Source organism: Schistocerca serialis, chromosome 1 (assembly GCF_023864345.2).
Source record: "Schistocerca serialis cubense isolate TAMUIC-IGC-003099 chromosome 1, iqSchSeri2.2, whole genome shotgun sequence".
In the NCBI taxonomy this organism is placed as follows: Eukaryota; Metazoa; Arthropoda; class Insecta; order Orthoptera; family Acrididae; genus Schistocerca; species Schistocerca serialis.
Window position 1 is genome coordinate 480342603 of NC_064638.1, and position 72089 is coordinate 480414691.

Genomic DNA, 72089 nt, shown 5'->3' on the forward strand with positions numbered 1-72089 from the left:
ATTGAAGCACAATGAGTGTCTGTTGGAGAACCTACAAAGGAAATTAAGCGTAACTGAGATAACTTGGCACATAAAGACAGTTCACTTTTTCTCTTCGCACCGTCAATAATCTAACAACAAAATTACAAGAAACTGACGCAGTTGTTCAGAGCATAGAAAATGCGGCGGCTAAATTTTATGAGATTAGCGGGAATACTTCGATCAGTGGTGTCAGTTCAATGCAGACTCCGTGATAACTATTTGAAAAGTATGAAATTTCGTATAATTATCGTATACGTTTTATGTTTACCTGGAAGTAACGTACCTATCGAAAGAGTTTCTTCTCTAATGAGTAAGATATGGACAAGTGACAAAACGCAGCTCAGTGTCGCTGTTTTGAAAGCCATTTTGATTACCAAGACTAACATCAACAAATCGTATGAAAAGTTCCATTTCCACTTGAACACTAGACTCGACATGTTGGAACTGATGTCCTCCGCCGACAAATATAAAATAAATGCGCCTGCAACTGCAGTATAATGTTGATCAATTCAAATGATATTTAAGTAATACACTGTTACCATGTCCTTGTTTTCGAATAAATTATAAATAGTAAAATAAGTTTTTTCCCTAAATTCTCCAAGGGTCCCTCTCTGAGGAAAGAAAGTTCATGTTATGTATTACGCTACGCATTTCGGTTTCCGACGGTCCACCATAGATGTATCTGCATTTTGCATATTTCCCTTCTCAAGCGAGTTGTGAAAGAACCAGGAACTCGTAATGTAATACACAAAATTATGAATGCTTGTAAGTAGAGAAGCTGTTTGTTAGTATCCGTATGTATGTATCACATTGTCTTTAAGTTTTTGAACTCCGCCTTATGCAAAACACGATTTACTTCTCTTCATATTTACCCAAACATGTTTCGACAAGTGTGTCATCCTCCTTGAGTCTCGAATCTTTTTGTAAAATATTACACAAAGTTCTTAGTATGGTACTGTACTGTTGTATTTATTTTAAATTTTTTTGTAGAGCTTCGTAGTAAGTGCTTGACATGGCTTCGAGGTAATAATCTTGCTGAGGTTGGAAGTTCCTGTTGACGCTTTTTTCCGTATCTAAGAATTAAATGTGTATTCTAATACCCTCGAATATTCCAAAACATCTGCTTCTCTCTCCCTCTTTCTTTCTCATCACACACACACACACACACACACACACACACACACACACACACACTCAGTTCTCCCCAGCAGACATGCCATAAAATGTTTTCCGAAGATTCAATTTTAGCGCCACACACAACAGAAACAAGCTGTGAATAACTGTAAATAATTGAGCAGTGACTATAACATAGCGCATCTCTGTAAGTAAGGTGATATAAGTATTTTCTCGAATTCAATTTTTGTGTAAAAATCGTGAGAAGGTAGGCGAGGCGGAAGTATAAAAAGTGTAAGTAGGCTGTTTAGGTTTTTTTATTGGTAACGCCACCTTTGTATAAAAATCACTGGCTGTGCTGTGTGCAGTCTGTGGCTAGTTTGCATTGTTGTCTGCCATTGTAGTGTTGGGCAGCGGCAGCTGGATGTGAACAGCGCGTAGCGTTGCGCAGTTGGAGGTGAGCCGCCAGCAGTGGTGGATGTTGGGAGAGAGATGGCGGAGTTTTGTAATTTGTCCTGAACTGCTATATATATATATTATGACTATTAAGGTAAATACATTGTTTGTTCTCTATTAATATCTTTCATTTGCTAACTATCCCTATCAGTAGTTAGTGCCTTCCGTAGTTTGAATCTTTTATTTAGCTGGCAGTAGTGGCGCTCGCTGTATTGCAATAGTTCGAGTAATGAAGATTTTTGTGAGGTAAGTGATTTCTGAAAGGTATAGTTTAATGTTAGTCAGGGCCATTCTTTTGTAGGGATTACTGAAAGTCAGATTGCGTTACGCTAAAAAAATATTGTGTATCAGTTTAAGCACAGTCTTGTACAATTTTTCAAAGGGGACGTTTCAAAAGGTTTGGAAAACAGTGCATACCTGTATTATTGCAGTAGAAAAGGAACCCCACCAAAGATGCACAACTGTACAGAAAATTTTAGTACGGTGATTTACGCAACCACTACCCATGAAAAAGTGTTTTCAAAAACAAGTAAACGTCTTCACGACTACTTTGCAGATACAAAGCTATCAAAACGACAAGCCGACATGTGGAAATACATTTTCACAACTAATATAATTTCATGGAAGCAATCGAAACAATCAAAACTAATGCATCTGTTATTGTTTTGGGCGTAAAATAGAGAAACCTCAATGAACTTCGTATGATATTTTACGGAAATAGATCGAGAACCACAGATGTACTGCCGGTCCATAGTGTCCAACAGGCACAATATTTCAACATGTCGCCATCGTCAGGTGCGCTGAAGAGGTGAGCTCCTGAGGACGGGCGGCCGTGTTAAATCCCCTCTCCCTGCGAGGCGTTCTCTCCATGATCCGCGCAAGCAGCCACGCGTCGGTGGTCACTGAGACGTTGGCGTCGGCGTCTGTGGTGGCGTCGATGTAACTGCCTCCTCCGCCCTGGTCGCCCGTTCGTTTTCTTTGCTGAGCGTCTTATTAATTAGACTCAGTGCTGGTTCCCATGCCTTGTGAGGTTACAGCCGAAATCTCGGTTGATGAGTCCGTCCCTGGTACGAATTACGATAGCCTCTCTAACGTCGCTGTCCCAGTATTTAGATGTCTGTGCCAAGAACCTAGTATGTTGGTAGCCCATTTCGTGATTTCTCGGACAAACAGTGCTCTGCGACCACCGACTTGTTGGGGTGCCTAACTCGAGTGCGCCTCTGATCTTCTCGGCAACGATCTTTGATGGTGCGAGCTGTCTGTCCAACATAAGTTTTCCCACACTGACACGGAATCTGGTATATGCTGGCCTTCCGCAAACCGAGATCGTCTTTGACATATCTCAATAATGCTCGTGTTTTATTGTGTGGGTAAAAGTCCCTACTCGGTGTTTCCTCAATATTCGTCCTATTTTCCCCGATAGTGCGCCAGTATACGGTATATAGCCAGTGGCTCTCTCTTCCTCCGTGACTTCTTCCGTCTCCACACGCTGTACTGTAGAGGTGGGGCGTAGAGCGCGTCTGATCTGCCAGTGCGAGAAACCGTTTTTCCAGAATACAGTTTTGAGGTGCTCCAGCTCATGGGGCAGACTCTCTGCGTCAGAGATGGTGCGCGCCCTGTGCACCAGTGTTTTTAGCACCCCATTCCTCCGCGAAGGATGGTGGTAGCTACCCGCATACAAATACAGGTTGACACCTTAAGGACCTGTAGCGCGAAGTTACTTTTACGTTATAGTTGGTTATAAAAGAAACCCACTTTCTCCTTTATATGGTTCTCATGAAGAGTTTAGGAACAGGCCTAGATGGAACGAAACGTATACGCATTTACTACTTTTTCTTCGGAAACGAAAAGAGGATATATGATGTCTGCACGCATTATCTTGCACCATACACATAATATGAAATTATATTAGTATGTACATTCCGGAATATGTTATCCTGGGTAGGAAATGCTCTCTGAGGTTCGTAACTAATCAAACTGAAGATACGTTGCATGTGAGAGGAGCTGATAAAATTAGCCCATGAACATGCCAAGGAAGGAAAGTACTATGGACATGGAAAGAAAATGTATATAAATAACACATTTATTACATTGTAATGGTGTATTTTGATTTCCTCTACTAAATCACTAGTTAATGTTACGTTAGCTGTGGGTTATCAATATTCATCACAATAAAACACCGTTTATAACTCTTCTACGAATAAAAACCACTGTTAACAGTGCTACATTGCTCATTAATCGTTTATCTCAGCTTAATTTTCTTACATGATGTGAGGCAATACTGAGCGTACGACTTACTTCAGAATATATGTTAAGGAAAGGCAAACCTACGTTTATGGTATTTGTAGACTTAAGAGAAAGCTTTTTACAATTTGGGCTTGAATATTCTAATTGAAAATCTGAAGGTAGCAGCGGTAAAATATAGGGAGCGAAAGGATATCTACAATTTCTACAGAAACCAGACGTCAATTATAAGAATGGAGCGATGCGAAAGGAAGCACCGGTTGCGAAGACAGTGAGGCAGGGTTGTTGCTTATCCCCAATGATACTCAATCTGTACATTGCGCAAAGAAGTAAAGGAAACCAAAAAAAAATTTGGGGAAGGAATTAAATTTTAGGGAAAGAAATAAAAACTTTGTCGATGACATTGTGATTCTGTCAGAGACAACAAAGGATTTGGAGGAGCAGCTGAACGGAATGGACAGTGTCTTGAGAGGAGGTTACAAGATAAAAACCAACAAAAGCAAAACGATGATGCGAATAAAAATGTAGAAAGGCTGTACAAAAAAAAAAAAAAAAAAAAAAAAAAAAAAAAAAAAAAAAAAAAAGGAAACGTGGTCACATGGTTCATGTTAAGTAACAGTTTCGAAACTTAGGATATTGTGCGAATCCTTCTGTGTCCCCATCCCGTTGTCAGAAAAGAAAGTTTACTCGTCAAATGATGTCTGGACGGCAAAGGGTTTCGCCTAATGGAATAGCAGCTTGAGATAGTACATTATAGCGCCTCTTAGGAGTTGTTTCAAAGTAAACCACAGAACCACGTGACCAACCACGCGATGAAATTGTACAAAATAATACACAGTCGAAGTTACAATCGGCCATTATAAAATATGAAAGTACCCTTATAATGAATCACGAAGTGCGGGCAACAATGCGCTAGGATTCGACATCCAGTTACTTACTTTTGAATACATTATGGGAGTGGCAGTGATCAATGTGTTACAAATATTTACTATTAAAAACAGTCTTGATCACGATTTATTTATCAAGGTTTCGACCACTGCTGTGGTCATCTTCAGACCTACAAGTTGTATACAAAGCAATAACGATCTGCTTTAGAACGTTCACTCTTCTGTCCTTTGTTTCTTAAAATTGTTAAGACTTTTAGGAAATATTTTATCTTTACATTGTAATTTTATTTCACCAAACATTATTTTATAACTGACTATCTGTTTTAGAATTTTTGCTTATTTGCTTTTAGACTGCATATTGCTAATTCACATCCTTTTATTTTTGACACTATGGCTCATAGTCTTATAATTTTAAATTCCTTCCATTTTCATTATTTTTATTTATTTATAAGACTGGGGTACAACTCAAGGAATAGCAATGCCTTCTAAAAATTGTCACATGTAGTTTGCATACGAACTTCATAGAGCACATTTCATAAATATGGACAACTACTTCGTATCATATTTGTGCAGCATTTAGTATACATGTCAGCTAAATATTATTGCAGCCTTCTCATTGAAAATCGTTTCAATAAAGACATGTTGCTGCTCAATACATCGTCTGACGTGACAGTCTTCGCCATTCCACTTTCGCAACAACTTCGTTAGAAAGAAGCCTGCTGCCCCATCTTTGCACTGGCGTTTGTCCTCACCATGGCAACCACTAGTTCGCCTATCGACTTTACAACATCTTCAGTGGAAAGAAGCCTGCTGCCTCATCTTTGGAACGGCGTCCAACTTCACCATGGCAACCAGTTGTTCCAAACGGTTCACTAACAGGCCTTGAGAGAGCAACCCATGTACTGCCAAACCGAAGTTCATTTATCCTACATTTTTAAATATTTTTAACGCTTCTTAATTGACAATAGCTATTTAATAAGCTAAGTTTAGTGTGTATTTATTTTTAATTCTTGACAATGTTCTTTTAACTAAGAAATTTTACATTGTTATTCGACTTATAACTCATTGGTTAGTAAAAACATCATGATGTTAGAAGTGGGCGGAGCCTCCATCATATATAGTAAGACGTGCACTGGTTTCTCCAATACTGGTTCACCAACAGAAAGAGGTTCCTACTCAGTGGTAATTCATCGTTTTATTGCTTTATAACTTTATATATTTTCTTTACTGTATATAGCCCTCTAATTATAGTTTTGGATACTACTTGTAGGTCTGAAGATGACCACAGCAGTGGTCGAAACCGGTCACCTTGATAAAAAAATCGTGATGAAGACTGTTTTTAATAGTAAATATTTAAATCCAGTTATTTAACGAACAGCACATACAAGCATCCTAAGACACAAAAACAATGGACAGTTTAATTAATTTGCGTAATGAACAATTCATTTGACCATTTAATTAGCCGAGAATTTAATCCGTTGAGCGGTTAATTGATGGACCAAAATATCTCCAACTTACGAGGAATCCTATTGCTCTGCTATTAAATCTAAGTTACCTATCAGCTGAGTGAACGAATCGTTTCGAAACACTTGGAAATTTCCCGAATGATTTTGTAAATGAAATGTTGCATCTGAAAAAACACAAGGAAAAAAAAGTGTCTCTGTAGTTAATCATTCACTACATGAAAGCTGAACGATTTGGACGACAAATAAGAAATTACTTGTGGTTATTAATTTAATGTATGCAAAAATAGGGCACGAAATGTTGTCAAAACCAATTAAGTATGAATAAGATTGGCTGGAATAAGTAGAAGAACTGTGGAACAATGTATGGACTACAAAACACTATCCTATCTTCTACCCCGTACGAAAATTGACGAATTTAAGCTTGTTTTGTCAGAAAATAATTTTTCTATAAACTAGCATAGCGGCTTTTGAGAAAACGCAGTTAAGCATTTCCTATTGATTGGAAATAAAGCGATCTTTTTTCTGATAATTTTTTCAGTAATTTTCGGGTCAGTTTAATTTTCTGCGTGATCATCAATAAAGCTTCAAATGCTCGATCGTACATTGTATCATTTTGCACATGGCTGGACATAATTATGGTTGGTACATGCATGTGTAAGCACATAGAAAGATTTCTCGCTAATCTGAAGCCAGCAGTGAATAAAATTTATAACATATAAACAACGAAGCGATAATCAACTGGAATAACCAGCTTTTTTAATTATATCCAAATGCAGCGTGAAAAATGCAACGGATTTCTACGAGCACAGTTTCACGTGGAAACGCGTCATTGTTCGCAAGTAAAACCAGAATGACTACAGATTTTTCCAAACTCTTCTTATAATTACTGTAAAAAGTCCTTTTTTTAAATTATCGTCTATATCACTTTAATCCGCCTCAGCCGGCGCGATTCGCGGAAAACCGGATTTCAAGTGCGTCTTGTGTGCGGCTTTAGACCGCTATATTGTGGTAACGAATAAAGGTTTCAAAAAACAACAACACCCACATTAACTGCATGTATTTATTTACTTTCTTACAATATTCGAACCTATTTGCTCAAGTTTGAAACATGAAAGTGGCACGCTTAAAGAAACTCACAGAAAAGTAGTTTTCGCACGAAAAATTCAGATGGAACTAGATCTTTGTAAGCGAGTTTTCAGTTTTATCGTAAGAATGCCTTTTTTGATTTATTTAATTCCCTTTAAACAGTTTGCGCGCATTAGATTCACATTAGTCTTTTTTTTTTTTTTTTTTTTTTTTAATAAGTTCCTTCCGAACTGAAATTTAAGTAGTTAAAGCTAGAATATTGTGTTTCATTGCCATTCTGTGTCAAGATTATGAGCCCAATTTCCGTGGACCAATTGTAGTTACTTTTAGCAGCATTTCTTATCTGCTGCGGAGTCTTGCAGTGTTGCTGTATCTGCCAGTACTTCATTCAGAATACGTGATCGTTCCCTTTCCTTTGCGCAAAATAGGTTCTCAGTTTCTTAATTTTGCAAGGGTCATGATTTTCGTGTGTTTGAGGCTACATTCTTATACTGGCCGACATTACAGTTTTTTATGCAGTTACGTTTTTTCTCAAACAATTCTTACGAAAACGAGCTCACATACACAAATCAAAATTGTTGTAGTGTGACATCTTCAAGGAAGTCGAACGATTTGTGTTGAATACCTCTTAAAAATTCAGTAGCCTCGAGAGAAACGGGGTGAATGTTCGCCATTGTCTCGTATTACTATCCTGACGAAGACTGCAGAGCACGCAAGATACGCATATACTAATGTGTGTTCTGCTGCAGTGCGCCGTACCTGATTTCTGTCTGCCCTATTTCTAGCGCCTTTGCTCTCAGCGCCTTCCGTACGTTATGCTGCCCGCATTTAGGGAAACGACGCAATCATCATAACGAAAAACCACGGACAGTGGACGGTATTCACACCACGTCGTCTCTATACCGCGAGATACGCGCTTCTAATAGGTTACGTCTGGGCTGGTAAACGAGTGTTAGGGGATCACCTGGGACGACGCACTGAATGCAACTCGTAGCCGTTGCTTATTTAGAAAGCTGCGTTCAGAATACACCACTACTGAGACAACGACATTAATCAGCTATTTAATCAAACATGGAACACCAGTTTGAATTATTTTACAATGTTTCTGAGCATTTTAAATAACAGATTGCTAATCACGTAATTAAAATAACATGTGAGAGCGATATATTTTAGAATTAGATCTTTGTTAATCTTCGCATTTGTATAAAACAGTTTGCATTGATTGCTGATTTAATTTGTATAAAATTATGTCCCATGAGTGCTAATTTAACGCTAGGAAATAGATGATTACTGACTACTGCTGAAAAAGACCTCTTGCGATTTTATCAGACTTCCGTCAGAACTTTCCTCTTCTTCTACAAGATTTGTCTTGTCATGTGACAACGCCTCCTATGTGGATCATTTCTCTGCATTTTGCACCGCTCTGTTCGACGTAGAGATGAGGTTTTACATCCTTTTAGATTACTGTGTACTGTGGGTGGCGGTCGTTGGGTTGCTCTATCCTTGCGTAACTTTCCATCGATATCCATTTTAAGCCCATATTTAGTTATAATGGAGACAAAAGTAAAATCAGAACTCCTACGAACCGAACCTCAAGCAATACCTCCCAGCTAGCCCCTTTAAATACCCCAACATTCCACCTCTCATTCAGAGCTGACCACTGGGATCGATGGCATCCACAGTAACAGCAGTGGATTCCGTGATTGGAATAGTGAAATGAATATGTGTACTAGTGGTTCCAGCAGCTCTATGAACTAGCCGAGGGTGTTCTCGAGGTGTTGACCTACCCTTGGTAAACTTTACACTGTTTGGTACCTGCCATGAACAGATGGGGAGACTGTTCAAATGTTCAAATGGCTCTGAGAACTATGGGACTCAACTGCTGTGGTCATAAGTCCCCTAGAACTTAGAACTACTTAAACCTAACTAACCTAAGGACATCACACACATCCATGCCCGAGGCAGGATTCGAACCTGCGACCGTAGCGGTCGTGCGGTTCCAGACTGTCGCGCCTTTAACCGCTCGGCCACTCCGGCCGGCTAGATGGGGAGACTGACTGGCTTCCTCCAACAGCACGTCGCGAAGTACTCGGCTCACTAACTTCGTCACAGAAACAACACTTGAGAGCCTCTCGAGGTCCCCTTTCCTGTTCGCCACTCAGGCGCTACTGGGTGCTGACAGGAAGCCGGTAGGAAGGAGATCAAGCGACCACACGATTACCGACACCGGGTACATTGCTCATGGGTCACCATAGAATTCGGAGTACATTCCAACAACGAGAGCGAATATTCGCGCTGTGGCAACGACCACATCTCACCAGACAGCAGCCGATATGACACCCAGACTGCCAACGCGGCTGCGTGGGCACGCAGAAGCTAGATTGACCGAATGTAGCAGGAATCCTACAAGTATCTGAGTGAGGCATCAGCCGAAAGCACCGAGTTGTAAACGCAACGAATAAAACTATTTAACTCTAAAAACATCCTGACAACACAGGGGTATTTTCGCTCGGTCCATTGCAGCCGTCTCTGAGTCGGTGCCGCTGGTCTTCAACAGCATTTACGGTTGTGGGCCTTGAACGGGGTCCGTTGGAGGGAGACGCTCGATTGCCGCAGCCACCCGATACACCAACCAGTCGCTGAGGGTTGCAGGTTCAAATCAGAGTGCCAATCGCGGGCATGCAGGTGGTGTACGTCATGTACGTTAGCCGCCAGTCCTTCTACCTTTCAGCTGGCATGCTACTTACAACCGACACTTTTGACCTCGAACGCTCAGAACCGCACGAAACCATGCATAGAATAACAACTGAGTGTAGAAACCGTTGCCTGTGTCATTTCCACGTAAAACGTTGCTTTCTACCATAGGTGAAGTTTTAATAGAGAGACACAAAGTAACAAGGTATCAATACCCCTGGAGGATTCTTTTAGTTCTGATAGTGCAGATGCGGTATTTCGATGGAGTGGAAGAGAACAATGTGCACACCTCACTAAAGCCACGTTTGTACATTCAAAATCACTTTCGCATTCAAGCAGTACAACATCAAAAGTGACACTACCACACTAATTGCACTTTCAAGTGATGGTATGATGTAAATGTCATAACAAGCATTTCGCCACGGATATTGCAACACATCTACATCTACATCTTTGCAAATCACATTTTAAGTGCCTGGCAGAGGGTTCATCGAACCACCTTCGCAATAATTCTCTATTATTCGAATCACATACAGCGGGCGGAAAAAACGAGCACCTGTATATTTCTGTGAGCGATCTGATTTCCCTTATTTTATTATGATCAGCTTTTCCCCCTACGTAGGTCGGCGTCAACAAACTATTTTCGCATTCGGAGGAGAAAGTTGATGATTCACTTCGTGAGAAGATTCCCCCGCAAAGAAAAACGCCTATGTTTTAACGATGTCCACCCCAAATCCTGTATCATTTCATTGACACTCTTTCTCCTATTTCGCGATAATACAAAAATTGCTGCCTTATTTCTCGATACTTCGTTAATCATATCTGGTAAGGATCCCACACCGCGCAACAGTATTCTAAAAGAGGACGGACAAGCGTAGTGTAGGCAGTCTCTTTACTGGATCTGTTACATTTTCTAAGTGTCCTGCCAATAAAACGCAGTATTTGGTTAGCCTTCCCCATAACATTTTCAATGCGTTCCTTCCAATTTGAGTTGTTCGTAATTGTAATTCTCAGATATATAGTTGATTTTCGGCCTTTAAATGTGACTGATTTATCGTATAACCGAAGGTTAACTGATTCCTTTCAGCACTGATGTAGATAACCTCACACTTTTCGTCATTTAGAGTAAACTGCCAACTTTCAAACCATTCAGATATATTTTTTAAATCGTTTTTAATTTGTTTTGATCTTCTGGTGACTTCATTAGTCGATAAACGACATCGTCATCTGCAAACAGCCTAAGACGGCTGCTCAGATTGTCTCCTAAATCGTTTATATAGGTAACGATCAGCAAAGGGTTTCCAACACTACCTTGGGGAACGCCAGAAATCACTTCCGTTTTACTGGATGCCTCTCCGTCAGTTACTACGAACTGTGACGTCCCTGACAAGAACCAAGAATCCAGTCACATAACTGAGACGATATTCCATGAACACGTAATTTCACTACAAGCCGATTGTGTGGAACATGTCAAAAGCCTTCTGGGAATCCAGAAAAACGGAATCAATTTAAAATCCCTTGTCAATAACACTCGACACTTTGTGTGAGTAAAGAGCTAGTTGTTTTTCACAATAACGATGTTTTCTAAGTACGTGTTGACTTCGTGTCAATAGATCATTTTCTTCGAGGTGATTCATAATGTTCGAACACAAAATACGTTCAAAAACCTGCTGCATATCGACGTGAATGATATGGGCTGTAATTTAATTGACTACTTCTACTACCTGTCTTGAATATTGCTGTTATGTGTGCAACTTTTCAGTCTTTGGGTACCGATATTTCGTCTAGCGAACGGTTGTGTATATTATTAAGTATGGAGCTATTGTATCAGCACACTCTGAAAAGAACCTAACTGGTGTACCCTCTCGACCAGAAGACTTGCTTTTGTTAAGTGATTTAAGTTGCTTCACTACTGCGTGGATGTCTACTTCTAAGTTACTCATATTGGCGTACACTTTGGTGTAGAAATCTGATTCTGAGTCACAGAGTGAACATTGATGATGAAATAATGAGCATATGTCTTCACTTGTCGTTTGGCACATTCTACCTTACAAAACTAGGAATCCTTCTGATACAGGTGTTATATTGCTGAAAGAAGTAAACATCAGTGGTTTGGCTATATTTTGCAGCCATCCGTGGCAATATCTTCAGCGTAACGTCTTTGTTTGAAAAGCTTGCATCTAACAGGGTACTATCTGTATGACCCGACCAGGAGTAACTTACAATTGGCTTTTTTCACATGTTACATTTTCGCCAAGGACTGACATCAGAAAACGTTTCATGTGTTCTTCAGTCATTTTCCACTTTTGATGGCCTCCACGGGAATGTTTGGTGGGCAGATTGTTTCAAGTTTCTTTGAAATACAAATATTTGGGCCGAAAGTGCCTTCTGCCTCTTGAAAAGAGATGTACACCTTGTTTGCCAGGTATTCCTGTGATTGATAAAGCCACATCCATTGTGTAGCTGTCGGAACAGCTATGGGCAGACTGCGACACACTAGTCGTAGTTTCCTCTCCTCTGTGAGAAGATGCTGATGATGAAGACACTCCACAATGGAACTGACTCTGGTCACTGTTCCAAACATTTCCTTTCTTCTGCAAATCCTGCTCTATCACAAACATTACTCTCTCCACAAACTATTGTGCCTTCTGGCGTATAATATTATCGTCTACTATCCCTTACGTGTGATAAATGTAGTAATATGCCTCGATAAAAGAAATCGAAGCTTTGAAATTGTCCAAGCCAACCATTTTAGACGCTTCTAGTGCGAACATTTGCAGTTGCCAATAGTGAACTGTAGACTCATACGACATTCCTCTAACAAATTGCAATATTGTATGCTCTTTTATAGTTTGGAGTTGTGACAGTCTGTTTTATTTGAAACGAGCTCCTGCCCGATATTTTCTAGACAAATAATTTAGAATTAACGTGCAATTCGATTTACTTTTAATGCCCTTATAGCGCCATATTATTTTGCTTTAAGAATTGAAACCAATATTGCAATAGCCTTCGTAAATGTTCTCTAGTACGCTGTCATCAATATCTTCTAATATACTATGCCTCGCCTGTTTGGCTGGAGATAACTCTTACTCGCTTTGACTGGACTGTTTTTGTTGCTCTGGAGTTGAGCGCTGTGTAATGTTGAACAGCCGCCTTCAGGTTCAGGTTCCTCCTAACCTAAATCAGTATATGTATCCAGCGTATCGTCATGTATTTCTGCGTCCTCCTCATTATATTTCTGAATTATTGTGTTGTATGGTACATCCGGGAACTCTCTATCCTCGACGCAGATTTCATTTCCATATTGTCCCCAATATTTTGACCACTTACGTCTGATTAATTTTCTTCATGATATCACTGTACGTGATTTAGACAGTAACCTGCCAGCGAACACTCCAAGAGACATATTCACATCATAGGTGCCGTCCGGAGTGGCCGAGCGGTTCTAGGCGCTACAGTCTGGAACCGCGCGACCGCTACGGTCGCAGGTTCGAATTCTGCCTCGGGCATGGATGTGTGTAATGTCCTTAGGTTAGTTAGGGTTAAGAAGTTCTAAGTTCTAGGGGCTGATGACCTCAGCAGTTAAGTCTCATTGTGCTCAGAGCCATTTGAACCATTTGAACCACGTCGTAGGTACATAATTCTCGTAATTCGAGCCCTTGTTGGTGCAGATACAGCATGCCATCGTTTGATGGCTCTACCATACAAGCACGAAGTCCTGTATGAAATGACACAGAACACCGTTACTTTTATGATCGAGTGTTAGTCTAAGCATGGTTTCGTGCGGTTCCGAACATTCGAGGTCAAAGGTGTCCTTTGTTAGTAAACAAGTACGCCATGACTGTCAGAGTCTGTCGCACAGCTCGCACCAAGTTGATCTTCTACTGCGAGAACACACGGGCTGCACAACAGCTGTTACTGCTGTATGGCTTTACATAGGCCACCGGTCAATAAATAAAGTACAAACTGCTCATGTATTGCTGACTCTGTGCCTGCCACAATACTGGAGGACCCTCCCACATACGCAACGCCAGGTTCCCAGATGTGTTCAGGTGGTGAATCGTGGCATTTGATAAATGTGTAAGGCAAGAATTTCGCTGTGCTACAGTAAGACATTGCATTGTGGAGGAAGCTTTCACGTGCTTCCTTCATAATAATAAAGTTAAGGATTATTAACATCGTTGTGGTTAGTAAATTAACAAAAAATCGCAATTACAGTATGTATCTATTCAGCAGACGTTAGTAACGTGGGTGAGGAACGCACATGCAACAGTGTTGTTTTCCCACCAAGCGCTCGCAGCAGTCTGACAGCTTTATTCGTAAACTTCGCGTCTTCCGCCAGGAGCACGCGAGTACACGCCCTGTTCTCGACGTTACGGCGCCCTTCATTAAGCTGGCTGTCATGGCGCTGGCTCGTACGCGTCTTTGCTCTCCGCTAGCACTCGTTACCCTTGCTGACACTCGATGATGTTGCCAGTGGCTACGATGCTACTGAGTAGACAGTCGGATGTGTCGGAAGATAAGGAAGCAAGTTTGCGGTTAAACGTACCACCGACTCCATGATTCTCAAATACAAAGTCAGTGCTAATTTGAGCAAATATGCACTTGTTTCTGGAAGGATTGAAGTGCGCACTATTATACCCTAAAATTAGGTGTACTGTGATTGCTTCAAATTAACTAACCTGAAACCGTCGCGTCCTTCATAAATAAAAGAAGATACTTTTCTTTACCGGAAACGTTGCCCTAAGTACGCTGCATATTGACACGAGTTTACTAATCGATAGGCGCGTATCGATCGAGTAGCTTTGAGAGTCGACTGCAAGAGGGGCTGAGGCAGCAGTGGTGCGGACAATTCGATGAGGGACCGCTCAGTGACAGCAGCAAAGGACGTGTGTGCCTAGGTGCGCCGCTAAGTAACACAGGGAGCAGATATACGATATGTCTATGTTGCAAATAAAGGTTATAATAGAAGATTTCCGCAGTGGATACACATTTCTCCAGAGCGGCTTTATTGCCGGCTGGTTTATACATGTTACTGTAAAAGTAGGATAATTGGTAAATACTAGAATTAACTGGTGAAACTGAAGATTTACCATAGCGATGTGGTGAAAGTCCGAAATTTCTCATTATATGCATAGATTTCGAACTTTTACCAAGAGACATTGGTAAAACTTCAGAAAGCTGGTAAAAGCTGGACTGAAGACTCCCGCCTTCGTCGTGCAGGTTCCGACAAGTTTCATTGTTGCCAATTTTGTGTTCAGGTAAGTTTCTTTGTTGGCAGTTGTGAGTTCTGCGTCGTTTCAGTCAGTGTCGAGCGTTGTGCGTACGGTCATCTATGCCACTCGTTTTAGTGGTGTTTCTTCTGCAGCTTTGCATCAGAATGAGTGATGTTATGCGTAACAGATTTTGCGAGCTTTTAAGTGAATCAGTTAATAAGAAAAAGGACAACCATTTTTATGTAACTGCTGAGCAATATAAAATTATGTTAAGTGAAATGAAGAATGCAAAAATTGTTTCCAATAAAAAATTTGTTCGTTACAGATGGTGGAAGCGATATGATGTTCTCAGCATTGGAGGTGAAGAGAAACTCGTAGCACCGGTGTCTGCTGGAAAAGAAGAAATTCGTTATTACGTGCGTTTTGATGAACTGTTTAACGTACTACAGGAGACCCATATTGCTGTAGGCTATGCCGGGCGAACACGGATGATTGTGGAACTGGATCGTAAGTACAAGAATGTGACTGTTGAATCAGTCGTTACTTATTTGAGATTGTGTGAATCTTGTCAGAAAAAAACACAGTGAAACGAATTCACGATGGCAAATTGACTTATTCGACACGCAGGCAAAACCAGACACTAAGTCAAATTTCATACTTGTATTCCAAGATCATTTGACGAAATTTGTTATCCTCTGCGCACTAACTTCGTAAAGGGCTGATGAAGTAACATATCATCTTTTGCATATTTTCACCACATCTGGTGCACCAACTTATTCCGATAATGGTAGAGAGTTTTGTAACCAAGTCATTCAAAGTTTATGTGGGTTCTGGAATGATATAAAGATAGTCCACAGGAAGCCAACTCACAGACAGTCTCAGGGATCAGTAGAAAGAGCAAATTAAGATATCGAAAATATGTTATCAACTTGGATGGAAAGAATGAAACTCCAAAATGGTCTGAAGGGCTGAGGTTTGTGCAAGCAATGAAAAATAGGGTTTATCATGAAGGGATCAGATGTCCACCATATGAATCAATGTTTGGGGTTCCAATGAAAACGGGATTTGCGACCTCAGTTTTTCCATGTGATTTGATAAAAACAATATAAACACTGAAGAAGACTTCGAAACTATGTTAAACAACACTTCCACTGTCTCAAAGGAAATTGAAAATGACGGTCAAGGAATTGATACCAGTGAATCAAATACTGAAACAGAAGGAACGAAGGTAGAAAGTGCGGCAGCAGCAAGTGAGGAAGCACCAAAGACACAGGATTTGACGACGTTAACAACGAGACACCGGCACCAGCTGATGGTTGTGGCGACATGCTGACAACTTTCAACAGTGTTAATAGAGTGAAACGGATCCGAGGAACTGCCAAAGAAAGTCTTTAATTGCAGGCAAAGAAAATGAAAGCAGCCTCACGTAACAAAATTCCAAAACCTTCAGTTGGACAAAATGTGAGAATCAAAGTACTGGATGTAGATAGGGCAAAAATTGATGGAAGATCTATATAATAGCAATAGTACTAAATATTCAGAATGACGAATTCTGTCAACTTGGTACTGAAGCTGGTAAACTGAAGTCATTGCACACTAGGAATCAATGTACATTGTACAAGAAATTTTATCAATGTCGAAGAAGTAGCAAGAGAAGAAAGTAGTCTATAGGAAGTGACTGCCAAACAATCTTTTGTTGGAGGACAAGGGATCAAGAAGTGCAATTGCTTAAGAAAGTGTTCAACTAAAAACGGCTTGTGTAAATCGTCTTCCATATTATGTAATTCGAAATGCCACAATAGTCAGCCTTGTTGTAACAAAAATTAACTTACACTAGGTAACATATTTTACAACATTTCACACTAATATGGAATATTGCTCATTATAATCACATTGAAATGGATAAATGTTTAAAATATATTAATTTACAGTACAAACAAACTATTTCAATAAATTACTGACCTGATTTTTTTAATGAATATGGTTTAACCAGTTGGTATGGGTATGTCCTAAGATTTAACAACGTCTCTTCGTAAAAGTTCGAAATCTAGGCGTATAATAAGAAATTTCGAATTTTGACCACACCATGATGGTATGTCTTAGGTTTCACCAGTTAATTCTATGATTTACCAGTGATCTTACTTTTACAGTAACATATAGTGTGATCAGCCAGAACATCCTATGACCGACATGACAGAAAATCCTAGGAAATTCTGGTCTTACGTTAAATCAGTAAGTGGAGTGAAACAGCATATCCAAACACACTGGGATGATAATGGAATTGAAACAGAGGATGACACGCGTAAAGTTGAAATACTAAACACCTTTTTCCAAAGCTGTTTCACAGAGGAAGACCGCACGCCAGTTCCTTCTCTAAATCCACGTACGAACGAAAAAATGGCTGACATCGAAAAAAGTGTCCACAGAATAGAAAAGCAACTGAAATCACTCAACAAAGGAAAGTCCACTGGACCTGACGGGATACCAATTCGATTCTACACAGAGTACGCCCCCCCTTCTAACAGCCGTGTACCGCTAGTCTCTAGAGGAACGGAAGGTTCCAAATGATTGGAAAAGAGCACAGGTAGTTCCAGTTTTCAAGAAGGGTCGTCGAGCAGTTGCGCAAAACTATAGGCCTATATCTCTGACATCGATATGCTGTAGAATTTTATAACATGTTTTTTGCTCACGTATCATGTCATTTCTGGAAACCCAGAATCTACTCTGCAGGAATCAACATGGATTCCGGAAACAGCGATCGTGTGGGACCCAACTCGCTTTATTTGTTCATGAGACCCAGAAAATATTAGATACAGGCTCCCAGGTAGATGCCATTTTGCTTGAGTTCCGGAAGGCGTTCGATACAGTTCCGCAGTGACGCCTGATAAACAAAGTAAGAGCCTATGGAATATCAGACCAGCTGTGTGACTGGACTGAAGAGTTTTTAGCAAACAGAACACAGCATGTTGTTCTCAATGGAGACACGTCTACAGACGTTAAAGTAACCTCTGGCGTGCCACAAGGGAGTGTTATGGGACCATTGCTTATCACAATATATATAAATGACCTAGTAGATAGTGTCGGAAGATCCATGCGGCTTTTCGCGTATGATGCTGTAGTATACAGAGAACTTGCAGCATTAGAAAATTGCAGCGAAATGCAGGAAGATCTGCAGCGGATAGGCACTTGGTGCAGGGAGTGGCAACTGACCCTTAACATAGACAAATGTAATGTATTGCGAATACATAGAAAGAAGGATCCTTTATTGTATGATTATATGGTAGCGGAACAAACACTGGTAGCAGTAACTTCTGTAAAATATCTGGGAGTATGCGTGCGGAACGATTTGAAGTGGAATGATCACATAAAATTAATTGTTGGTAAGGCGGGTGCCAGGTTGAGATTCATTGGGAGAGTGCTTAGAAAACGTAGACCATCAACAAAGGAGGTGGCTTACAAAACACTCGTTCGACCTATACTTGAGTATTGCTCATCAGTGTGCGATCCGTACCAGGTCGGGTTGACAGAGGAGATAGAGAAGATCCAAAGAAGAGCGGCGCGTTTCGTCACAGGGTTATTTGGTAAGCGTGATAGCGATACGGAGATGTTTAATAAACTCAAGTGGCAGACTCTGCAAGAGAGGCGCTCTGCATCGCGGTGTAGCTTGCTGTCCAGGTTTCGAGAGGGTGCGTTTCTGGATGAGATGTCGAATATATTGCTCCCCCCTACTTATACCTCCCGAGGAGATCACGAATGTAAAATTAGAGAGGCTTTCCGGCAGTCGTTCTTTCCGCGAACCATACGCGACTGGAACAGGAAAGGGAGGTAATGACAAAAAAATGTTCAAATGTGTGTGAAATGTTATGGGACTTAACTGCTAAGGTCATCAGTCCATAAGCTTACACACTACTTAAACTAACTTATACTACGGACAAACACACACACCCATGCCGGAGGGAGGACTCGAACCTCCGCCGGGACCATCCGCACAGTCTATGACTGCAGCGCCCTAGACCGCTCGGCTAATCCCGCGCGGAAGGTAATGACAGTGGCACGTAAAGTGCCCTCCGCCACACACCGTTGGGTGGCTTGGGGAGTATAAATTTGGTGTAGATGTGGATTATCACCACCGATCTACTATCGATATAAACCCGCCCAGACGACAGCAGCGTCATATGACGAAGAATGAGTGCTAGTCACACTCACGCATGGTGCATGTTGTATCAGCGAGCTTGCTGTCCGTGTGTAGAATGGAGAAGGCATGCAATATCTGAGCTTGAACGAGGGCAGATTATGATGGTCCAGAGGCTTGACACGAGCATGTCGGAAACTGCCCGACTTGTCGAGGTTTCGAGGAGTGCTGTAGTGAGTGTCTTCAACATGTAGTGTCCAGACGTCGTGGAGCTGGACGCCAATCCCTTATTACAGATGTCGGACGTCGTAGGCTGGGCAAACTGGTAAAACAGGACAGGCGGAAACAGTCTGTCTGAACACTCAGAGCAGCTAATACTACTAACAATGAGCCTCTGTAGCCGGCGACCCATAAATTGTGCCAATATTAACACCACGACATCGGCAGGTACGACTGAAATGGCCACGTGACCATCGGAACTGGACGCTGACGCAGTGGCAGAGCGTTGCACGGTCTGATGAGTCCTGATATCGTCTTCGCCATGCCTAGGGGAGGGCGCGAATCCGTCGTCTCCCAGGGGATCAGCCACGTGACACCGGTACCGCTGGACGGAGACAAGCTGGAGGCGGCTCCATTATGCCCTGGAGAACATTCACGTGGGCATCCACGGATCCCGTAGAGCTCGTGCAAGGCACCTTGATGGTATATTCGTTGAGAACAGGTACCACTTTCCATGACGATCATACTTCCCGACGGCAGTGGCATTTTTCAACAAGATAATGCGCCATGTCATATGGCCAGCAGTGTAATGGAGTGGTTCGAGGAACACAGTGGCGAGTTCCAATTGGGGTGCTGTGCTCTCGCCAGATCGAAACATCTGAGATGTGACTGAATGTAACGTCAGAGGTCGCGGCTCCGATCACGGAATTTTGGGAATAAGGTGACTTGTTTATGCAGAAACGATGCCAACTCCCTCCAGCGACTTACCAGGGCCTCATTGTTTCCAGGCTGCGATGCGTTGCCGCTCTTATCCGTGCGAAATGGTGGAAAAACCCGCTTTTAGGTAGGTGGTCATAATGAGCAGCGCAGGGAGGGAGATAAGGAAAAGAGATAAAAGGAAAGAACACACTTTATTGTCTATAATAAATGATACAATCACCGTTGATCTTTATTTTACAATTGCCATTGCCGACTTTCGCCCATAAAAAGAGGTACTCATCAGCATTTAACTTCTTCTTCCTTCTTGTAGTCAAAACAAACTCGAACTTTGGATCTTTGAGTTTCGCGGGAAAGTGCTCTACCGAGTGAGCTACACAAGTTCGACAGATCACCCGTCCTCAATTTTAGGTCGGCTACCAGCTCGCCTCCGACCTTCCAAACTACACAGAAGTTCTCCGGCGAAACTTGAGCGGCGAAGGCAAAAGTCACGAGTTCTAGTCTGGGTCCGGAACAGATTTTTAATCTGATAGGAAGTTTCATACCTGCACACACTATACTGCAGAGTGAAAATTACATTCTGGATACATATATGGGATCCGCAAACGGATATTTTCCTACAAATCGAGGAAAGAAAGTTCCTGCAGTGCCTCTTATCTACTCCTAAGGTAAACGGTTGTCAACGAAAGCACCACTGTTGTAGCGACCAAAATATCTGGTTGCGCCACCAGAGAACACGTGTTCCATTCCCAGAAGCACTGCATTTCTGTTTATTTGTATTTTTTTCGATTTGAAATAGGAGGAATAATAAAGTAAGTAAATCAATGAGAATAAGGAGGCCAATAATGATTTCTAACAACTTTACTTAGTAAACAATTTAAAATTTAATCCTTGTCGATTTCGTATGTACCTTTGAATCATTCTGTTAAATGATCTCAGTTTTCTTCGAACAACTAAATGGATGATACTTGTAAAAATTCGAAGTAGATGTACTAGGGGGACCAAGAACATCTAACGAACGCAGTCTTCGCGCGACTACGACGTTCCTTCCGAAGATTCGCAGGAAAACAAACTTGCTTTACATTTAAAAATATTTCTTTCCCGGTAGTTAATTTAGACACATATCACGCATACGATAACAATGTCCGAAAAGTCAGTGCTGAAAGTTGATCACGAATTATGCTACGAATCGTGATTGCATCTGCTCGGTTGTGAAATTTCCGTTGGGTTTCTAGAGGTAGACTGTTATTTTGAAGCCTCTACGAAAGTTTTTAACTCGGCCATAAAAATAAACACTACATGACAGGAACACAGTTGTCCAGTTTGGCAGTCTTACTCCTACTGTGTAACTTGGTTGGCTCTTTCATCTATAAACATGCTATCATACTTGACGAAGTAAGTTTCTTATACCTCAGGAATGCAGTATCAGACAAAACTTGTTGTCAGCAACGTATGGCTTTAAAATGTTCTCGAGATATGTTTTGCAAATTGAATTCTTCTATCTCCCTGATTTGAAGGAATTGAGGTAAATATATTTTAAAGAGTGATTTAACCGAGTGACCTCTTCTATATTCCGAAGACAGTATTAGTTATAAGTTTCTTACAAGCACGTAAAAAATTTAGGCAACAATTTTCCAGACGCCTTGCTCCATGTACGAATGTGTTATTTTATGTACACTACCAACTAAGAAATGGGTTAATTTTCCTCCCTCATGTGAAAACGTGCGCCAAATACTCGTCTTCGCGGATATGTTACTCGTAATAGTGTTTATATTACGAGGATTAAAATCTTAATAACTTACTAATCCAAGTCGTTTGAGAAATTTATTTATTCACTTTGTTATTATTTCTTATTTATTTACTATGTGATCAAAAGTAACAGGACACCCCCAAAAACATACGTTTTTCATATCACGTGCATTTTGCTGCCACCTACTACCAGGTACTCCATATCAGCGACCTCAGTAGTCATTAGACATCGTGAGAGAGCAGAATGTGGCGATCTGCGGAACTCACGGACTTCGAACGTGGTCAGGTGATTGGGTGTCACTTGTGTCTTACGTCTGTACACGAGCTTTCCACACTACTGAACATCCCTAGGTCCATTGTTTACGATGTTACAGTGAAGTGGAAACTTGGAGGGACACGTACAATACAAAAGGGTACAGGCCGACCTCATATGTTGATTTACAGAGACCGCCGACAGTTGAAGAGGGTCGTAATGTGTAATAGGCAGACATCTATCCAGACCATCACTCAGGAATTCCAAACTGCATCAGGATCCATTTGCAAGTACTATGACAGTTAGGTGGGAGGTGAGAAAATTTGGGTTTCATGGTCGAGCGGGTGCTCATAAGCCACACATCACGCCGGCAAATGCCAAACGACGATTGGCTTGGTGTAAGGAGCGTTAACATTGGACGATTGAACATGGAAGAATCTTGTGTGGAGTGACGAATCATGGTACACAATGTCACGATCCGATGACAGGGTGTGGGTATGGTGAATGCCCGGTGAACGTCATCTCCCAGCATGTGTAGTGCCAACAGTAAAATTCGGTGGTGTTATGGTGTGGTCGTGTTTTTCATGAAGGTGTCTTGCACCCCTTGTTGTTTTGCGTGACATTATCACAGCACAGGCCTACATTTATGTTTTAAGCACCTTCTTGCTTCCCACCGTTGAAGAGAAATATTGGTGTGGCATCTGCATGTTTCACCACGAGCGAGCACCTGTTTACAATGCACGGCATGTGGCGGAGTGGTTATACGACAATAACGTCCCTGTAATGGACTGTCCTGCACAGAGTCCTGACCTGAATCCTATAGAACACCTTCTGGGTGTTTTAAACGCCGACTTCGTGCCAGGCCTCACGGACCGACATCTGTACTTCTCAGTGCAGTACTCCTTGAAGAATGGGCTGCCATTCTCCAAGGAACCTTCCAGCACCTGACTGAACGCATGCGTGTGAGAGTGGAAGCTGTCGTCAAGGCTAAATCTGGGTCAACATCATATTGAATTCCGGCATTACCGACGGAGGGCGCCATGAACATGTATGTCATTTTCATCCAGGTATCCGGGTACTTTCGATCACTTAGTGTACCTGATTAACACTCTTGTTCGCACCAGCTTCTACGTGAAATAAAAACTACAAATAAAAAAATCATCCTCTGCAGAATGAAACTGGTTCTGTTTGTCAGCCAGATGCCTTGGTGGCTACGCCACCACTGATTTCGTTCGACAGCACATACCTTAGGGGTATATACTCGGAGGTTGAAAAAATTTCTTTCCTTCATTTCTAGGAAAATATGCTTTTTCGAACCCCATATATGATGATGAAAAATTCTCAATTTTTAATTATGTAACGAACTCGTCAGTTCTAGGTCGATCGTGCGCTTGTTCGTCATGAAGCGGTGTGTGTGTGCTTGGGGCGAGCGGAGGGGGGGGGGGGGGGAGGAGGGGGGCACTGAGCCAAAATATCTTAGTCTTTCATTTGAGGCTGTACACAAGTGACTTTCCAAATACGCCTATCAAATACATTAATTGCTGCACGTTAACTGGAATGGGTTTGTCCTTGAGCACACAGCCCTGTCGACATACCTCGGAGTGACGCTTGACAGGGTACTCGTACACAGACATTACTGCGAAAATGCCCGAAATGAGGTAGCTGCAAGGAACAATATCCTTAAAATGTTAACCGACAGTAAGCAGGGCGCCGAATCTACAGCTACAGCTACAGCACTTTGCTTTTCCACAGCTGAGTACATGTGCCCTGTCTGGTCTAGATCGCTGCATGCAAATAAGATTGACATAAGTCTTAACGAAATACGTACTGTCCCAAATTTCGTAGTGTAGCTCATGAACACAACGAGCAGTTATAGAATATATTTGATGAGCGTCATCCACTGTACGGTAGCCTTTGTGGATTACAATTGATTAAAAAGGCTAAAATCAAAGGACTGGTTCCTGAGTTATACCTTGTATACATCCCCTGTCGGCTACCGTATTTCAAAATATCCATCAAGTGATGCTGACTTAAACTATTAATGACCTGAGCAAAATTCATACAGCAGAGGATGTTCTTGGCAAAGGCCATGTGGTAAATTTTCTACACTCCTGAGAATTTGAGAACAGGAAAAGTGTCATCCAAACATTTCCAAAAATGTCCGTTTGTTTGGTGGAGAAAGAATATACTTGAAAACACATCAAACAATATCTGGAACTCAGTTGGTAGAACATATATCTTTTGTAAGTCGTTTTCTTGCTTCGTGTCAGGAAAACATAAAATTAAAAACTACCGGAAAAAACAATTAGTACACCCTTTTAGAGCTTTCCAATTCATTCAAAATTTATTGTTGCAACAGTGCACTTGAAATACATGAAATGATTAAATTTACAAATCAACATCACCGGAGGTTGTGAGGTACCAGGTGTCAAATGGTTCAAATGGCTCTGAGCACTATGGGACTTAACTTCTGAGGTCATCAGTCCCCTAGAACTTAGAACTACTTAAACCTAAGTAACCTAAGGACATCACACACAACCATGCCCAAGGCAGGATTCGAACCTGCGACCGTAGCGGTCGCGCGGTTCCAGACTGTAGCACCTAGAAACACTCGGCCACCCCGACTGGCTACCAGGTATCGAGCCATGCTGAAACACCAGCATTAGTACGTGGTGTAGCTTCCATGGGCTTCAATGCAGGAGCTGAATCTGGCATCCAGTCGATTGTACAGATGGCGAATACTGTCCTGGGATATGTTATTCCATGTCTGCTCAGCCTGTTCAGTTAGTTCTGTAAGAATTTTGGTTGACTAGTCGTCGCACGAGTCCCTGCTCGTCCCACTATGTCTCGCACACGCTCGATTGAAGACAAGTCCGGAGATCATGCTGTCCATGGCTATATTTGCATTTCTTGCAGAGCGCGATGACCTTCATGAGCAGTGTGTGCGGGCGACCATTGTCATGCTGGAACGGCAAATCACCTAGTTGTTGAAAGACTAACAAAAGAAACGGTCTAACAACATTATCCCCGTACCGAACACTGCTTATTGTATCCTCCAGGAACACCAAAGGTGTGCGCGAGTTGCAGTCTTATCTCACCCTAAACCATAAGGCCTGGTTCAGTGACAGTGAGTCTTGTAGAAATGCTCTCTACAAGACAGCGCTCACCTGGTCTACGTCGTATGCACAAACGACCATCACTTGCATGTAGGCAGAGCTACTGAAGACCACGGCGCGCCATTCCGTCTTCCAAGTGACACTGCGACGGCATCAATCGAGCCATGCATGTCAGTGCTGTGGTGCGAGTGCAAGAAAGGCAAGAGGTGTGCTTTCCCATAGTCCCACTGCTAATAACCGATTCACAACAGTTCGTGCTGACACGTCCGGACTCACAAGCCCTTTTATCTGTGCAGTGGTACCTGTACGAGCCGGCCGTTGTAGCCGAGTGGTTCTAGGCGCTTCAGTCTGGAACCGCGCAACCGCTACGGTAGCAGGTTCGAATCCTGCCTCGGGGCCGGCCGGTGTGGCCGAGCGGTTCTAGGCGCTTCAGTCTGGAACCGCGTGACTGCTACGGTCGCAGGTTCGAATCCTGCCTCGGGCATGGATGTGTGTGATGTCCTTAGGTTAGTTAGGTTTAAGTAGTTCTAAGTTCTAGGGGACTGAAGACCTCAGATGTTAAGTCCCATAGTGCTCAGAGCCATTTGAACCTGCCTCGGGCATGGATGTGTGTGATGTCTGTAGGTTAGTTAGGTTTAAGTAGTTCTAAGTTCTAGGGGACTGATGACCTCAGATGTTAAGTCCCATAGTGCTCAGAGCCATTTGAACCAAGCTGTACGGTCTGCCACTGCCGCCCTTACAATGCGACAATACGGGCGGGCGTCTGTGCTGTGTGGACGTACAGAACCTCGTCTATGAATGTGAGAATGTTCACGTGACCACCGACACCAGCATCGTTGAAACTTCCTGGCAAATTAAAACTGTGTGCCGGGCCGAGACTCGAACTCGGGACCTTGCCTTTCGCGGGCAAGTGCTCTACCAACTGAGCTACCCAAGCAAGACTCACGCCCCGTCCTCACAGCCTTACTTCTGCCAATACCTCGTCTCCTACCTTCCAAACTGGGTAGCTAAGTTGGTAGAGCACTTGCCCGCGAAAGGCAAAGGTCCCGAGTTCGAGTCTCGGCCCGGCACACAGTTTTAATCTGCCAGGAAGTTTCATATCAGCGCACACTCCGCTGCAGAGCGAAAATCTCATTCTGGACCAGCATCGTTGTCCAACGGAAGCAGCACGTCCAACTTGTGAGGCAGTTCGCCGAAATGACCACGCCCCTTCAAACTCGCTTATCAGTAAACACGAATGCGTCTCCGTGGCATGGTTACCTGCTTGCTTCGCACGTTTGCACCGCACTGTTGTAACCTCCCCGATATATTTTGTTTCTATGTGGAATCCGGCCCAGCTTTATCTCCCAGTCTATAATATGGACATACTACTAAAAACTATGTCCCCACAAACTGTTATCCAACTTAAACTCGTATGCTAAACTTTGACTAAACAGAATCTAATATGAACTGAACTGTGATTGATCTGAATGCAACTTGTCTTTATGTTAAGTAAAGCAGTTATTTGGCCCTAATCAAATTTTCCACGTACCTCGTGTCCAGACAACGTTGTTGCAGATTTCTCGAAAGCACGACAGCAAACAAGCAGCGGCTAAGCTAGATTTACATTTCTAAATATATATTCGCACTGTTGCATGTGGTAATAAGTAATGACAAAAAAATGGTTCTGAGCACTATGGGACTTAACATCTGAGGTCATCAGTCCCCTAGAACTTAGAACTACTTAAATCTAACTATCCTTGGACAGCACACATATCGATGCCCGAGGCAGGATTCGAACCTGCGACCGTAGCGGTCGCGCCGTTCCAGACTGAAGCGCCTAGAACCGCTCGGCCACACTGGCCGGCACGTAATGACAAACAGTTGGGTGGGGAGAGCAATTATTCCTATGAAATTATATGCCAAGACTATTTTAGAATGAAAGACAGAGTACTAATACACTTGAGCTTCACACATAACATAGGTCTGAACAATACTATGCTTAACAACGTGAACAATGATTTAAAGAGGGTAGAATGTTAACAGAGAATTTCTGTAAAAATCAAACAGCTTAATCAATTAACATGTTAGTGCATGACTCAGGGAAGTGGAGTAGTCTTTCTCTTAACTCTGAGCATATTAATTAGCTGACAATAATCATTTCTAGCTGCACAGTGCTGCAGTCTTACCTAAAACTCCTTCTTTCCAAAACATATCATTATTCAAAATTTATATTCACTTCACTTTCCAGTACATACTTCTTAGTCATCCCTGCTGTCCTTTTCAATATTCTTCATCTAACAGAGAGAATCACAACATAGCACTACTGAATACGTCCATCACCTACCACACATCAACTCAGAATGTATCAGATGCGCAGAAGCAGAGACTGTGCCACGACAAAACCAAAGATTGTTTAACAGTAACGTAAGTTGCTCTCTCTGTAATGTGCATATCGATGTCATACAAAAGCTAAAGTGACCGAGCGGTTCTAGGCCCTTCAGTCTGGAACCGCGCGACCGCTACGGTCGCAGGTTCGAATCCTGCCTCGGGCATGGATGTGTGTGACGTCCTTAGGTTGGTTAGGTTTAAGTAGTTCTAAGTTCTGGAGGACTGATGACTTCAGATGTTAAGTCACATAGTGCTGAGAGTCCTAGAGCCAAAAACTAAATGACATGACCACCTTACACCGTGCCTTCAGGCTGTGAACATTCCCTTTTACAGTGTAGACACAGATGCCGCTCTGTTAGCTGCGCCACTAAGCTATTTGCCGGCGGACGACGTTGAAACCGTAACCAGTACGTCTTCTATACCCTAGGTGGTATATGCCTTCATTGGATCAAATTCGACGTCGTCTTCCCATTTTTTCCGGCAGTGTATTTCTCGTCAAATAGTTAAGACTTTTTCTCTGATGAAATAATATTAATAAAGACCACGTTTATCTGTTTACATTTATTTGCGTGTTGTGTAACCTTCATACCCGTGAAAATAAATAACGTCGTTGCTTTCAGATACGTTGTCTTCCTTGCAGCAGAACTCTGGTACGAAAAATTCCAGCACACTGTAAAATCTTCTCAGACCGTTACGAAAACAAATCAAGCGACGCAGTAGAGATTACGAAGATGCGAAAACACAAAGTCCATATCTATAATAGGAGTGAGGTCGGACAGACTAGATTAACTTCCGATGTTAGCAGACGCCGCCAGAGTCACTGTTTCTACGCTTGCGCACTGTGCAGCATACTCGGAAATTTAAAACTTCGAACTAGGCAGTAGTTGTTTTTGACTGCAAAGTCACTCGTAGGAAACGGGCTTTAGAGGGGCAAGATTAGTTGATATTTTTAAAGAATCGTAACGGAAGTCATCGAAAGGGGAACGACGGGAAGTGATGCGGGTTGGACGTGGATTAGCCTGTTCCTCTGGATTGATAATTACGTTAATGAGATGCCTCACTTAGCTGTAACGAATGTAATTCAATGCACATAGTGATGGAGGCATAAATACTTCGAAGAGTAGCATGGAATGATAAAATTTCTTGAGGATTTCGTACTGCTTGTTGACATATCAAACGTTGGTTTTTATATCAGGATCCTTGGAGGACGTTTGTTTCACGATTTTCTGACATTTCATCAGGACGAAGGGCGAAGGTCCATCCTCCATTGCCATTAGTGGGGAAATGTCGGCCGAAGTTCGGTAGACAAAAGTCAACAGACGTGTGATACAACTGGAAGTTTCTTGTAATGGCTACCCTCTGTATTTCAAAGTAACTGTGAGAGTAAGACAAAGATCTGCATGCACTTGCAATAACACGGTGGCTATAATCAAACTTTCGCTACTGCAGATGGTCACCGTGACAAACGAATGATCGCAAGACAATGAAACTTTGGGATAACATTTGTAGGGATATGCACAAGAAAAATAACGAATAAACGACTGGAAGAAACACATTTTAATTTGCGCATGAGAGAATAACATTTGTTAATTGCGTACGGTGTTTATGTTCCACGTTACAAGTGTTACTCAATTGTGACGACCATCTGCATCCACGACATCCTGGAACCGCACTGCGCAATGCTCTACTGCTGCCCGAAACAGCGGTGGACCATGGAGTATTCAACTGTTGCGACACAGCTAGTGCACTGCTTGAAGATCGTGAACAGTGGCCAGAATTCTGAACCACGGTAACGGCGACATCTTGAACAATCTGTGGCGCATATGGCCGTCGACCTTTCCCAGGAACGATTCCCAAATCGCCAGTTAATTCTAACTGCAGTATCACGTTATTCAAACCCGCTGTAGAAAGAGGACCTCTCTGTATTCCTTCAATGCGTCGGTACTTTCGAAGAGCAGCTGCAGAATTGCTGTTGCTTTGATAAAACAGCTTTACGAGTAAAGCCTTGCTCACCTTGTCCAGAACTATATTGACTGTCTGCAACTGTAAGCGCACAGATGCTTGTATTGCAACCCTACGTCGCCGCTCCAGCACCAGCGCATAACGGCAAGTCATGAAGCTAACACTACTAACAACGCACGTCCTGAAGTACATAGTATGGACGTCATTCCTACAATTCCTCTTAGTTTTGTTCTAGTTGCTGAGGTGTGCTAAATTCTGCTTACATAAGCTGCTGCGAAGACTGGTTATTTTTCGTATATGACGTAAATACATTTTGTCATTGAAAAACCCAGCCACTATTTAGAACACTGGACCTTACAGGTTATGGCTATTGTGATATTTAATACATACATGTCGTCTGCTGTCCCGCTATCCAACATAGAGAGAATCGTTGCCCCCCGACTAAAAGAAAGAAATCGTTCTTATATAGGGTCTAAATTTTAAGCTGATAAACCAGAATAACTCGAAAAATAAGCTTCACACGAAAAAATGTGTAAAAACCAAAGTTGATTATTTTCCAGGGGTACATCTGCTGCAAAAATTAGCCCACAACCCCAGCCCCCTAGGACTGGAGCGGGAAGCGACTTCAAAATTTCAAATGAGAACCCCATTTCTTATAGCAGAATCAGATTCTACATAAAAAAACTAGGTACATTTTGTCTTAAGCATTTATTTTGATTCTTGGTAGTTGGCGCTGTAATTCAAGAAAATCCATGTTCTTATTTTTGCGTGGAAAATGGTTACGGGTAAATAAAAAATACTTATTTACTTCGTAAATTTTGATTCGCTAAAACGAAAACTCTCCCTCTCTCCCCATAGGGTGGGATTCCAGAGAGAGGAATTAGACTTTTACAAATGTTGACCCAAATGTTAATTTTTTCCGCAGATTCGAATAAGTTTTGTTTGTTTCGCGGTCATGAGGCCACACAACTTTTAATTATGAAACAAATCATCTGACTAGCTAACTAACTAACCAAACATCGTCCTTACTAACTTAAGTATTTTTTATTTATCCGTAACCATTTTCCACGCAAAACCGAGAACGTGGATATTCTTGAATTACAACACCATCTACCAGTAGTCAAAATAAATGTTTAAGAGAAAATATACGTAGTTTTTTATGTAGAATCTGATTCTGAAATTAAAAAAACGGGGAGTTTTCATCTGAAATTTTAAAGTTGCCTCCCACTCCACTCCCAGGGGTTGGGGTGGTGGGCTAATTTTAGCACCAGCAGATATCCCCCTCGAAAATAATCAACTTTGGTTTCTACAAATTTTTTCGTGTGAAGCTTATTTTGTGAGTTATTCTGGTTTGTCAACTTAAAATTTACACCCTGAATAGTTGGGTACCCATACAGTAAATACTCTTCCGCCTGCACTGGTTCAAGTAATGTAAATTTAATTATAAACCACCCTGTACATGCGAGGTGCTTTATATACTTCTGGTGAATCCAGCTATTCTCTACATTAAACCTTGAAAAAGTCGACTAGGGGCAACATCCGCTGGAATATAGTCTATCGCTTCTCTCAATTGTAAGACGTATAAAATAAGGCCAATCTCGAGCTCCAAAGACCAGTTTTTCTTCAGTTTGCTTTATTAGGAATAGAACAACATCGTAACAAATTATTTAGTGTCAGATCGCCCCGGTAATAGAGCAAGAGTAGCTGGAAAGTCTGACAGCAAAAATAAATTTTGATTATCACCAATGGCTATGTTGGAGCCTGATTTATAGCTACATAAAAGTGACGCAAATGAAAACTTTCAGCTCATTCATATATTACATATTCAATGCGAGCATTGGACATATAAATACATTATTCATAACTAGCTAATTTGTCAGAATTACTGCTGTATTCAGGCGCTGAAGTCTGGCAGGTAATGTATTTATCTGCTCATGCAGCGTGAAAATCACACACAAATCAACGAAGTGAAGGGGACACAGTGCAACGGAACAGCCAGACAGTTAAGAATAATATAAGGTTTTTGTTCAACACCGCTGTTACTTAACCGTAATTCCAAGGAAGGCAAATACATTAAACGTCACTATTAAATTTTGCATTAAAATTCCCTTACTGCTGAAAGTGAGGATGATTTAGGACGTATTTACAATAAAAGTGACGTGCTAATAAGCACTAAAAAAAGTTAATGACATAATGAAGAGAGGAGAATAATAACGGACTAAATATCAAAACGGCGGAGGATGTAGTAAAAGGCGTGAGTTAGTTCTACTGTTCCGAAAATAAGGCCTGAGAAGATTGATAAAGCAAAGAAGACACAAAGAGAAAATTATCAAAGGAGGAGAAAGTGGTTTTGCTTGTTTTAAACGCTGATATAGAGCGTACAGTTTTCTGAAACTGTAAGTTTCTAGTACTCCGCTATATCGAAGTGAATCGTGCTCTGTGGTGACTTCTGAGGACAAGTAATTACATTTGTCTGAAATGTGATTCATCAGTATTCTGGTGTAAATTAAGTTGCTGCACTGGAGACCGACGCACAATTAAGTATAAGTTCCGCAGATGCCGCTGGTTTCTGTTCCTTTAATTAGAGATATGCTGATGATACCCGTTGAAAGCATGATCTCCAGAGGGGTGAGAAGATGGTGAACTGTATCAAATGGCTCTGAGCACTATCGGACTTAACTTCTGAGGTCATCAGTCCCCTAGAACTTAGAACTACTTAAACCTAACTAACCTAAGGACATCACACACAGCCATGCCCGAGGCAGAATTCGAACCTGCGACCGCAGTGGTCGCGCAGTTCCAGACTGTAGCGCCTAGAACCGCTAGGTGGTGGAGTGTATCACCGAATTCTGTTTCTAAATAAAACTAATACACATAGCTGATGGTATTATTGCGGCTACACATGAAGCTATGAAAGATTAGCTATTAATTAATTTCACAGCCAACGATGAACACATTCTAAAAATCTTAATTGAATACCATTATAGGTCTGGGGATATCAAGCGCAGCTACAGATGATTACAAATGCTTAAATTTTGTTGAAAGTGTATGTGGCTGGCTGTGTTCTCCACTAACAACCCTTTGTAAAAATATCAGATAAATTCCAGAATGAGATTTTCACTCTGCAGCGGAGTGTGCGCTGATATGAAACTTCCTGGCAGATTAAAACTGTGTGCCCGACCGAGACTCGAACTCGCAGGAGAGCTTCTGTAAAGTTTGGAAGGTAGGAGACGAGATACTGGCAGAAGTAAAGCTGTGAGTACCAGCCGTGAGTCGTGCTTCGGTAGCTCAGGTGGTAGAGCACTTACCCGCGAAATGCAAAGGTCCCGAGTTCGAGTCTCGGTCGGGCACACAGTTTTAATCTGCCAGGAAGTTTCATATCAGCGCACACTCCGCTGCAGAGTGAAAATCTCATTCTGGAAACATCCCCCAGGCTGTGGCTAAGCCATGTCTCCGCTATATCCTTTCTTTTAGGAGTGCTAGTTCTGCAAGGTTCGCAGGAGAGCTTCTGTAAAGTTTGGAAGGTAGGAGACGAGATACTGGCAGAAGTAAAGCTGTGAGTACCAGCCGTGAGTCGTGCTTCGGTAGCTCAGGTGGTAGAGCACTTACCCGCGAAATGCAGATGTCCCGAGTTCGAGTCTCGGTCGGGCACACAGTTTTAATCTGCCAGGAAGTTTCATATCAGCGCACACTCCGCTGCAGAGTGAAAATCTCATTCTGGAAACATCCCCCAGGCTGTGGCTAAGCCATGTCTCCGCTATATCCTTTCTTTTAGGAGTGCTAGTTCTGCAAGGTTCGCAGGAGAGCTTCTGTAAAGTTTGGAAGGTAGGAGACGAGATACTGGCAGAAGTAAAGCTGTGAGTACCGGGCGTGAGTCGTGCTTCGGTAGCTCAGGTGGTAGAGCACTTGCCCGCGAAAGGCAAAGGTCCCGAGTTCGAGTCTCGGTCGGCCACACAGTTTTAATCTGCCAGGAAGTTTCATCAGATAAATTTATAACACTAACGTATATCATTCTAAAGAGCCGTGAAACGCTTTGTGTTACCCTCTGAGACGATTTTAACAGTGACTGCGTGTGTGTCTAATGGACAAAGGTATCGAACTATAATTTCGAATTTGGTGAAATTAACAGAAAAACCAAACGGGCTTTAGCTTTGGGAGTCAATGAAAGTGGTGTAATCATAAAGAGTGAAAAAATGAAGGTCGACAGCCCAATTGGGCATATTAATTTGAAAATATATATTTGAGAAAATTGAACATTGGTTATTCAAGTCACTTTCGTTGAGATTTGTCTTTGAATAGCAAACAGGATACTAACTGACACAGTGCACTCAGTACTGTGTGTAGCAGCAGTTACTGATAACGCACACACCAGTAAATTATGGGGAGTAAATTTACAAAAAAAAAGAAGGTTCAAATGGCTCTGAGCACTATCGGACTTAACTTCTAAGGTCATCAGTCCCCTAGAACTTAGAACTACTTAAACCTAACTAACCATGCCTGAGGCAGGATTCGAACCTGCGACCGTAGCGGTCGCGCGGTTCCCGACTGAAGCGCCTAGAACCGCTCGGCCACACCGGCCGGAGTAAATTTACGCTATCTCATACTAATGACAACTGCACTCAAGAGCATTACTTAATCAAATGTCACTGCATGAAGTGCAGAACTAAATTTGGACATGAGGCTTCAATCTTGACTGACATGAAAAACCCGAATACAAATAAATGATATCATAAATACACCGTTTAAGCTCCTCTACAAATATCAGTTTTCCTTAGCAACAGTAACAGTTCAATTTTTTCCTAGTAGGTGGAGAATATGATGGGGACCCATAAAATAGTAGAGTTTCACTAGACAATGCTCTTTGATTATTATATTAGTGAACACCAATTCAAAAGGCTAATTATTCACTTCAGTTGGAGTAATTCATAAATTACTTCTAAAGATAATAAAATACAATATTGGGTTTAATTAACTTCAAAACAGGAACTATTCATGATAGAGACTAAAGCCACACTCTTTTTGAAAATAAGCATAACTTCACTTCTGACATTACTATCGTAAATTTGTTCATTAAGGATTTGTATATATTTGCTTTTTAATCATCTGTGAAGCAGGTATTGTTGACAATAATATTTACAATATCTTGCACTGTAATACTAAAAAACTATATTTTATAATAAACTAAGGATACTTCAACAAAAGCCTATCCAACTTCACTTTTGTGCTTTTAGCTTCAACTTTTACTACTCCTTTTACTTTAGACAAAAAACCAATTTTAAACATATGAATGTAAGAATTGTTCATTTAAATCAGGATACGCGGTTTTAGCAGCACAGAGGTGAGGACCCTGCGTAGCTTCGTGATTGGATTGAAAATATAGTTCCGGACACGAATTTAGGTTTTATATGGGTATGATTGAAACAACGTACATATACAGTACTTAACTGAATGTATGCAGTTTGTCAAGCATTGGAGAAGATTGGTGGCAGGCGACATGGCGGCTCTTGATGGAATAATGCTCTATAAAATCTCTTCTTGGAGCCGGATTTTCAACATATTAGAGCCATTCTATCATGCTGTGAATAACAAATAATAGCCAGATCCACATCCGAAGCAAATCCTTTATAATGCAGCTTCCAACTGCCTCTCTTAGCGTCGTCGAAGTGTACCGTGGTAAGGCTAGCCACGTACTACCTGCCGTTCCCACGAAGGAGCCGCTGAGTTTGACGGCCAAACCCACTTTTTACATCGCGCCATGCCACTTCCGTTGCGGAGGGACTAGCTTACAGCGTTTACATGTTACAAATACAAATGACCTAAGTATGAACCAGCTTTTAACGAACATTTTATTTATACACTTATTCATGTTATAATAATTTACCATTTCAACATATTCTTTTGCTTTCTTCATATATACATTACAAAACTCTACTTTTCTTTCCATAGATCAAGGAGTTTAAACAACACAGTATACACACTTCACAAATTGCACATACACAGTCACATAACATAAACCTACTCCTAATCGATATAAGAGTTACAAGTTGACTGTTACGTAAGACGTGTCTTTTGCACTTCCTCTGTCCAGTAAAGTGTTGCCAACTGATTTCTGTTTGACGATACAGGGCTATAATATCCTAAGAATTACGCACGACTGAGTATATACATTTACATGTTTCCAATAGTTTGTTGTTACCCTTTATATGGAAATATATTTAAGATTTTTTTTCACTTAAATTACATCCATAACGAAGAAGCTGTTTAGGCTCTGTGGAAGGAACATTAGCTAAACTCTTTATTTTGGGTGGATATGTATGCTATATTTGCTTTCTGATCTGTTTCACAGTCTTAAGAATATAATCGCAGTGAATCTGTGGAGCAAAAGAAGTATATAGTCTAATCCAGCTACTACTACAGTGTCGGCAGATTGCGGCAGAACAACCAGAACATGCGTACGTTGAATGCTGTGGTACTGAGAATATCTGCATTACCTCACATAAAATGCTAGTTAGTTTCTTCATTATGGGCACTCTGCAAGTCAGTGCAAACAAATTTCTTGGGATACTGACCGTGTCATTTCACAAGGTGTTCTTGGTGTTTCGAAAGTCACCACCATTAGAAATTATTCAGTAAGGCCTAAAGTGCGCGTCATTTATGACGGCGGCCGAGTTTAGGTTCGTTCTGCGCATCTGACTTCACAAAACACAGTCAGCCAATGAACAGAGAACGACGTTGCCAGAACTCGACTGCAGTGCAGAGCACGGCCGATTGTCTTCAGTTTTAGAAACGTTGAGTCATAAATAAAGTAATTGAACAATAGCAATATCTTGATAGCAGACTTTCTTTTATAGAAAGTTTGGAAAAAGCATTCTTTATACCAATTGCTTCATAGTCTATTAATTAATTAAACCAAACAAGCAATAAGCCTCCTAATTCAAGCGATAGCAAGGAAAGGTGTTTGTATTATTCTCACTAACCGCTTTTTCGCAATAAAGAACAGCGGTAATTGTTTATTTCCTATTGTACTTCGACGAAACGTGAGTAATTCTTAATCATAACAACAGTGTTTGTCGGTATTTTGCGTGATATTTTAAAATCCTCCTGAAGATATAATGAACAACGACCTGCGTTAGCGTAATGGTCAATTCTGACTATAAAATATTTGCCCGCATCATAAACGAAAGATTAAAATCAGTATTGAACACAGTCACTGGATCATATCAATCGAGCGTAGGAAAAGACAGATCAATTTACCAAACACTGTGCGACTACAGAGATATTATTTCCATTGCCGCAGCCTGTAAAATAAAATGCTCCATCGTATCATTGGACTTTGAGAAAGCGTTCGATAGAGTCGATCATGGTTACCTTTTTCACACCATGCGTAGGACTGTCTGCAGGGCATATGACGATGACGTTGCATTTCTCATCAAAGACAACGATGAGATAGAGAAAGCACTCGACATAATAAACAAATATGAACAAGTATCTGGTGCGAAACTGAATAGAAATAAGTCTGGCATAATGAATATTGGAAGCGGATTAGGAGTTCCCATTCATGGGCCAATAAAGGACATTGTCACCATGACATGCCTTGGGGTGGAGTATACAAGGAATATTCGGCAGACCATCGCATTTAATTACAGAAGAATCCTCAACACCATCCGTTCCTGTATACGTCAGCACAATATCCGTACTCTTGATGAGATACAAAGAGTGGCTCTCGTCAACATCTATTTGTCCTCTAAATTAAATTACGTCGCGCAAGCCCTGCCAGTGCCGAGGGAAGTGGCGAACAGGATTTTGGCTGCTTTTGGCCACTTCGTCAGCCGCGGCCACATCTTCGAAGTCAAGTACCAAACGTTGACTCTACCGACTGGGAACGGTGGATTGAATCTCACAGACGTGTACAATAAAGCACAAGCATTGTACGTCTGTAAAACATATAATCTGTGGAAGCGGTCAGTCAACAGTGTCGCCGCATTCTTGTTAAATGAAATACCGCCGGCCAGCCAGGACGCCCCAATAGACGTTCACCACATCCCAAATGAACTTTACCACCTAAAACATTTCTTCGTAGAATATAGCTACGTTAGACTGGGAAAACCCGAGAAAGATGTCATCAAAGTCAAGAAAATATACCAAAACTTAATGAACTTTCATACCAAGAACATCATAGAACAAAAATACGTCGGTCACTCTTGGCATGATATCTGGAGGAACATACACCACCCGTATTTACCAACAAAAGTGCGGTCATTGTGGTACTATTTTGTGAATAGGAAATTTCCAACGAACTCCAGACTACATTCGATTCACCTGGGTGATTCCCCTTTGTGTACCACTTGCAACCTGATTGATACAGATGAACATCAATTTGTATGTGGAAATGCGAGTAATATATGGTTGTCAATCAGAAAAAAATTGGCAACTATGCAGAGAAAACCGCCGTATTTGATAACGCCAGCGTGACTTTTATACCCGGAAGAAGAACTACACCCCACCTGGAAGAAAAATGCCGTCAACTGGTTGAAGGGACACGCTGTATTTTACCTGCTGTCCAGGAAAGAAAGTAGCGAAGGAGATTTTTGGACGTACATTTCCGACCAGCATCACAAGCTACTACGCATGAATAATTATTATGATACATACGCCAACTTCCTCAGAAGAACAGCTATGTGAACTCCATTTTCGATGATGCGATTCAGAACACAAAGAAACGAGAGACAATTTGATCTTTGAAAAACAAACAAATACGATCAAGTGACGAACATCACTATCTGGTTTAGACTTGGATTTTTTCTAAAATGCCAAGGAACCTGTAATTAATTTTAGTTTGCTTTATTACTTTTAACTGTCAGTTGAAAATTATGTAACACTGACGAATGTTATGACTAATAAAAAAAATGGTTAAAGTGTATGGCTGCTAAACGAAAGGTTCTGAGTTCAAACCTTGATCGGTGCTTAATATTTTCTTTTTTTGAAAACAATATCGACGTGTCTTAGTTCATGAATTTTATTCGTTTGAATGTAATTTTTTGAAATTTCTAGTGGCAACTAAAATCGACCATACGGAAAGTATACGCTATGGACTTTTACCTCTGCAAACTCTTCAAAATTTCGTGCAATGGTTTACTACATCTAATGCTGCACAATAACTGCGTTGAACATCGAAACAAAATTAAGTCATTTATGGGGGGAAGGTATCAGTCAAGAACATGTGTAAAAATCAAATTTTTGGGCCAAATAGTTTTTGTGAAATCGAATGATAAAGTGTGTCAAAGCAGTCGAAACACCATGTGTCTGCACAGGCGAGCAGTGCAGTGATGACAAAATCGCACACATCGCGGAATGCGGGGAGCACGTGTCTGTAGCAGTGAAAGGGTTAATGCGGCTGTGGTGGCTTTACTTCATAAACCTCGCCCCCCCCCCCCAAACGTTAGTTTGCGAACTATACTATGGCGCCGCTACTCTTGGCGCGTACAACTGGCATCGCAGCAATCTCCCGCGTCTAGGCGGGCATGCGCGAACCGCCAAGATAAAAGAATTGAACTATAGTAAAAATGAAGGCCTTACTAGTATTTAATCGGATAAACTGTTTTCTCTTGAGTGTAACTAATAAATCTGTCTGATGCATTATTCAATTACATTCAGATGCGATATAAATTATTGGATATATGTGATTAAATATTCAGTACTAGTTAGACGTACTTGAACATCTACATTAAAGAGTCAGACTTAAATGATCATTTATTAAAGAAAAGCTAATCAGTTCTTCAATCATACCACAGTTTTATTCGGAAACTTTCATTTTGAAAACCTGCCAGGATGTTGTGCCCACAGCGTTGATATGCGAATCCACAGAAAGGAACATCGGAATAAACTCTAACCACCGCCTTGGCACGTTAATTCACGAAGTATTACATGTACAGAAACAGACTGTAACAAAACACTGCAAGGCGAAGTATTCATATAATGAATGAGAAAGGTAATGTTATAACTGGCTGGTTGGCTGAGGGCCGCCTCGGCTTGGAAGAATAGTTAATCGGAAATGAACTCTAATTATTAATTTTATGAATGAGTTTACGAAACGAAGCTCAAATAGTTAACCTATTTTATGAAACAATTTACGAAAAGTAACTCAAATAGTTAATCTGAGTGGAGATTCGCAATCGCCGAAGAATGAAAAGTTCATTCCGTTTCTCTTTCGTACAACCTCAGTGTGGGCTAGCAATGTATCAGTCAGTTAGTCCAGCAGCGGCGATTAGATCTGCCTGAAGCAGCATATTCCACGCAACTGTGTGAGCCGACAGCACTTTGTCCACAAGTTTACGCTAAGTCATCGACCTGGATTCCCAAGATAAAGCACTTCCACTTTGACAACCGATCTTCACTTGTCTTACTGACTCACAGTTGTTCAACATCTTTTACGAAAATGAAAGCCAGAGATTTACCAACACGAAGACAGAAATTGCACGAGAAAAAATCTGTTTATGAGTATTGTTAATGAGCTAACAATTAAAATCGTTTTGGGGAAATGTAAAGCTCTCTCCCTGCTCGTGCATTAGAAATATACGTCGTCAGGCCAAAAGCGTTTCAGACTTGATGTATAAAGACTAGAGAAAAGCTGAGAGTGTGGTTTGTGCTTCACGTGCTTTACAAAGCCTCGTCCCATATGAGTATAACCACAGAACGTTTATACAACTAAACGAAACTGTCATAAAAGTCTTTCTTCGGGATGTTGTTCACTTCTTGTGCCACAATGGCTTGAATGTCGAACATGTTGTCAAAGTGTTGACTCTTGACGTAAATCTCCGAACTTAGCCGCTTTGTGACACGTTCGTATTGATAACACCAAGTCTCGTCACCCATAGTGATTTTTCCCAGAAAACAATTTTCTGTGTTTCGCACGTCAATCAAGTTACGGCAGAAGTGCACACCCCGTGGTGTTTGCTTAAGAGATAAAATGTGCCGGACAAATTTTCCACACTCTTTCTCTTCTCAAAACATTTTAGAGAATATCTTCAACACTTGATTCACATACGTTGCTCCATTGTGACTTTTGACACGACACAACGGCGCATTACGGCCGCCTATCAACTAGTTAACACTGACTGCTCACAACCGACTATTCCGATGCACATCCGTTGTTTACAGTTGCTCGGTTAGGTTGCCTTCTAATAACAGGGCTGGTGTAGTTTATTCGCCAGAGATATGTTCGGTCCTGCGACCTGGTATTAAAGTACAATATACAGTATGTGACCAATGGTATCCGGACACTACCCAAAAACATACGTTCTTCATATTAGGTGCATTGTGCTACCACCTACTACCAGGTACTCCATATCAGCGACCTCAGTACTCATTAGACATCGTGAGGGAGAAGAATGGGCTGCTCTGCGGAATTCAGACTTCGAACGTGGTCAGGTGATTGGGTGTCACTTGTGTCATACGTCTGTACGCGAGATTTCCACTCTCCTAAACATCCCTAGATCTACTGCTTCCGATATAATAGTGAAGTGGAAACGTGAAGGAACACGTACAGCACAAAAGCATACAGGCCAACCACGTCTCTTGACTGATAGAGACCGCCGACAGTTGAAGATGATCGTAATGTGTAATAGGCACACATCTGTCCAGACTATCACACAGGAATTCCAAACTGGATGAGGATCCACTGCAAGTACTATGACAGTTAGGCGGGAATGAGAAAATTTGGATTTCATGGTCGAGCGGCTGCTCATAAGCCACACAGCATGCCGGTTAATGCCAAACGAAGCCTCGCTTGGTGTATGGAGCGTAAACATTGGTCGATTGAACAGTGGAAAAATGTTGTGTGGAGTGACGATACGGTACACAAGGGGGGCGATCCGATGGCAGGGTGTGGGTATGGCGAATGCCCCGTGAACGTCACCTACCAGCGTGTGTAGTGCCAACAGTAAAATTCGGAGAAGGTTTTTGGTGTGGCTGTGTTTTTCATGGATGGGGCTTGCACCTCTTGTTGTTTTACGTGCACCATCACAACACAGGCCTACATTGTTTTTTTAAGCACCTTCTTCCTTCCCACTGTTGAAGAGCAATTCGGGGATGGCGATTGCATATTTCAACACGATCGAGCACCTGTTCATAGTGCACGGCCTGTGGCGGAGTCGTCACACGGCAATAACATCCCTGTAATGGACTGGCCGCACAGAGTCCTGACCTGAATCGTATAGAACACCTTTGCTGTGTTTTGAGACCCCTACTTCGTGCCAGGCCTCATCGACCGACATTGTATCTCCCCTCCGTGCAGCACTCCGTGAAAAATGGGCTACCATTCCCCAAGAAACTTTCCAGCACCTGACTGAACGTATGCCTGCGAGAGTGGAAGCTGTCACCAAGGTTGAGGGTGAGCCAACACCACACTGAATTCCAGCATTACCGATGGAGGGCGCCACGAACATGTAAGTCATTTTCAGCCAGGTGTCCGGACACTTTCGATCAATTAATGTACATCACACAAAATCCAGTTACACAATGAGGTGACAAAAGTCATGGGATAGCGATATGCACATATGCAGATGGCGGTAATATCGCATATAGAAGGTACAAAACGGCAACGCATTGGCGGAGCTGTTAATTGTACTCAGGTGACTCATGTGAAGAGGTTTCTGACTATATTACGGCCGCACGACAGAAATTAACAGATTCTGAACACAGAATGGTGGTCACGAGTTAAGATTCGATTAGATTTACGTAGATTACAATTGATCCGTAGTGAATAGGTCCTCCGGGATGTAGGACATGTCAGAAAAACAATAATACATGACAAATATTTACAACTGAAACAAATAAGCTAATGTACCTTCCATAGGTAATAAGCGGAATGATCGTGATATTTTTTGTAATGAACACTGTATCAAAGAATCATTTACAAACACTCATTTACTGAGATTGCATTAATGCACTGAATTTAAAATAAAAAAAGTTTTGTTGTTTATAAGGTAATAAACCCCCCCATGAACCATGGACCTTGCCGTTGGTGGGGAGGCGTGCGTGCCCCAGCGATACAGATAGCCGTACCGTAGGTGCAACCACAACGGAGGGGTATCTGTTGAGGGGTCAGACAAGCGCATGGTTCCTGAAGAGGGGCAGCAGCCTTTTCAGTAGTTGCAAGGGCAACAGTCAGGATGATTGACCGATCTGGCCTTGTAACACTAACCAAAACGGCCTTACTGTGCTGGTACTGCGAACGGCTGAAAGCAAGGGGAAACTACGGCCGTAATTTTTCCCGAGGGCATGCAGCTTTACTGTATGGTTAAATGATGATGGCGTGCTCTTGGGTAAAATATTCCGGAGGTAAAATAGTCCCCCATTCCGATCTCCGAGCGGTGACTACTCAAGAGGATGTCGTTATCAGGAGAAAGAAAACTGGCATTCTACGGATCGGAGCGTGGAATGTCAGATCCCCTAATCGGGCAGTTAGGTTAGAAAATTTAAAAAGGGAAATGGATGGGTTAAAGTTAGATATAGTGGGAATTAGTGAAGTTCGATGGAAGGAGGAACAAGACATCTGGTCAGGTGACTAAAGGGTTATAAACACAAAATCTGTGGTGTCACCGCCAGACACCACACTTGCTAGGTGGTAGTTTTAAATCGGCCGCGGTCCATTAGTACATGTCGGACCTGCGTGTCGCCACTGTGTGATCGCAGACCGAGCGCCACCACAAGGCAGGTCTCAAGATACGGAGTAGCACTCGCCCCAGTTGTACGGACGACTTTGCTAGCGACTACACTGACGAAGCCTCGCTCCTTTGCCGAGCAGATAGTTAGAATAGCCTTCAGCTAAGTCCATGGCTACGACCTAGCAAGGCGCCATTAGCCTTACATAGCAATTGATACTTATCGTATAAAGCATGTCTCATCAAGAACGATGTATACAACAAGGATGGATTAAAGTTAAGTATTCCAAAAGCTACGTACTTTTCTTTATAGCATTCATTACGTATCCTGTTTCAGACCTCACGCCATCCTTCGTGTGTTTATAGCGTGCATTGCGGTCCCCTCAAATCACACTGTGTCGGCACTTCTGTCGACACATCAAAATCAAATAGGGGTAAAGCAGGAGTACGGTTAATAATGTATAGGAAAATAGCAATGCGGGTAAGCTACTACAAACAGCATAGTGAACGCATTATTGTGGCCAAGATAGATACGAAGCCTACGCCTACTACAGTAGTACAAGTTTATATGCCAACTAGCTCTGCAGATGACGAAGAAATTGAAGAAATGTATGATGAAATAAAAGAAATTATTCAGATTGTGAAGGGAAACGAAAATTTAGTAGTCATGGGTGACTGGAATTCAGCAGTAGGAAAAGGGAGAGAAGGAAACGTAGTAGGTGTATATGGATTGGGGGTAAGAAATGAAAGAGGAAGCCGCCTGGTAGAATTTTGCACAGAGCACAACTTAATCATAGCTAACACTTGGTTCAAGAATCATGAAAGAAGGTTGTATAAATGGAAGAAGCCTGGATATACTGACAGGTTTCAGATATATTATATAATGGTAAGACAGAGATTTAGGAACCAGGTTTTAAATTGTAAGACATTTCCAGGGGCAGATGTGGACTCTGACCACAATCTATTGGTTATGACCTGTAGATTAAAACTGAAGAAACTGCAAAAAGGTGGGAATTTAAGGAGACGGGACCTGGATAAACTGACTAAAGCAGAGGTTGTACAGAGTTTCAGGCAGAGCATAAGGGAACAATTGACAGGAATGGGGGAAAGAAATACAGTAGAAGATGAATGGGTAGCTTTGAGGGATGAAGTAGTGAAGGCAGCAGAGGATCAAGTAGGTAAAAAGACGAGGGATAGTAGAAATCCTTGGGTGACAGAAGAAATACTGAATTTAATTGATGAAAGGAGAAAATATAAAAATGCAGTAAATGAAGCAAGCAAAAAGGAATACAAACATCTCAAAAATGAGATCGACAGGAAGTGCAAAATGGCTAAGCAGGCATAGCTAGAGGACAAATGTAAGGGTGTAGAGGCTTATCTCACTAGGGGTAAGATAGATACAGCCTACAGGAAAATTAAAGCGACCTTCAGAGAAAAGAGAACCACTTGTATGAATATCAAGAGCTCAGATGGAAACCCAGTTCTAAGCAAAGAAGGGAAAGTAGAAAGGTGGAAGGAGTATATAGAGGGTCTATACAAGGGCGATGTACTTGAGGACAACATTATGGAAATGTAAGAGGATGTAGATGAAGATGAAATGGGAGATACGATACTGCGTGAAGAGTTTGACAGAGCACTGAAAGACCTGAGTCGAAACAAGGCCCCGGGGTAGACAACATTCCATTAGAACTACTGACAGCCTTGGGAGAGCCAGATCTGACGAAACTCTACCATCGGTGAGCAAGATGTATGAAACAGGCGAAATACCCTCAGACTTGAAGAAGAATATAATAATTCCAATCCCAAAGAATGCAGGTGTTGACAAATGTGAAAATTACCGAACTATCAGTTTAATAAGTCACGGCTGCAAAATACAGGGTTATTACAAATGATTGAAGCGATTTCACAGCTCTACAATAACTTTATTATTTGAGATATTTTCACAATGCTTTGCACACACATACAAAAACTCAAAAAGTTTTTTTAGGCATTCAAAAATGTTCGATATGTGCCCCTTTAGTGATTCGGCAGACATCAAGCCGATAATCAAGTTCCTCCCACACTCGGCGCAGCATGTCCCCATCAATGAGTTCGAAAGCATCGTTGATGCGAGCTCGCAGTTCTGGCAAGTTTCTTGGTAGAGGAGGTTTAAACACTGAATCTTTCACATAACCCCACAGAAAGAAATCGCATGGGGTTAAGTCGTGAGAGCGTGGAGGCCATGACATGAATTGCTGATCATGATCTCCACCACGACCGATCCATCGGTTTTCCAATCTCTTGTTTAAGAAATGCCGAACATCATGATGGAAGTGCAGTGGAGCACCATCCTGTTGAAAGATGAAGTCGGCGCTGTCGGTCTCCAGTTGTGGCATGAGCCAATTTTCCAGCATGTTCAGATACACGTGTCCTGTAACGTTTTTTTCGCAGAAGAAAAAGGGGCCGTAAACTTTAAACCGTGAGATTGCATAAAACACGTTAACTTTTGGTGAATTGCGAATTTGCTGCACGAATGCGTGAGAATTCTCTACCGTCCAGATTCGCACATTGTGTCTGTTCACTTCACCAATAAGAAAAATGTTGCTTCATAATTGAAAACAAGTTTCGCACTGAACGCATCCTCTTCCATGAGCTGTTGCAGCCGCGCCGAAAATTCAAAGCGTTTGACTTTGTCATCGGGTGTCAGGGCTTGTAGCAATTGTAAACGGTAAAGCTTCTGCTTTAGACTTTTCCGTAAGATTTTCCAAACCGTCGGCTGTGGTACGTTTAGCTCCCTGCTTGCTTTATTCGTCGACTTCCGCGGGCTACGCGTGAAACTTGTCCGCACGCGTTCAACCGTTTCTTCGCTCACTGCAGGCCGACCCGTTGATTTCCCCTTACAGAGGCATCCAGAAGCTTTAAACTGCGCATACCATCGCCGAATGGAGTTAGCAGTTGGTGGATCTTTGTTGAACTTCGTCCTGAAGTGTCGTTGCACTGTTATGACTGACTGATGTGAGTGCATTTCAAGCACGACATACGCTTTCTCGGCTCCTGTCGCCATTTTGTCTCATTGCGCGCTCGAGCGCTCTGGCGGCAGAAACCTGAAGTGCGGCTTCAGCTGAACAAAACTTTATGAGTTTTTCTACGTATCTGTAGTGTGTCGTGACCATATGTCAATGAATGGAGCTACAGTGAATTTATGAAATCGCTTCAATCATTTGTAATAGCCCTGTACTAACGCGGATTCTTTACAGACGAATGGAAAAACTAGTAGAAGCTGACCTAAGGGAAGATCAGTTTGGATTCCGTAGAAATGTTGGGACACGTGAGGCAATACTGACCCTACGACTTATTTTAGAAGCTAGATTAAGGAAACCTACGTTTCAAGCATTTGTAGACTTAGAGAAACCTTTTGACAATGTTGACTGGAATACGCTCTTTCAAATTCTGAAGGTGGCAGGGGTAAAATACAGGGAACGAAAGGCTATTTACAACTTGTACAGAAACCAGATGGCAGTTATAAGAGTCGAGGGACATGAAAGGGAAGCAGTGGTTGGGAAGGGAGTGAGACTGGGTTGTAGTCTCCTCACGATGTTATTCAATCTGTATATTGAGCAAGCAGTGAAGGAAACGAAAGAAAAATTCGGAGTAGGTATTAAAATCCATGGAGAAGAAATAAAAATTTTAAGGTTCGCCGATGACATTGTAATTCTGTCAGAGACAGCAAAGGACTTGGAGGAGCAGTTTAACGGAATGGACAGTGTCGTGAAAGGAGGATATAAGATGAACATCAACAAAAGCAAAACGAGGATAATGGAATGTAGTCGAATTAAGTCAGGTGATGCTGAGGGAATTAGATTAGGAAATGAGACACTTAAAGTAGTAAAGGAGTTTTGGTATTTGGGGAGCAAAATAACAGATGATGGTCGAAGTAGAGAGGATATAAAATGCAGACTGGCAATGGCAAGGAAAGCGTTTCTGAAGAGGAGAAATTTGTTAACATCGAGTGTAGATTTAAGTGTCAGGACGTCATTTCTGAAAGTATTTGTATAGAGTGTAGCCATGTATGGAAGTGAAACATGGACAATAAATAGTTTGGACAAGAAGAGAATAGAAGCTTTTGAAATGTGGTGCTACAAAAGAATGCTGAAGATTAGATGGGTAGATCACATAACTAATGAGGAGGTATTGAATAGAATTGGGGAGAAGAGGAGTTTCTGGCACTACTTGACTAGAAGAAGGAATCGGTTGGTAGGACATGTTCTGAGGCATCAAGAGATCACCAGTTTAGTATTGGAGGGCAGCGTGGAGGGTAAAAATCGCAGAGGGAGACCAAGAGATGAATACACTAAGCAAATATAGAAGGATGTAGGTTGCAATAGTTACTGGGAGATGAAGAAGCTTGCACAGGATAGGGTAGCATGGAGAGCTGCATCAAACGAGTCTCATGACTGAAGACCACAACAACAACAAGGCAATAAACGTATAATAGAACTACTACGATACTTATTTGCAATGAACACATTACTGTACTGAAATGGTGCAAAGTTAGATTTTATATATACTACTGGCCATTAAAATTGCTACACCACGAAGATGACGTGCTACAGACGCGAAATTTAACGGACAGGAAGAAGCTGCTGTGATATGCAAATGATTAGCTTTTCAGAGGATTCATACAAGGTTGGCGCCGGTGGCGACACCTACAACATGCTGACATGAGGAAGGTTTCCAACCGATTTCTCATACACAAATAGCAGTTGACCGACGTTGCCTGGTGAAACGTTGTTGTGATGCCTCGTGTAAGGAGGGGAAATGCGTACCATCACGTTTCCGACTTTGATAAATGTCGGATTGTAGCCTGTCGCGATTGCAGTTTATCATATCGCGACATGGCTGCTCGCATTGGTCGTGATCCAATGACTGGTAGCAGAATATGGAATCGGTGGGTTCAGCAGGGTAATACGGAACGCCATGCTGGATCCCAACGGCTTCGTATCACTAGCAGTCGAGATGACTGGCATATTATCCGCATGGCTGTAACGGATCGTGCAGCCACGTCTCGATGCGTGAGTCAACAGATGGGGACGTTTGCAAGACAACAACCATCTGCACCAATAGTTCGACGACGTTTGCAGCAGCATGGACTATCAGCTCCGAGACCATGGCTGCGGTTACCCTTCACGCTGCGTCACAATCAGGAGAGCCTGCGATGGTGTACTGAACGACGAACCTGGGTGCACGAATGGCAAAACGTCATTTTTTCGAATGAATCCAGGTTCTGTTTACAGCATCATGATGGTCGCATCCGTGTTTGGCGACATCGCGGTGAACGCACATTGGAAGCGTGTATTTGTCATCGCCTTACTGGTGTATAACCCGGCGTGATGGTATGGGGTGCCATTGGTTATAAGTCTCGGTCACCTCTTGTTCGCACTGACGGCACTTTGAACGCTGTACGTTACATTTCAGATGTGTTACGACCCGTGGCTCTACCCTTCATTCGATCTCTGCGAAACCCTACATTTCAGCAGGATAATGCACGACCGCATTTTGCAGGTCCTGTACGGGCCTTTCTGGACACGGGAAGTGTTCGACTGCTACCCTGGCCCTCACATTCTCCAGATATCTCACCAATTGCAAACGTCTGGGCAATGGTGGCCGAGCAGCTGGCTCGTCAAAATACGCCAGTCACTACTCTTGATGAACTGTGGTATCGTGTTGAAGCTGCATGGGCAGCTATACCTGTACACGGCATCCAAGTTCTGTTTGACTCAATGTCCAGGCGTAACAAGGGCGTTTTTACGGCCAGAGGTGGTTGTTCTGGGTACGTATTTCTCAGGATCTATGCACCCAAATTGTGTGAAAATGTAATCACGTGTCAGTTATAGTATAATATATTTGTCCAATGAATACCCGTTTATCATTTGCATTTCTTCTCGGTGTATCAATTTTGATGGCCAGTAGTGTATATATATATATATATATATATATATATATATATATATATATATATATATATATATATATATATATATATCGGTTCTACTGAGAAATTCATCATTGGTTGTTATGCTTTTTATGGTTGCCGGCAAGTTATTGAAAATGTGTGTTACTGAATAATGTACACCTTTTTGTACAAGCGGGTGGCTTTAAATCCTTGTGAAGATTATTCTTATTTCTAGTATTGATTCCATGAATTGAGCTTTTGATTTGAAAAAATGATATATATTTAATGACTGATATATTTTTAACGACTAATATATTTTTAATGTGTGCCGAGAATACCTAATTTCAGGCACTACCTCTCACCACAGACAACAGAATGGCCGACAACCTTCACTTAACGACCGAGAGCAGCGGCGTGTTTACAGAGAAACAACAGTAGCTGAAATAAACGCAAAAACCAAAGTGGGACGTACGACGAACGTATCCGTCAGGACAATGGGGCGAAATTTCGCTATGGTAACAGACGACAGACGCGAGTGCCTTTACGAACAGCTCAACATCGCGTGCTGAGTCGCTCCTGGGCTCGTGACCATATCGATTGGACCCTAAATGTCTTGAAAACCGTAGCCTGATTAGATGAGTCCGGATTTCAGTTGCTAAGAGCTGATTGCAGGGTTAGAGTGTGGCGCACACCCAATGGGCCGACGTTGTCAACAAGGCAAAGTTGTCAACAACGCATTGTGCAAGCCGGTGGTGGCTCGTAATGGTGTGGACTATGTTTGTATTGAAAGGACTAAGTCCTATGGTCCAAGTGAATCAACCATTGACTAGAAATGATTTTGTTTGGCTGCTTGGGGGCTATTTGAGTTCACGGATTTCATGTTCCCAAGCAACAATGTCACTGAGCAACAGCTGTTCGCGATTGCTTTGAAGAACATTCTGGACAGTTAAAGAGAGTGATTCGGCCATCCAGACTGCCCAACATGAATCCCATCAAAGATTTATGGGACATAATCGAGAGGTCAGTTGAGTTCATGCACAAAATCCTGCACTGGCAACACTTTCGCAATGATGGTTAGCTGTAGAGTCAGCATGGTTTAATATTTCTGTAGGGGACTTTCGACCTGTTGAATCCATGCCACGTGGAGTTGCCGCTCCACACTGGGCAAAACGAGGCTCGACACAGTATTAGGAGGTACTCCATGACTTTTGTCACTTCAGTGTCGGCTGTTGTGGAGCCAGTCTCATATTGCCGGAACCTTTCATCAGTTGGGACGATTCTTTTGAAACAGGTAATTAACAGAATTGTTCTTTGTTAAGCGCACCCGTTGCAGAAGAAACATGGAGGCTGGTGCGAGTAATGTGATTCAACGAGGGAGTATTATAAGTTTGGATGATGGGTGTGTTCGCAGCGCCCGCTAACTGGGGAGACGCCTGTGATTAGCTGGTGCCGGACAAATTGGAGCCGGTTCGTCTTTCGAGGCGTCGTTAACGGCGTTTGCACGGCATAAATTGAGGGATTGATGAGCGCGGGGCGGCGTAATGCCAGTGTTTACTGCCGCGCGTCACCGGACGCCGTAACTCGCGAGCTAAATGGCTGGGGCCAGCCGGCCGCCAGGCCTGGTGGACGTAAGCGGGCAGCGTCCTCCCGGCTCCGTCCCTTCTCGGGGCGTGGGTGGGTGCTGCTGGGCCGCCGACTCCGCGTGGCAGACGGGCAGAGAAGTGTTGCGCAGAACGTGGCTACGCTGGCCAATGACAACTTCTATTTTCACATCTTTAATTAAAAGTGTGTAAGCTAGGGATGCAGTATTTTATCACTGCTGTTTATAACGAGTGTATATAAATGACTTTACAACGCTGGAAACGGATTCTGATTTATTCATTTAACTTACATTCATGGTTTTGGTGTCATTTTATAGCAAAACACATCATGTTACCTTAGTCTTAAACTGTTTCATTGTGTCTTCCATTAGTTATACGACACACATCCCATCTGAAGTCTCTGCAGCATGCCGGGCACGACTTGTTCAGTTGCGAGGTAGATTCTTGCTCTGAGCGCTGATAGAGAAACCGGTAAGTGATAAACCAGGGGCTTGGGTGTTGTGTTGTCTTCATCATCATTTCTTCCCAAACCGGCGCGAAGGTCGCCCAATGTGCTGTCGAATGTAATAAGACCTGCACCAAGGCGGCCGGACCTGCCCTGTAAGGGGCCTCCCGGCCAATGACGCCACACGCTCATTTCCATTTCCAATGTTGCATTTTTTTGAGATACGAATGCCCAGTCGCTGAAAAGGGATCAGTACCTTTTGTAACTATCTCTGTTCTTTGTGATACGTACCAGTGAAAGCTGAAGCCACAATTTAGCCATATTGTGCTTGCAGAACTGCAGTTAATTGGTGTCTGCGTGCCATCTACTTGAATCGTAACTTGTTTAACGGCCAACGAAACATCCTCTTTGGTACATAAAACGGGTTAGAACACTATTGCAGAAACAACGAAACAAACATGCCAAATTTAAAGAGACGTAAATTTCCAAGATTAGCGATCTTTTACAGAAGCTCGATATTTAGCGCGGACTTCGATGCGTGATGCCTATAACAGTTTCCACAACGAAACTTCGTCTCGAAACCTGGCAGAAAATCCAAAGAGATTCTGGTTGTATGTGAAGATTGTTAGCGGCAAAAGTCAATCAATGCCTTCTCTGCGCGATAGCAATGGAGTTACTATCGAAGACAGTGCTGTTAAAGCAGAGTTACTAAACACAGCCTTCCCAAACTCCTTCACAAAGAAGACGAAGTAAATATTCCAGAATTCGAATCAAGAACAGCAGCCAACATGAGTAACAAGAAGTAGATATCCTCGTAGTAGTGAAGCAACTCAAATCACTTAATAAAAGTAAGTCTTCTGGGCCAGACTGTATACCAATTAGGTTCCTTTCGGAGTATGCTGATGCTTTAGCTCCATACTTAACAATCACATACAGCCGCTCGCTCGACGAAAGATCCGTACGCAAAGCTCACACCAATATTCAAGAAAGGTAGTAGGAGTAATCCATTTAATTACAGGCCATATCAATAGCGTTGATATGCAGCAGGATTCTGCAACATATATTGTGTTCGAACATAATGAATTACGTCGAAGAAAACGGTCTATTGACACACAGACAACATGGGTTTAGGGAATATTGTTCTTGTGAAACACAACTAGGTCCTTATTCGCATGAAGTGTTGAGTGCTATTGACAAGGGATTTGAGATCGATTCCGTATTTCTGGATTTCCGGAAGGCTTTTGACATTACCATACAAGCAGCTTATAGTGAAATTGCGTGCTTACGGAATATCGGCTCTGTTATGTGACTGGATTCGTGACTTCCTGTCGGAGAGGTTACAGTTCGTAGTAATAGACGGAAAGTCATCGAGTATAACAGAAATGATTTCTGGCGTTCCCCAAGTTGGTGTTATAGGCCCTTTGCTGTTTCCTATCTACATAAACGATTTGGGAGACAATCTGGGCAGCCGTATTAGGTTGTTTGCATATGACGCTGTCGTTTATCGACTGAAAAGGCATCAGAAGATAAAAAGAAATTGCAAAACAAATTAGAAAAGATCTCTGAATGGTGCGAAAATTGGCAGTTGACCCAAAACAACGAAAATTGTGAGGTCATCCACATAAGTGCTAAAAGAATTTCGTTAACCTTCGGTTACCCGATAAATCAATCAAATCTAAAGGCCTTGGTTCAACTAAATACGTAGGAATTACAATTACGAACAACTTAAATTGGAAAGAACACATAGAAAATGTTGTGAGGAAGGCTAACTAGAGACTGCGTTTTATTGGCAGGACACTTAGAAAATGGAACAGATCCACTAAGGAGACTGCCTACACTACGCTTGTCCGTTCTATTTTAAAATACTGCTGTGCAGTGTAGATGCTTACCAGATAGGACTGACAGAGTACACCGAAAAAGTTCAAAGAAGGGCAGCAAGTTTTGTATTGTCGCGAAATATGGGAGAGAGTGTCACTGAAATGATGCAGGATTTGGGCTGGACATCATTAAAAGAAAGGCGTTTTTCGTCGCGACAGAATCTTCTCACTAAATTCCAGTCACCAACTTTCTCCTTCGAATGCAAAAATATTTTGTTGACACCGACCTACATAGCGAGAAACGATCACCACGATAAAATAAGGGAAATCAGAGCCCACACGGAAAGACAGAGGTGTTAGTCCTTTCCGCGCGCTATACGAGGTTGGAATAATAGAGAATTGAGAAGGTGGTTCGATGAATCCTCTGCCAGGCACATAAATGTGATTCGCAGAATATATATATATATATATATATATATATATATATATATATGTGTGTGTGTGTGTGTGTGTGTGTGTGTGTGTGTGTGTGCGTGTGTGCGTATTGGTTCGCAAGCTGTACTTGATTGTCCTTGTGTTTTTATAGGTGGTGTTTTGAACTTCACATTTTTTAGCAATGCTATATTTAGTGGCCTCGAAAATTTTAATAACCGTGTCATCCTAGCTTTTCGTAATTTGAATGTTGGTGAAGTGTTTAGTAAGGACAGTAGTACATCACATTATTACTCTTGAATGCCTTTTTTTTTTATTGAGGACCCACTGATGTTGTAAGGTGAATCAAGATGAAGCTATTTATATGTGGTGTAAAGGATATACCACTCATAGTTGAAAATACAATGAGGTAAGAAGAAAACACATAAAAACATGGGGAGAAAGTGTAAACTCAAATACATATGTAAAAGTCTAGGTAAATTCTTATTAAAGCTATTCAGTTCTGATCAGAACTGAATAGCAAACACAGGTTTCCTCAGTATGTCTCTCAACCATGATTGGTGTAGAACATACACACATCGAAAACAGTTTTGCGCCACCTCGGTTCGGAGAGTTCCGGAACATGTACAGAAAATTGGAATAGAGAGCAACATAAACATCATTTCCGCACTTTTTTTTGCTCATGAAAACCACACGTTGCATGTTGTACCACCATATAATGAAACCTTCAGAGGTGGTGTTCCAGATTACTGTACACACCGGTACCTCTAATACCCAGTAGCACGTCGTCTTGCATTGAGGCATGCCCGTATTCGTCGTGGCATACTATCAACGAGTTCATCAAGGCACTGTTGGTCCAGATTGCCCCGCTCCTCAACGGCGATTCGGCGTAGATCCCTCAGAGTGGTTGGTGGGTCACGTCATCCACAAACAGCCCTTTTCAATCAATCCCAGTCATATCCGATAGGGTTCATGTCTGGAGAACATTCTGGACACACTATTCGAGAGATGTCGTTATCCTGAAGCAAGTCATTCACTAGATGTGCACGATGGGGGCACTAATTGTAGTCCATGAAGACGAGTGCCTCGCCCATATGCTGCCGATATGGTTGCACTATCGGTTGGAGGATGGAAGTCATGTATCGTACAGCAGTTACGGCGCTTCCCATGACAACCAGCGGCGAACGACGGCCCCAAATAATGCCACCCCTAAACACCAGGGAACCTCCACCTTGCTGCACTCGCTGGACAGTGTGGCTCAGGCGTTCAGCCTGACCGCGTTGCCTCCAAACACGTCTCCGACGATTGTCTAGTTGAAGACACATACGACACTCATCGGTGAAGAGAAGGTGATGCCAATACTGAGCGGTCCATTCGGCATGTTATTGGGCCCGTCTGTACCGCGCTGCATGGTGTCTGGTTGTAAAGATGGACCTCACCACGGACGTTGGGAGTGAAATTGTGCATCATGCAGCCTATGGCGCACAGTTTGATTCGTAACACGACGTCCTGTCGCTGCACGAAGAGCATTATTCAAGATGGTGGCGTTGTTGTCAAGCAATCGAACCGCGGTAATGACCTTCTAGGCATGGTTGAACTACAGACAACACAAGTCGTGTACCTCCTTCGTGGTGGAATGACTGGAACTGATTGGCTGCATGTCCCCTTCCGTCTAATAGACGCTGCTCATGCATGCTTGTTTGCATCTTTGGACGGGTTTAGTGACGTCTCTGAACAAACGAGGGGACTGTGTCTGCGATACAATATCCACAGTCAACGTCTGTCTTCAAAACTTCTGGGAACCAGGGTCGTGCAAAACATTTTTTAAGTGTTTAGTATAGTTTTTATCCCTCAATCCACATTAATTTTGATAGTATTGCTTCCGTACAAGACTGTGTAGTAGTTTCTTCTGTTAAATCTACAATAATGTACTGCATGTTTCTTTCCGTGGTCCCTCAGGCTCGTAATTCCATAAGTGTGCAACAGCTAACGCTACACATTCCATAAGCAACACTACAGATGAATTTTCTGTCAGTGTATAAGAGTAAGAGCTCACGAGACAAGCAAACGTTCCACAAGGAATATCCGTTCCGCACAATCACAGGTCCAACTTGAAATGTCTCAGTTTAATGAGTTAACTCTAGGTAGATTTACCTTAAAGCTATTCAGTTCTTATCAATGATGGGTCACAGGTAGCAAACGCATTTAAAAATCATTTCTTAAATTTAGTAGAAACAATTCAGAAGGAAAATCATAGCAGTATGTTGATAAAAACAAATTTCATAAAATTCAGTCGTATGAATGTATCACCAACTTCTCCTTCTGAAATTAAGCAAATTATGTATTCTCTCAAACCTCTCAAACTTAGAAGCTCATCTAGTTTTGATGGCTGTTCCAGTAGATTAGATTTGATCCCGTATAATAAGGCCTGTCTTACGTGGAATATATAATGGATCACTAACTCAAGGCTTTTTTCCCCAGGGATACTGAAATACTCTGTTGTTAAACCCTTCTGTGAGATGGGTGATAAGAGAGATGTCAGTAACAACCAACCTGTTTCACTACTGACGTAATTCTCTAATCATTTTGAGACATGTCCGAAAGAACATATACCATCTTCATATATATATAAGGCTAACAGGCCACTGACCTTCTTCTTCTGTGCTGAATGCACACGCATTGCCTGAACTCTTACGGGACTCGGTAAGATTGTCTGCTGCGAGTAATAGGCAGGAGTACCACGGATGTAGTGTGTGGACATTAAGTTGGGAATGTGGGTCTCACGGGGAGCGTGCAAGGAATAAATCCCTGCAGTCGCACTATCCTCTGTGTCCTCGGTAGCTCAGATGGATAGAGCGTCTGCCATGCAAGCAGGAGATCTCGGGTTCGGTCGAGGCACACATTTTCGACAGCTTATGGTCTTGATTTAATTATCATTACATTCTAAGAGAGATGCATGGTCACCGATAGTATCTGATCTGTCCGAAAAAACAAATACCATCTTCATATAAAACACTCCATTTCCGCATTACAATGGCGACTGCACTATTTTCCGCATCACCGTGACACGCCTTATGTACCCTCACTGCTAGTGCTGCCACTTGCTGTCTGTGAGTGGTTATTGCTCGTTGACGACGAACATGGGCGGTGATCATATTAATGTGACTTTCTCGTGTTCGTGCCGTAAGTCGGCCGTTAATTTAAAACAAAATACTGTATGAAACTTCCTGGCAGATTAAAACTGTGTGCCCGACCGAGACTCGGGCACACAGTTTTAATCTGCCAGGAAGTTTCATATCAGCGCACACTCCGCTGCAGAGTGAAAATCTCATTCTCAAAATACTGTATGATTTGTGTGCGCCACGATCCACCCTACCGCGCGACCGCTATGGTCGCAGGTTCGAATCTTGCCTCGGGCATGGATGTGTGTGATGTCCTTAGGTTAGTTACTGCAGCGCCAGAACCGCACGGCCACCGCGGCCGGCACGTCAGAAGTTAAGTCCAATAGTGCTCAGAGCCATTTTGATCCACCCTCCAGTGTCTTCTTTCGTTTTGGGGAACAGTTCCCATTCGGGTATCTTGGTGTTGGAGGCCTGTGTATTGCGTATGTCCGTTCTACTGATGAGATGTCCCTTCCTGTGCCCCACATAGGGACCAATTTTGGATACTCAAAACAATGTTCAACCGTGTCAACCAAATTACAATTTACACGTGCAGCCGATGGTTTTAGCTAGATATAGTAAATCTTCGAGTAGGTCGCTATCAAGGATACCAGAGTACACGGTTGGGGGTCATGCGCAGTCAGGCTGTGAGCTGTGACGTCACCGTAAGCTCTGCCATCATGCCACACTGCAACGAAACTTGCACACTACATAGACATGTTTAACGCACACGCAGGTATGAGTGTAATCGAGATTTTCCAGGTTTTAGTGTATTATTATTATTATTATTATTATTATTATGATAGTTATTATTATTAATCTTTATATTACACTGTGAAATGCTAGTGCAAAGCCTCTGAACTACGTCTTTTTCAAACATTGTTAATTACATTGAATTTCGGACCACTGAGGCTTAAATCCATAAAACCAGTTGGAACGCCAAATTGCCTGAATCTTCTTTTCAATACTAACTTCGCTAGGAAGAAGATATTTGAATATGTCTCACACAAAAGATAACGCTTTATAACATCAGCAACGTTCAGCAACAGCCATTGAAATACCTCCGTTGGCAGTCAGAAAAAGAGCCCTGAATTACTTCTTGAACATTTTTCAATTTTATGTGACTCAGCCCTCCATGAGAGAAACAATCCTATAGATCTGCATTTTTTCTCGTCTGAGGTCTTTTATTTGTGTTTTCACGGTTTCTAATTGTTGTCATAAGCATGCATTGAGGCATTTACAGCAGTACTTGTTTTTTGGGCTAATGTTTTGTCTAGTGTAATTTATTTATTACTAGGTAATACAGCTACCTGTAAAATAACTTCTACTTCATGGAGATATGTTCCGTCTATGCAACTAAATGAAAGGCACTTTGTTTATTGTCATACACGTTTCATTTCTTTTATTTGTGAAGCGTCTTCAATGCCCTGTAATACAAGATACTTTTCATACATATAGATGTATTATGTGCAGTTACGATATGTTCCTACGTTACATACACACGGTGATCAAAATGTAAAGCGCAAGTGATGTAAATGATGTATTGTAACAAATGTGGGTGCAAGAACGCCGGAAATCGGCCAGCTGGAGCATGGAGACTAACGAACATATTTCCAGGACCACACACATAGGCTAACAGCGCTGGAAATCGTAATTAATACCGAACGTTAATTTCATCTCACGAAATTTGTGCTACTGAAGTTGATTGTAATCTGAGAAACAAGAGAAAAACGTAACAAAATTTATCATGGTTACATATTCTAACTGCCACATAATACATTTATTATATGCATAGTAGAAATATTGGAACACGTGAGGTAATAATGACCCCTACGACTTGTCTTAGAAGCTAGATTAAGGAGAGGCAAACCTACGTTTCTAGCATTTGTAGATTTAAAGAAAGCTTTTGACAATGTTGACTGGAATACTCTCTTTCAAATTCTGAAGGTGGCAGGAGTAAAATACAGGGAACGAAAGGCTATTTACAATTTGTACAGAAACCAGATGGCAGTTATAAGAGACGAGGGACATGAAAGGGAAGCAGTGGTTGGGAAGGGAGTGAGACAGGGTTGTAGCCTCTCCCCGATGTTATTCAATCTATATACTGAGCAAGCAGTGAAGGAAACGAAAGAAAAATTCGGAGTAGGTATTAAAATCCATGGAGAAGAAATAAAAACTTTAAGGTTCGCCGATGACATTGTGATTCTGTCAGAGACAGCAAAGAACTTAGAAGAGCAGTTGAACGGAATGGATAGTGTCTTTAAAGGAGGATATAAGAAGAACATCAACAAAAGCAAAACGAGGATAATGGAATGTAATCGAATTACGTCGGGTGATGCTGAGGGAATTAGATCAGGAAACGAGACACTTATAGTAGTAAAGGAGTTGTGCTATTTGGGGAGCAAAATAACTGATGATGGTCGAAGTAGAGAGGATATAAAATGTAGACTGGCAATGGCAAGGAAAGCGTTTCTGAAGAAGAGAAATTTGTTAACATCGAGTATAGATTTAAGTGTCAGGAAGTCGTTGCTGAAAGTATTTGTATGGAGTGTAGCCATGTACGGAAGTGAAACATGGACGATAAATAGCTTAGATAAGAAGAGAATAGAAGCGTTCGAAATGTGGTGCTACAGAAGAATGCTGAAGAGTAGATGGGTAGATTACACAACTAAAGAGGGGGTATTGAACGGAACTGAGTAGTTTGTGGCACAACTTGACTAGAGAAAGGGATCGTTTGGTAGAACATGTTCCGAGGCATCAAGGGATCACCAATTTAGTACTGGAGGGCAGCGTGGAGGGTAAACATCGTAGAAGGAGACCAAGAGATGAATACACTAAACGGATTCAGAAGGATGTAGGTTGCAGTAGGCACTGGGAGATGAAGAAGCTTGCACAGGATAGAGTAGCATAGAGAGCTGCATCAAACGAGTCTCATGACTGAAGACCACAACAACAACAACATTCATAATATCTGTTACAGGACACTGAAGATACTTCACAAATAAAAGAAGCGAAACGTGCATGATAATAAATAAACTGCCGTCCATTTAGTTGCGTGGACAGAATATACCTCCATGAGTTTTGAGGCAACTAGGGGACGATGGAAAACAGTAGCGACGCCATCTGTGCGTTCACGCACTCAACAGGTCAGTCGGCATCAAGCCGTGGTCGAGTGAACGTCGTACCTGCGCTAATTAAGTTTTTGTGGCAGTTTGAAATGTGTGCTGCAATAGAAAACCCCGCCAAATGTGAAGTGCGTGCTGTCATAAGGTTTTTTACAGCTAAAGGATATTCTGCAGCAGCTATTCATCGTGAGCTTTGTGCCGTGTACGGACCAAGAGTTATGAGTGAAGGAGTTGTCCGTGAATGGGTACGTTTATTTAAAAGTGGACGAGAAAACGTTCATGATGAAGAGAGGAGTGGTAGACCATCATTGGTGACTGACGAACTCGTTCAGACAGTTGATGCAAAAGTTCGTGAAAATCGACGTTTCTCAATGTCGGAGTTGTCTTCTGGTTTTCCACAGATTTCTAAGACTCTCTTGTACGAGATAGTGACAGCAAGATTGGGTTATCGTAAGTTCTGTGCACGATGGGTGCCCAAAATTCTTACCGACCACCACAAAACTCAAAGAATGGCCTCTGCATTAGACTTTCTGTCACGTTATGAGGACGAAGGAGAACCATTGTTAAACAGAATCGTGACCGGTGACGAAACCTGGATTAAGTACGTGAACCCTGAGACAAAAGAACAATCAAAGATGTGGGCACATTCAAATTCGCCTACCAAACCAAGAAAAGCCTCGCAAGATTTTTCTGCCAGAAAACTGATGGCAACGGTGTTTTGGGATGCCAAAGGGGTGTTGTTGGTTGAATTCATGGAACATGGTACGACCATTAATCAAGACGTGTACTGTGAAACAATAAAAAAGTTACGACGGGCTATACAGAACAAACGCCGTGGTATGCTGACTTCCGGTATCGTTTTTTTGCACGATAACGCCCGTCCTCACTCTGCTCACAGAACAACGGCCCTTCTTGAGTCCTTCAAGTGGGACGTTATCAACCATCCACCTTACAGCCCAGACCTGGCGCCAAGTGATTATCACCTCTTCATGCATTTGAAGAAATGGCTCGGGTCACAGCGGTTTGATGACGACGAAGAGCTCAAAGATGCGGTCACAGGCTGGCTCCAGGCACAAGCGGGTGATTTTTATGCAGAAGGAATTTCAAAGCTTGTGAAGAGATACGATAAGTGCCTCAATCGCTATGGAGACTATGTAGAAAAATAGTGCAAAGATGTAGTTGTAAGATGTATATATTAAAATATTTTTATTTAACTTGGTGTATTTTTTTAAATCAACCGGAGGTTACTTTCTGAACGGCCCTCGTACATGAGTCACCTATTGTTGTCGTAACAATAGAAACACACCGGAGATAAATTGCGATGCTAAATTGAGCAACGTAAAGCATCTACAAGTTTTTATCGTTGCCTAAAGTTGCCTTACTTCTCATAGAAACGTCTTTGTCTAACCATTGATTTTCTCCTTGGTCTACATCAGGATTTTACGTCCATCAGCTTCTTTCCGCATAAAACATACAATTAAAAAAATTATAGCGTTCCATGGGCTAATCATATATGAAAAATGACGATTAGTCAACCGGTATTTAGAAGGGATGATAGATTCCGGCTTTTGTATGTGAACTCCTTAGCAAAAATCGGTTTGCAACAACTCATTTTCTCCTGCAGGAAGATGTGCTGCATGTCCATCTCTAATGACCCTGTAAATGCAGTGGCTTCGTAATTCTTACAAATTTTACCGGAAATGTTTTCCTGAATATTATTCTCAGCTTTGCTAGAATATTCACACAGTTCTATACCTTTATTTTTTGTTTCTTCTAGTATTGTTTCATACGACTTCTGACCTCTTACCTTAGAGCGGCTCGTTTTCGGATTTAATGCAGTAAAAGTACTGCTTGTGTGTGTGTGTGTGTGTGTGTGTGTGTGTGTGTGTGTGTGCGTGTGCTTTATAACCACAAGTTTGATCAACGTGTCTGGAAGATGTTTCGGCTTCCACCGGCAGCACATCGAGCAAAAGCAATTAAAGCAATAGTAGCTTACATACTTCATATCTCCATTTATGTTACAAGAAGCACTAAATTTGTTTTTACTGGAGGAGATAGGTTTGTTCAAGAATATTGTGTAACAAGGAAATTCAGACAGTTGCAAGGGTTTCTTACTTCGCCGAGACTAACCAGATGAAGCGACGCGTACCCTCGTGACTGCAAGTGGGAGGTTTTGCAGCTTTCAGGAAACTTACTGGATGGTTGTAAATGCGATGTTGGATATCCCATAAGCTGTTTAAGAAAAACTGTCTGCTTACTGTTTTAAAAATTACGGCGAGGTTTGTTTGTACCTTAGAAGAAACAGAAGGAGTACATTATGCAATAGTATGTACTATAGAAAACTGCAAGTGTTGAAACTACTGTAGCAAAGCCGTAAGATAGTCCTTCTAGGAAGCTCAGCACGGCGGATTGTAAGCAAATGGGCCCGGGTTCGATTCCCAGCCATGTCTGAGATTGTTTCGCTCGGGGACTGGGTGTTATGCTGCCCTTACAGTCATGTCGTCATAATGAACATTACACTAATGAGATTCCTGAATGAACACGGTCAGAAAGACAATAAATTGAAGAAAAAATCCTGTAAGATGCGTTTAGATGGGCCACATTTTATGGCGACATTTGGTCATAATACCGTTGCCGTCAACATTGTTGCAATATAGCTGCAATACACGGCAGTTTTGCGGAATGGGCGGGCAATATTGCTCATTTTGCAGGCCGTAGCAGATATTTATAACATATTGCTGGGGGGTTGTCGTATTGTCCCCCAGGGATCGTGAATATTTCGCATTGCAGGGCAATATCTATCCTTTGCTTATACAACGTAATCAAAACAGCTTTTCGAAATTATGGGAAAATTTTGAATAATGCATATATGTTCATAACTTTTTGAAGCATTCTGCTTATTTAAGAAAAAACGCATCCACAAAGACCGACTTCTCTTGGTCTCTCAGGTGGTGATTATTTCTTCCATCATCAGGATTAGAACCGGCTACTTCCGACTTGCGGACCAGTACACTTGGCTACTTTTCTTGATTTCTTGTACTCGCCAACAGGGGTTTTCAAACACACCAGGAATACAGCCGGACACTTTCACTAGCTCGCCTTCGTCCATTTTTGGGGTTCTATGTAGGCTGCAAACATTGCAGAGAATGCACTAAACAATAAATAAATAAAACCCACTGCATCGCGAAGGAACCATCCGAATGGGACGGAAATCGTTCGATGTGACGTACATGTACACATAAATGAACTATTACAATATCAGAAAAATTGGATGATTTATTTAAGAGAAAGACCTTAACAACTGAGCAAGGCAAAAATGTGTTGGTCCACATCTGGTCCTTATGCAAGTTGTTATTCGGCTTGGCGTTGATTGACAGTGACTGATTGGTAGAGCTGCTGGATGAGGGATACCGTGCCGAATTCTTGTCCAGTTGGTGTCTTAGATCATCAAAGTCCCGAGATAGTTACTCCAAACGTTCTCAACTGATGAGAGATCCCGGAAACTTGCTGACCACGGTAGGACTCGGTCAGCACGAAGATAAGTAGCCGTGTGCAGATGGGGATTTTCTTGCTGAAATGTAAGCTCATGGTTGCTTGCTATGAAGGGGCAACGAAACAGAGAATGGAATATAGTCGACGCATTGCCTTGCTGTAAGGGTGCCGTGGACAACAACCAAAGAGGTCCTGCAATGGAAAGAAATGGCACTCCTGCCTGTCGGACCGCATGGCGGGCGACAGTCAGGTTGGTATCCCGCCGCCGTCCACGGTATCTCCAAACACGTCTTCGGGTAGGAATCTCTTTTACTGGAGTAGAATTGTCTTCAGCGATGAGTCAATCTTCGAAAAGGGCCCCGATGACCAGTAAAGATGTGTCTGTAGACGTCCCGGACAACGGAGCGATAACAACCCGTCACCCGCCGCACGGCCCGACAACCCGGACTGATGGTCCGAGATGCCATTTCCTTTCATTGCAGGACCCCTTGGGTTGTCAACAGCTGCAGGTTAACAGCACAACCCGTTTTGTTCTCACCCTTGGCTTATACATCAGCAAGATGATTCCCACCTGCAGAAGGCGAGAGTTTTTACACCTTGTCTTCGTACTTGCCAGCAAGGTTAACGGCTGTCTCTAGTTGATAACGTTTGGAGCCTTCCAACCAGTTCGGGATTTTGGCAATCTAAGGACAGAATTTGGACGACAGCCCTCAGGAGGAACAACTCTCTTAATCAATGCCTAGCCGAATAACTGCTTGCATAAAGGCCATAAGAGGACCGCTATTGACTTGCCAACCCGTGAAACACTTTCTCTTGAATAAATCATCCAGTTTACCTGAAATTGTAATCATTTGATTGTCTGTACGTGTACAGAAAATCTGCCGATTTTCGTCCCATTCGTATAATTTCTTCGTGGCACGTCAATTTAGTTTTAGAGCGTAGTATCCCGTAACGGTGTAGTAATGTGCCTGCAGTCCCTGTGGCCTCAATGTTACTGGACAACAGAGTAGGGACATATTGTTGGCAGTATGCGTATTTTATGGCCAATGTAAAAGTAACTTTATAAAGCCAGAAAGATTGTGCCACAAGGAAGCTTTTCATGTTTTTCTGCGAGGTTTAACATGCGTCTCTTCAACTTCAGCTAGAAGTCCATTGAAAACAGACGCTTCTATATATCGGTTACGGAAGAGCAAATGTTTTGTGTACTGTTCGGTGAGTGATGTAGTTATGTGACCCATCTTCGTAGCTAAGCATGCTAGAAAGCTGCCACGAAAGAGGGATCTGAGCGGTGGCGGCTCGGTTTGCTGGCCTAATGACCTCTGGCACCGGTATCGATAGTCACCTCCCTTGTGACTTATCTTTGTTTTCCTGGTTGGGGTGTGGATGCTTGGCGCGGCGGGAGTGAGCTGTGAACGGCACGTCACGGAAGGAGCAGGGCTGGAGCAGCAGTACCTGACTACGGGGTTTGGTTGGGCCGATTTGGTTTACAACGCGTGTACCCAGTCGGATCACCGAGAGACTTGTCGAATGTTGGGCAGATGCTAAAGAAGGTGTCGAAGGCCGTGCTCTGGAGCTCTGGTGACGGGGGTCTCCCTCTGTTATTTGAAAAGGAATAAAAAGGATAACAGACGATGGGAATAGTGCACCGTAACATACTGCCTATTGATTCTGGCCCTGTTTTTTTATCGTTTAAAAGAAAATTGGCGCAATATTATTGTGTCTTGTTCAGTGAATAACATGTATTCGTTTGTTCTGCAGTGTACCTTGGCTTGAGGGTGGCCAATAGCTGTTAATGCGTCTTGTTTGAAGCCAGGTGATTCAGTTAATTGGTAAACCGCTTGTGTGTACCCGCTTGGGGTGCGATGTTATGAATTTAACTGGTAACACCGTGAGAGGCACTGTACCCGGTCGCAATGTCGTGGTATTGCGTCAGGTATTGAGTATGAAATTGAAATCTAGTTGTGATTTAGTAAAGCGTATTTATTCTAACTTACGTTGATGTGTTTAAGTCACAATTGAATTACGTAGGGCTACTACTGAGTGAAATTTTGTGGGTTTAACTGCAACTGCTCTGTTTGTACCTACACCTTGTTAGTTACATCTACTCTCTTATCATCTTATCTACACAGAGACATATGTATTTATTGTGTACGACAAAATCAATCCTAATTATCTCTGTCGATCTTAGCGAGTTTTCCTTGATCTGATTAAAAGCCTGGGGAAGGCTTATTTAAAGTTACGAATTGTACACTACTGGCCATTAAAATTGCTACACCACGAAGACGACGTGCTACAGACGCGAAATTTAACCGACAGGAAGAAGATGTTGTGATATGCAAATGATCAGCTTTTCAGAGCCGGTGGCGACACCTACAATGTGCTGACATGAGGAAAGTTTCCAACCGAATTCTCATACACAAACAGCAGTTGACCGGCGTTGCCTGGTGAAACGTTGTTGTGATGCCTCGTGTAAGGAGGAGAAATGCGTACCATCACGTTTCCGACTTTGATAAAGGTCGGATTGTAGCTTATCGCGATTGTGGTTTATCGTATCGCGACATTGCTGCTCGCGTTGGTCGAGATCCAATGACTGTTAGCAGAATATGGAATCGGTAGGTTCAGGAGGGTTATACGGAACGCCGTGCTGGATCCCAACGGCCTCGTATCACTAGCAATCGAGATCATAGGCATCTTATCTGCATGACTGTAAGGGATCGTGCAGCCACGTCTCGATCCCTGAGTCAACAGATGGAGACGTTTGCAAGACAACAAACATATGCACTAACAGTTCCACGACGTTTACAGCAGCACGGACTATCAGCTCGGAGACCATGGCTGCGGTTACCCTTGACGCTGCATCACAGACAGGAGCGCCTGCGATGGTGTACTCAACGACGAACCTGGGTGCACGAATGGCAAAGCGTCATTTTTTCGGATGAATCCAGGTTATGTTTACAGCATCATGATGATGGCATCCGTGTTTGGCGACATCGCGGTGAACGCACGTTGGAAGCGTGTATTCGTCATCGCCATACTGGCGTATCACCCGGCTTGATGGTATGGGGTGCCATTGGTTACACGTCTCGGTCACCTCTTGTTCGCATTGACGGCACTTTGAACAGTGGACATTACATTTCAGATGTGTTACGACCCGTGGCTTTACCTTTCATTCGATCCCCGCGAAACCCTACATTTCAGCAGGATAATGCACGACCGCATGTTGCAGGTCCTGTACGGGCCTTTCTGGATACAGAAAATGTTCGACTGCTGCCCTGCCAGCACATTCTCCAGATCTCTCACCAACTGAAAATGTCAGTGGTGGCCGAGGAACTGGCTCATCACAATACGCCAGTCACTACTCTTGATGAACTGTGGTATTGTGTTGAAGGTGCATGGGCAGCTGTACCTGTACACGCCATCCAAGCTCTGTTTGACTCAATGCCCAGGCATTTCAAGGCCATTATTACGGCCGTAGGTCGTTGTTCTGGGTACTGATTTCTCAGGATCTATGCACCCAAATTGCGTGAAAATGTAATCACATGTCAGTTCTAGTATAATATATTTGTCCAATGAATACCCGTTTATCATCTGCATTTCTTCTTGGTGTAGCAATTTTAATGGCCAGTAGTGCATTTATCTTGCTAAAGCGAGTCTCATCATCTGTTATTGTATATTATGTTATTGTTTGAGGGTGCTGCCCCGCGTGTGATTTATGTTCACAGTTGACTGCGAAACACGCTAGTCTACTTTGGTGTTTGCAGCCGTGACTGCTGGGCCGCTACCTTGGCGGCATCCCGCCAACGCCCGAGGTCTAAGTTATTGCCGCAGGAGCGCTTTGCGCGTCGTCTCTCATACCTAGAAAAAGTTGAGTATTTGTCTTATTCCTTGGAGCTATATGTGGGTTGAGAGACTACCGCCAGGGCAGTAGGCTGTGGAGTTTAGCGGGATTAGCTTGTGAACTACTGTAAATTACTGTTCTTAGTAGAAGAGTGTTCAAATTTTCATAAAATTTGATGTGCTCAGTATTTGGTAAATGTAGTTTCCTCAACCGTGCGGCGGCTCGGGTTGGTGCTGTTTATAGGTTTCCATTCTCTGTTGGAGGCCAGACCGCATCGTTTAGGTGACATGGTTGCGGTTGTTTGTCTTCGTATGCAGTTCGGTTGGGGACTGTGAGGTAGTGGGCGAGTTGTGGCGCTCTGGTAATATTCCAAGTTCGGAGTTGGTGTGGCCGCATGGGCCGCTCGGCAAGCTGGGGCCCGGCAGCGGTCACGCGGAGCCGAACGTTAGCTGAGCAAGAGGGGTAGCCCCAGCGAGTGGTCCACCGAGCATTTTTTTTTTTTTTTTTGGTCATCAATCTGCTGACTGGTTTGATGCGGCCCGCCACGAATTCTTTTCCTGTGCTAACCTCTTCATCTCAGAGTAGCACTTGCAACCTACGTCCTTAATTATTTGCTTGACGTATTCCAATCTCTGTCTTCCTCTACAGTTTTTGCCCTCTACAGCTCCCTCTAGTACCATGGAAGTCATTCCCTCATGTCTTAGCAGATGTTCTATCATCCTGTCCCTTCTCCTTATCAGTGTTTTCCACATATTCCTTTCCTCTCCGATTCTGCGTAAACCTCCTCATTCCTTACCTTATCAGTCCACCTAATTTTCAACATTCGTCTATAGCACCACATCTCAAATGCTTCGATTCTCTTCTGCTCCGGTTTTCCCACAGTCCATGTTTCACTACCATACAATGCTGTACTCCAGACGTACATCCTCAGAAATTTCTTCCTCAAATTAAGGCCGGTATTTGATATTAGTAGACTTCTCTTGGCCAGAAATGCCTTTTTTGCCATAGCGAGTCTGCTTTTGATGTCCTCCTTGCTCCGCCCGTCATTGGTTATTTTACTGCCTAGGTAGCAGAATTCCTTAACTTCAATGACTTCGTGACCATCAATCCTGATGTTAAGTTTCTCGCTGTTCTCATTTCTACTACTTCTCATTACCTTCGTCTTTCTCCGATTTACTCTCAAACCATACTGTGTACTCATTAGACTGTTCATTCCGTTCAGCAGATCATTTAATTCTTCTTCACTTTCACTCAGGATAGCAATGTCATCAGCGAATCGTATCATTGATATCCTTTCACCCTGTATTTTAATTCCACTCCTGAACCTTTCTTTTATTTCCATCATTGCTTCCTCGATGTACAGATTGAAGAGTAGGGGCGAAAGGCTACAGCCTCGTCTTACACCCTTCTTAATACGAGCACTTCGTTCTTGATCGTCCACTCTTATTATTCCCTCTTGGTTGTTGTACATATTGTATATGACCCGTCTCTCCCAATAGCTTACCCCTACTTTTTTCAGAATCTCGAACAGCTTGCACCATTTTATATTGTCGAACGCTTTTTCCAGGTCGACAAATCCTATGAAAGTGTCTTGATTTTTCTTTAGACTTGCTTCCATTATTAGCCGTAATGTCAAAATTGCCTCTCTCGTCCCTTTACTTTTCCTAAAGCCAAACTGATCGTCACCTAGCGCATTCTCAATTTTCTTTTCCATTCTTCTGTATATTATTCTTGTAAGCAGCTTCGATGCATGAGCTGCTAAGCTGATTGTGCGATAATTCTCACACGTGTCAGCTCTTGCCGTCTTCGGAATTGTGTGGATGATGCTTTTCCGAAAGTCAGATGGTATGTCGCCAGACTCATATATTCTACACACCAACGTGAATAGTCGTTTTGTTGCCACTTCCCCCAATGATTTTAGAAATTCTGATGGAATGTTATCTATCCTTTCTGCCTTATTTGACCGTAAGTCCTCCAAAGCTCTTTTAAATTCCGATTCTAATACTGGATCCCCTATCTCTTCTAAATCGACTCCTGTTTCTTCTTCTATCACATCCGCCAAATCTTCACCCTCATAGAGGCTTTCAATGTATTCTTTCCACCTATCTGCTCTCTCCTCTGAAGTTAACAGTGGAATTCCCGTTGCACTCTTAATGTTACCACCGTTGCTTTTAAAGTCACCAAAGGTTGTTTTGACTTTCCGTCACCTAGCGCATTCTCAATTTTCTTTTCCATTCTTCTGTATATTATTCTTGTAAGCAGCTTCGATGCATGAGCTGCTAAGCTGATTGTGCGATAATTCTCGCACGTGTCAGCTCTTGCCGTCTTCGGAATTGTGTGGATGATGCTTTTCCGAAAGTCAGATGGTATGTATGCTGTATGCTGAGTCTGCCCGTCCGACAATCATATCGTTTTCGATGTCTTCACATTTTTCCTGCAGCCATTTCGTCTTAGATTCCCTGCACTTCCTATTTATTTCATTCCTCAGCGACTTGTATTTCTGTATTCCTGATTTTCCCGGAACATGTTTGTACTTCCTCCTTTCATCAATCAACTGAAGTATTTCTACTGTTACCCATGGTTTCTTCGCAGCTACCTTCTTTGTACCTATGTTTTCCTTCCCAACTTCTGTGATGGCCCTTTTTAGAGATGTCCATTCCTCTTCAACTGTACTGCCTACTGCGCTATTCCTTATTGCTGTATCTATAGCGTTAGAGAACTTCAAACGTATCTCGTCATTACTTAGTACTTCCGCATCCCACTTCTTTGCGCATTGCTTCTTCCTGACTAATGTCTTAAACTTCAGCCTACTCTTCATCACTACTATACTGTGATCTGAGTCTATATCTGCTCCTGGGTACGCCTTACAATCCAGTATCTGATTTCGGAATCTCTGTATGACCATGATGTAATCTAATTGAAATCTTCCCGTATCTCCCGGCCTTTTCCAAGTATATCTCCTCCTCTTGTGATTCTTGAACAGGGTATTCGCTATTACTAGCTGAAACTTGTTACAGAACTCAATTAGTCTTTCTCCTCTTTCATTCCTTGTCCCAAGTCCATATTCTCCTGTAACATTTTCTTCTACTCCTTCCCCTACAACTGCATTCCAGTCGCCCATGACTATTAGATTTTCGTCCCCCTTTACATACTGCATTACCCTTTCAATATCCTCATACACTTTCTCTATCTGTTCATCTTCAGCTTGCGACGTCGGCATGTATACCTGAACTATCGTTGTCGGTGTTGGTCTGCTGTCGATTCTGATTAGAACAACCCGGTCACTGAACTGTTCACAGTAACACACCCTCTACCCTACCGTCCTATTCATAACGAATCCTACACCTGTTATACCATTTTCTGCTGCTGTTGATATTAACCGATACTCATCTGACCAGAAATCCTTGTCTTCCTTCCACTTCACTTCACTGACCCCTACTATATCTAGATTGAGCCTTTGCATTTCCATTTTCAGATTTTCTAGTTTCGCTACCACGTTCAAGCTTCTGACATTCCACGCCCCGACGCGTAGAACGTTATCCTTTCGTTGATTATTCAATCTTTTTCTCATGGTAACCTCCCCCTTGGCAGTCCCCTCCCGGAGATCCGAATGGGGGATTATTCTGGAATCTTTTGCCAATGGAGAGATCATCATGACACTTCTTCAATTACAGGCCACATGTCCTGTGGATACACGTTACGTGTCTTTAATGCAGTGGTTTCCATTGCCTTCTGCATCCTCGTGTCGTTGATCATTGCTGATTCTTCCGCCTTTAGGGGCAATTTCCCACCCCTATTACAAGAGAGTGCCCTGAACCTCTATCCGCTCCTCCGCCCTCTTTGACAAGGCAAGAATGAGGCTGACTTCTTATGCCGGAAGTCTTCGGCCGCCAATGCTGATTATTTGATTATTTATCAAAACTTAAGCAGTGGCGGGGATCGAACCCGGGACCGAAGAGAATGAATCAAAGAGGCTACCCCCTTTTTTTTTTTTTTTTTTTTTTTTGCCTTTAACCGCACGGCCACTTTTTTTTTTTTTTTTTTTTTTTTTTTTTTTTTTTTTTTTTCTAAATGACCTCTTCCACTTCAGGCGTTGGCCCCTATCACCCATACTACCCCAGAAACCTATCTAGCCTAAAAACAAAAACAAAGCTAGTGCCACCGCCACTTTCATCCTGAAGCTAACTAGGACGTCCGTTCGCCGCCACTTCAGGTTCCGCCAACGAACAAAAATTAAATATGCCTCTGAACTTTGTATAAAAAAAAAAAAAAAATATATATATATAAAAAGAAAGGAAAGGGTATAATACTTTATTAAATTTTATTTGTTGTTCATTTTGTTCTTATTTTGTTCTTGTGTATTTATTTGGATTTGAAAGCAGGTCTCCTGCCCACGTGTTTTTTTTTTTTTTTTTTTTTTTTTTTTTTTTCAATGTGGAAACAGTCACAGGTAACCAAGCCTGGAAAACTAAAACAGAATGAAGACGTCATCGAAGATATGAGACATAAATAGCATGAAAAGAAAGCTACCACGTCGTAGTGAGGCTTCCCAGCGACTGCGCCCACTGATAAGATTGTTCAATATATGGTCGTTTGCAGTTCGTTCTGACCTCATCTGCCACTGCCTGGAACATTCCAGCTACACGGCGGGCTGTGGAAGGCACTCCATAGGTAGTTTGCGAAGCACTGTCGGTATCTGGTATGCCCGGAAATAGCATGATGTCTTTCTTGCAAATAGAGCCAGAAGTCAAGGAAATCCTTGTGTCCGTCACGACAGAGGTAATGGACGGCATGTCCACGTATCCAGGTGACAGAGTTGGTTCGAGTCTTGGGGTAAAATGTCTCATCCGGAAACAATAACGTGCGTGCAGATATATGCTCCGG